Here is a 72089-nt window from a genome sequence, read left to right on the forward strand (position 1 = left end):
GAGAAGGCCGCAAAAAATCTCCTTTTATAAGTAAATGACACATCATTAATGCTAAGCCAAGATGTCAATACATCTATTTTGACTAGCCACCTTGTAAATTGGTTCGATCACTCACATCCTTTCGCAGGGCCTCGAGGGAGGATTACTAGGGATTGAGTCTAAGTGTGCAACCAACCACTTAGTCCAAAAGGTCAACTTTGAAAAACAATCCCCAAGGGGAGGCCTTGTCATCATCGTCTCGCTCTCGGACGTAGCTCATTGAGCAATGATCAGAGCAAATCGCACTTGAGTACTCTCATTTAAGAGAGGGCCACGAGGGTGACTCTTAGTCCGGCGACACTTGCACTTTTCATTAGTGTTGGGGATCGTGGGTTACAAACAACAAGTATAACCCTCCCACTTAGTTTTTGGAGTTGGTTCATCGACTCTTATAAGTTCGGAAACAGATTTCCTAGTTAGAGAGCGACAGAACGGACAACTAGAAGAGAATCCTAGATCGACATGTTCAGAGTAGTATTAGTGCATAAAGGCACAAGGTACATACTCGATCTTTTCGTATTTTCTATTTCGGGAAAGTGCATGAGGGAAGTGTGAACTTCAACTCACTCGAACACTTGAAAGTTTGAGATTACACATCTTTTTATTTTTCGGCTTGTCTACAAAGAGACCTCCCACTCAAATTTTCAAGAGCATATAGATTTTGAACATATGTGATATAGATATAGTTTTGAAAACATTTTGAAAACTTATTTGATTTGGATGACAAAATATTTTCAAGTTTGAAAGTGAAAACGGTTTTTCAAAATTCAAACTAGTTTTGTAAAAATTCAATTTCAATTAAACTTTCAAAAATCAAAACATTTTAATCTTACACATCATGTTTATAATCATATGAAAAACATTTTTTCTCAAGAAAAGTTTCTCATTAGAGTTCTATAACTCATGGTAGTGGGGTTTGAAAATCAGGATTTCTAAACAACTGGACTTTCGGAACAGCCGCGCACCTCGGAGTAAAATCGCCATATCTGGTGGCTCCAATGTCCTTTTGAGCCGAAACCGGTGGCATTGGAAAGAGGACAAACAGAGCTTTAATTTGATTCAAGAATCACTAAATGTGGATTTCTGAGCAGAGAGTTATGCCACTTTTAATGCGGGTTTACTCCAGCTCGAAGAAAAAGAAATAATTAAAGCTTGGTCCTTTTTAGGTGCGAAAAAGAATCGAGTGTAACGGAACGTTTTATGAAGGTTGTTAAAGCTTTTATTTGTGTTTTATTAGCAAGGTAATAACATGGTATAAAAGAAATAACAAAAAGCATAAAACGATTCAAGTAAAAATAAGAAACTAGTAAGACAAGAAAACTAGTCACAAAATTTTACTCGAAATTTCTCAAACCTTTAAAACACGTTTTTCAATATAAAAAATTAAAAACTTTTAGAACTGATTCTAATGTGTTTTAAAAACATCCCAAACTCATAGAAAATCAACATGATTTTTAATTTAAAGGCATGAGCAATAAATTAAAAAAAAAATCTAAGATAACAATTCTAACTTGTCACAAAATTAGTAAACTTTCGAAAACGATTTTCAAGTTCATATTTTTAAATACATGTACATGGATATCTTTGACCATAGCTCTGATACCATTTGTTGGAATCGATCTAGGGTTTAAGAAAATAATTAACGCTTCGGTAAGCGGCGGAATTTTAAAAAATTTCTTTTACAAGTAAAAACGGTTTTTACTAACCTAGACAAAAGAGCAAGTACACGTAATTAAAAACTAATATGAGCTAAGGAGTTTACTAACCTTTCTTGAAGCTTGATCTTTGAGAAGCTCTTAGAAAGTTGCAACGCTCGTCTCCCCTCGCAGCACGTCTCTCTTCCTTTCCTCAGCACCTCGAGCAACCACGAAAGTTTCTATCACTAAATCACTCGAAATAAAGGAATTAGTGAGTGGGCACTTTTAAACACTACGACTTAAGAACGAGTCTTGAAGTCGCAGAGCTAAATTCTAGGTCAAATGAGGAACTAGGTGCCAAAACAAAAAATCGAAATTGAATAGAGAGAGAGAGGAGAGGGGCGGCCAAGCTAGAGAGAGAAGCTCTCAATCTCTAAAACTTGGAATGAATGAAAAGTGTGGAATGAGGCTCCTATTTATAGGAGAGCTCTCACCTTCAATAAGGTAGTTTCCTCTTCTATAGAATATCACATATTCATGAGCCAATTTCCCTTTTCCTTCATAGAGGTGCACGTCCAAGACAAAACAAGTAAGTCCTTGGATTTGTTTCCTCTTTTGTTTGCTTCTCTCTTGACCATATTTGGGCGCCCACATGCTTCCTCTTAGGGGAAATTTGTTTCATCTTTTTCTTTTGGCAAGTATCATGATACATTTATGCACAAAATATTCTCTCTTCCTATGGGTATAATGGGCGCCTACTTTTCATCTAGACGGAGCTTCTAGAAGCTTCTTCATTTGTTCATGACAACATGAGAAAGGCCCATTAAGAATTTTCAATAAAATTCTTATGAAATGAAATTAATCCACAAGGCCCAATGATCAAGTCATGGCCGAGTGATGCATGTCATCAAATGACCTTGTCAAAAAATTTATTGACATTCATTTCATCATATGTCTCAAAAGACAAAAATACCCTTTTGACAATTTTCGTTCTTGTTTTGACTTAGCTTCCAGTTTAACTATTCCTATCGATGTGATTCGTGACAGTGACCTCATGGACCCAAATGAACAAAGCTTGAGCTAAACACTTGGACTCAAAAGTTCACAAACCTTTTCCAAGTTTAGCTTAATGCCAACTGACTCCACTAAAGAGCTGACACTGAAAATCTCTCGGTTCAAATGAATTTATCTTCTACTCAAGAATTCACCTAATTATAATGAGCGGATCCACTGAATATTATCTATGCTACCCTTCATGAATGTCATCAGCTAGTCGGGATTTACTAAATTACCATTTTACCCTTCTAGCTGTTATTTCCTCAACTCATTTGTCGTTTGTGAATAAGTTAGAAACAATGTATTGACGAGGAGCTAACAAGTCACATTGTTTCATCCAAAAGAGTCAGGACTCAATTTGGACACTGGCCATATCATTTATTCACACTCCAAGGAGCAAAGCATGAGGTGACATACATTGCATTTCAACAATCTTGTACATGAATTCCATATCTATGAGAACTTCACAAAGTTACTCATGACATTCTCACAACTTAGTACTTCACCAATAGGCCCTGTTCGGAATAACATAGTGAGTCCGAACTCTGACTTTCTCAAATGAGAATACTAAGGTGTGAAATGACATGTCTCATTTCAGGATTAAGGTAAGCATGATGCAATTCATACGTAGTGACTTCGAGACATAAGAGGTTAAATGGTTTGTTCTTATCTTGTCTCTAGAACTGCACTGGTGAATTCAGTACCTTCGGAAGATACCTAGAAGAACTATAGAGTCTCCAACTCTCAATGCCTCATAACCAGACATCATAGATTCTTCTAACAATCGTACTGAGGTCAATAGTCCTTTGACCCTAAGATTGCGAATATATTGTTTTAAGCAAACTACGAAGAGTTTGTTCATGCAAATCTACCTTTGTCTCTTCGTAAGTTGTTTAGTTTGTTTATGGACTAAAAGACTAAGGTTTTATCATAAAGCTTCAAACAACGAAAGAATGAATGAACGTTTCAACTTTATTAATGAATGAATAGGCAATTACAAGCAAGAGTCTTCATGAGACTATATTACATCAAATGTACATAAATAGACACTACTACTCTTCTTGTGGGCACCATTGACAACATGTACTTCACCAACGAGGAGGCCAAGCGAGTTGTGCATCCGCACAAGGATGCGATAGTTCTCAAAGCCCAGGTGGTAAACAACCTGGTGAAGACGGTTCTCATCGACAACGGTAGTGCTGCCGACATAATCTTTAAGATCACCCTAGAGCGCATGAAGCTCGTGGGGCTACGCCCGACTCCGACCCAAACGCCGTTATTTGGATTCACTGGGGAGAGGGTCATGACCGAAAGCATCATTGATCTGTCGGTCACCTTCGAAATTCCCAGTGGCATCGAAGTCGTTCAAATGGTCCCCTTCCTAGTGGTTGACCAGGAGTCGCCCTACAATGACATAATTGGGCGACTCACGCTGAATAGACTAAGGGTTATTACTTCTACATACCACCTACTGGTGAAGTTCCCAATTGAAGAGGGAATAGGCATCATGGCTGGTGATCAATCCCAAGCCAGAATATGCTACGTTCAAGGAGTCGATGACAAACCTGTCGAAAAAATGGTTAATACAATCTTCCAACTAGAAGATGATTATCCATGCGACTTGAAGGACACAAGGAAGTTCGGAGAACTCGACCCTCGAGAAGAAATTGAGAGACTCAAAGTTGAAACCATCGACGATCTCGTGTCAATCACACTAGACGAATCCAAACCTGACCAGGTTGTGAAGATTAGCACCCAACTTCCACTCACTGTCAAGACTCAACTTGCAGCCTTCCTCCGGGAATTTAAGGATATCTTCGCATAGACTCATGCAGACATGCCTGGAATTGACCCCGATGTCATAGTGAACTGGCTGAATGACGACCAAAGTATCGCTGAAAAAGTGCAGGCCAGAAGCACGTTCAACCCAAATTGATACCTAGCCATAAATGAAGAGGTCGAGAAACTTCTCACTGCAAACTTCATCCGAGAAGCTAAGTAACCCCAGAGGGTCGCCAACGTGGTAATGGTGAAAAAAACCCTAATGGGAAGTGGCGCATTTGCTTAGATTACAAAGATCTTAACATAGCCAGTCCTAAAGACTGCTTCTCACTCCCACGCATCAAACAATTTGTCGACGCCACTACTGGACATGAACTCCTTAGCTTCATGGACGCCTATTCAGGCTACAACCAGATTTGAATGCATGAGCCCGATAAGATTAACATAAATTTTGTCACTGATCGATGCCTTTATTGTTACGAGGTCATGCCTTTCGGTCTTAAGAATGCGGGAGCTACTTACCAATGATTCGTCAATCGGATCTTCGCCAATTAAATCAGAAAGACTATGGAAGTGTACATGGACGATATACTTGTTAAAAGCCTACATGACACTAATCATGTACATGACCTCATGGAGATGTTCACAATCCTCCGCCGCTACATAATGAAACTCAACCCCAAGATTTGCGTGTTCGGGGTCGAATCCGTGAAATTCCTGGGTTACATTGTCAGCCGACGAGGGATGGAAGCAAATCCCGAAAAGATCAGGCACTCCTTGAAATAAAGGCTCCAAGACGAGCCAAAGAGGTGCAGAGCTTGACTGGTCAGATTGCTGCTCTGACGTGCTTTGTGTCAAAAGCAACCGACAAGTACCAATCGTTCTTCAAAGCTCTAAAGAAGACAGATGGCTTTGAGTGGACAGTCGAATGTGAGAAAGCCTTCCAAGAGATGAAGTCCTACTTTGGGTCCCCACCATTCCTTCCCGAACTGAAAGGAGGCGAGATGCTCTACATCTACCTCGCCGTATCCGAAAGCGCAGTAAGCGCCGTTCTAATCCGCGAGGAAGATAAGGCCCAATGGCCGATCTACTACGTGAGCAAGGCCTTACTTGATGCCGAAACGCGCTACACCGAGATAGAGAAACTTTTTCTAGCCCTCGTGACGGCATTTAAAAAGGTGCGCCCATATTTCCAGGCTCACCCTATCGTGGTCCGAACTGAGCACCTGATCGGTAAAGCTCTTCAAAAGGGAATATCGACTCGCATGGCGATTTGGTCCCAATAATTGAGCGAGTACGGGATCGAGTTCCACCCTAGAACGGCTATAAAGGGTCTGGACTTAGCCGACTTTATGGTAGAATTCTCCTACACTCCCGACATGGGAAGAGTGGAAACTAACTCGACCAATGACTTGTTGGTACGAAAGAGAAAGGTTGACCCAACGAGTCCCATCTAAGAATTGCACAAAGATGGAGCATCGAATGTCCGAGGGGCTGGCGCCGACATTATACTACCTAACCCTGACGGGGAAAAGTTACAATACACCCTCCACTACGGTTTCTAGGCCTCCAACAACAAGGCCGAGTATGAAGCCCTTATAAAGGGATAGAGCTAGCACAAAACCTCGGCGCCAAAAACCTGCGAATACACTGCGACTCGCAGTTGATCGTAAACCAGGTTAAAGACGATTATACCGCAAAAAAGCCAAGCGTGGTCGCCTACCTAGAAAAGACAAACTCGAAGCTCGATGCATTCTCTTGGTTCAAGATCCTCCAGATCCCGAGAGTTCAAAATTCTGAGGCTGATGCTCTTACTCGCCTCAGATCTAGCATCGACGAAGATGAATTGGGGACTGTCCCAATCGAATCTCTTCCATGACCATCTTTCTCCCGAGACGAAGTCGAGACCATTGAGGATACGCCTCAGCCAACTTGAATGAGCCCGATTATTGAATTCATGCGAAGATGGGAACTCCCCGAAGATCGCAAGGAAGCCGACAAATTGAGAGTCCTAGCATCCAAGTACACACTTCGAGATGACGTACTCTACAAGTAAGGTTACTCAACGCCACTGCTCGGATGCCTCAATAGCATCGAGTCGACCAAGGTCCTCTACGAAACACACGAAGGCATCTGCATAAACCACTTTGTTGGGATCTCGTCGCGCTCAAGGCGCTCAAGAAAGCCTATTTCTGGCCTGCCAAGACGCTGTGATAAGTGTCAGCGTGATAAGTGTCAGCGCTTCTCCGACATCCCAAGACAGTCACTGAATTCCTTGACCAGCATCTCGTCCTATGACCCGTTGCCAAATAGGGAGTGGACATCATTAGCAAGCTCCCGAGAGCACCAATACAATACGAATACGTCATCATCGCCATCGACTACTTCACCAAATGGGTGGAAACTGAGCCACTTGCCAAAATAACCGAGGAAAATACGACGAACTTCATCTGGAAGAACATCATCTGCCGGCATGGCCCGCCTCGATTGTGACCGACAATGACACACAATTCGACAACGCGCGAGTAAGAGATATCTGCGATCAACTAAAGATCAGCAAGACGTTCTCCTCGCGGCGTCATCCACAGGCCAACGGCCAAGTCGAAGCACTCAACAAGACTATAAAGAGCTATCTCAAAAAGAAGCTCGAAGACAAGAAAGGCGCCTGGGCTGAAGAGCTACCATTCGTCATATTGGCTTACCAAACGACCGCCCGGAATGCCACCTGGGAAACTCCTTTCTCCCTCGCATACGGGATCAAAGCGGTGGTGCCGGTCAAAACCGAGAGCCCCATATTTCGAGTTGAGACTTTCAATGAGGAAAACAACAACGAGTCCATGCGCCTACAGTTGGACTTAATCGATTAAAAGAGGTAAGAGGCACTTACTCACCTCGCTGCGCAAAAGCGCGACGTAAAAAAATACTACAACTCCGACATCAAGAGGCGAATCTTCACCGTTGGAAGCCTTGTACTCAGGCGAGTGTTTCAAAATACCCAATTACAAGGCGACAGCGTCCTCAGCCCAAACTGGAAAGGACCCTACAGGGACCGACAAGTCATCCATGATGGGACCTACTACATTGAGTACACACACGGGACCCTGATCCCTCACCATGGAATGCGGAGCACTTGAGGCAGTACTACCAAAAGGCAGCACTTTCCCCCATTTTATTGCTTTGTTTTCCCAAATTCAATAAGGTCTACAAGCCAATGTTTTAGGATTTCAAATTTTTCGCACTATTAATAAAACTCGAGGTTTTTCTTCAAAAATCCAGTTTATCAAAGTTTTTCGGCCATCAAGACCCTAAAACTTAGGGGGCTAGTGAGAATTAGGCAACATGTAAGGAGATCCTCAAGAAAGTACGCCCCACCAAAATAACTTAAGTCTCAACCCGAACACAAACGGAAACAAAGGCCTGAGTCGCCGTACACGGCGCATCCTAAGACGCCTCCATGGCACGCTGTAAGACATCCAAGAGATGTAAGCTGAAGTCTCCTAAGATGCCTCTGTGGCGCGCCATAAGACATCCAAGAGATGCAGGCTGAAGTCTCCTAAGACAGCTCTGCGGAGCGCCATAAGACATCCAAGAGATGCAGGCTTAAAGTCACCATACACGGTGCACCCTAAGATGCCTCCGCGGTGCGCCATAAGACATCCAAGAGATGCAGGCTTAAAGTCACCGTACACGGTGCACCCTAAGACGCCTCTGCGGTGCGTAGTAAGACATCCCAAAGATGCAGGCTTAAAGTCACCATACACGGTGCACCCAAATACGCCTCGGCGGCGCGCTGTAAAACATACAAGAGATGTAGGCTAAAGTCGTCTAACCACGATGCACCCTAAGCTGCCATAAGGCGCACCAAATCCGTCTAACCATGGCGCACCCTAAGCCGCCATAAGACACACCAAAGCTGTCTAACCACGATGCACCCTAAGCCGCCATAAGGTGCACCAAAGCCGTTTAGCCACGACGCACTCAAAGCCGCCATAAGGCGCATCAAAGCCGTCTAACCACGACGCACCTAAGCCGCCATAAGGGGCACTAAACCGTTTAACCATGACGCACTCAAAGCCGCCATAAGGCGCACCTAAGTCGCCATACTAGGTGAAACTTAAGCCATCTCACACGACGCACCAAGTCCCCGAGCGTGACGCATTCAAAGACGCCAAACACGGTGCGCTCATGTCATCGCGACATTGCGACATACTCATCCTAACCCAAAAAGGTGACACGTCCGCTCGGGAACAAGGACGCGAATCATACAGTGGTTCGCACGTCTCAAGCCAAACTCCCGCAAAGGCAAATATGCCAACAAAATTGCTAAGGGAATGAGAGCTAAATCATGTAAAGGCAGAAGACTTGTCAAAACATTCGACATAGATGCGTACCTACTAAAATACGCCATGGCTAATCGGAATGGGAGTGCACGCCGATGAGCAAAATGATCAGACTTGTTCAAAAGATCAGAAAAGAAAGAATTCGAACTCGAAAGAAAAAATATATTTCATTTAAAGGAGCAACTGCTCCGAAATTCCTACAAAAGTAGGCGCTAATGCAAGTGCGCCGAAAAGGGGAAAATCCTAATAAGCAAACGCTAAGACAAGTGCGCTGAAAAATGAAACTCCTAAGGAAAGCAATGCGATAAACTCTTGCGTGGAAAATAAATAACTACTCGAAATTGACATGGTCGTCTCCGCCACTAGGACGCTCAACCCCATCAAGCGACAGGAATAGAGATTTGAAGAAGGCAAAAGTGAGTCGAGAGACAATCTCAGCCGCAGTAGCTTCCCGACACTCCACTGATGTGGCACGCCTTGCCTCCTCAACCCTGACATCGAAGTCGTCTTGCAATTCAGACGCAAGTTGCTCCGCTGCGGTCTTTTCCGCAGTTAGTCGAGCAACCTCCTAAGCCAAAGAGTCGCGCTCGCGCTCCGCCCGGACACAGGCAGCCTCGCTTGACGAAAGCTGGCCATGTATGATATTCGCCTTATCCGCCCGAGTGTCCAATTGGCGTCGAAGTGTTGGAATTGATCTAGGTTACGAAAAGATTTAATGCTTTGAGCAAGCGGCGGAAAATAAAATTTTTCTTTTAAACAAGTAAAACGTTTTTACTAACCTAGACAAAGAGCAAGCACATGTTATTATTAAAACTATCTAAAAGCGATTACACGTTTACTATCCTTTGTGAAGCTTGATCGTTGAGAAGCTTGTGGAGGTTGAAACGCTCGTCTCCCCACGCAGCTCGTCTTTCTTCGTTCTTCGGGAACTCGAGTAACCACGAAATTTTCTATCACATAAATTACTCGAGGTAAGAAGGAATTAGTGTGTGGGCACTTTTAAACATGACGACTCAAGAACAAGTCTTAGAGTCGAAGAGCTAAAACAAACGCTAGGTCAAATATGGACCTAGGTTCCAAAACAAAAACGAAAGGAGCTAGAGAGAGAGAGGGAGAGGGGCGGCCAAAGGGTTCTAGAGAGAGAAGCTCTCAATCTCTAAAACTTTGGGATGAAAAACAATGAGAATGAAGGCTCTATCTATAGGATAATGATTACCTTCAAAATGTAGTTTCCTTTTCTCTATAGAATATCACATATTCATGAGCAAATATTATTTCCTCTTTTCTCATCTATATGGACGTCCAACATGAGCCAATTAAGGCTTTGGATTTGTTTCCTCATTTTTGCTGCTCTCTCTTGGCCGAAAATACACTTGCTTCTAGAAGCAAATTTGTTTCCTCTTTTTCTTTTGGCAAGTATCTTCATACATTAATGAACAAAATAAACTATATTTCTCTCTATACTATGGACGAAATTAAGGCTCTAGAACATGCTTCTAGATGTTTCTTCATTTGTTCATGATAACATAAGAAAAGCCCATTAAGATTTTCAAGTAAAATTCCATGAAATGAAATTAATCCTCAAGGCCCAAGTAACTTATTATGGCCGAATGACTTGATTCATTTGTCATCATATGACAATGTCAAAAAAACTTATTTATTGACATTCATTCCATCCTATGTCCAAAACGACAAAATTACCCTTTAGACAATTTTCGTAAAAGTTGTCTAGTTCTTGTTTGGACTTAGCTTCTAGTTTAACTAATCCTACTCGATATGACTTCTGATAGTGACCTCATGGATCCAAATAAACAAAGCTTGAGCTAACATACTTGGACTCAAAAGTTCACAACCTTTTCCAAGTTTAGCTTAATGTCAACTGACTCCACTAAAGAGTTGACACTGAGAATCTCTCGGTTCAAATGAATTTATTTTCCACTCAAGAATTCAACTTAGTTGTGATGAGTGGATCCACTGAATATTATCTATGTTTACCCTTCATGAATATCATCAGCTAGTCGGGATTTACAAAATTACCATTTTACTTTTCTAGCTGTTATTTCCTCAACTCATTTGTCACTTGTGAATAAGTTAGAAACAATGTATTGACGAGGAGCTAACAAGTCGCATTGATTCATCCAAAAGAGTTAAGACTCAATTTGGACACTGGCCAGTTCATTTATTCACATTCCAAGGAATAAAGCATGAAGTGATATACATTGCATTTCAGCAATCTTGTACACGAATTCCATATCTATGAGAGATCTTCACAAAGTTACTCATGACATCTTCATAACTTAGTACTTCACCAATAGGTCTTGTTCATAATCACATAGTGAATCAAAACTCTAACTTTCTCAAATGAGAATACGTAAGCCATGAAACGACATGTCTCATTTCAGGATTGAGGTAAGTATGATGCAATTCATACGTAGTGACTTCGAAACATAAGAGGTTAAATGGTTTGTTCTTATTCTATCTCTAGAAGTGCACTGGTCAATTTGGTACCTTCAGAAGATACCTAGAAGAACTATAGAGTCTCCAACTCTCAATGTCCCATAACCAAACATCATAGATTCTTCTAACAATCATATGGGATCAATAGTCCTTTGATCCTTAGATTGCGAATATGTTGTTTTAAGCAAACCATGAAGAGTTTGTTCATGCAAATCTACATTTGTCTCTTGATATGTAGTTAGGTTTGTTTAAGGACTAGAGACTATAGATTATCATAAAGCTTCAAACAGACAAGGAAGAATGAATGAACGTTTCAAATTTTATTAATAATACAGCATTTACAAGCAAGAGTCTTCGTGAGACTTTATTACATCAAATGTACATAAGTAAAGACTACTACTCTTCTTGTGGGCACTATTGACAATAAACTCACACTTGACTCAAAGAAGATGTGAGTAGCCCTTCATGCCTAATCCCTCCCGATGCTGGTCGAAGACCTTGTTCGCAAGGGCCTTTGTGAATGGATCTGCCAGGTTGTCCACCGTTGAGATCTTCTTCTCCTCCACGTCTCCGAGCTGCACGATCTCTCGAATCAAATGGTATTTCGTCGCAATATGTTTAGAGCGCTTATGGATTTGAGGTTCCTTTGAGTTAGCAACAGCTCCACTATTATCACAATAAAGAGTCATGGGCTCGTCGACGTTTGGAACGACTTCTAAATACTTAAGGAATTTTCTAAGCCATACAACCTCCTTGGATGTTTCACAAGAAGCCACATATTCTGCTTCCATTGTGGAGTTAGCAAGGAAAGATGTCTTAATACTCCTCCACACAACAGCTCCGCTATTAAGGATGAACACAGATCCCGAAGTGGATTTCCTGGAATCCTTATCCGCTTGAAAATCGAAGTCGGTATATCCCGTCATAGTCAGGTCAGTACCTGAATATGTAAGCATCAAGTTCCTAGGTCTCCGAAGATACTTAAGAACATGCTTAACAGCAATCCATTGCTCGGGTCCAGGGTTGGATTGAAAACGGCTAACTACGCCAACTGCAAAGCAGATATCTGGCCTAGTGCAAAGCATAGCATACATGAGACTTCCTACGGCTAAGGCGTAAGGAATTTTTCTCATGTCCTCAATCTCTTGTGCAGTCTTGGGAGACTAGTCCTTAGAGAGTGAGACTCCATGCCTAAAGGGTGTTTGGCCCTTCTTAGAGTCTTGCATCGAGATGCGATCCATCACCTTATCAATATAAGATGCTTGAGAGAACGACAAAGTCTGGTTCTTCCTATCTCGAAAGATTTGGATCCCCAGAATGTATGCGGTTTCTCCTAGATCCTTCATATCGAATTGCTTTGCTAGCCAAATCTTAACCTCAGATAACATACCCACATCATTACCTATGAGTAATATACCATCGACATACAGTTCCAAAAACTCAACTTTGCCTTCGTGTATTAACTTGTAAACACATGGCTCATCTATTGACTGTTCAAAGCCGAAGCTTTTCACAGTTTCATCGAATCTAATATTCCATGACCTAGATGCTTGCTTTAGTCCATAAATGGACTTAAGTAACTCACATACCTTGGTCTCTTGACTTTTATCCACGAAACCGTCTGGTTGAGCCATATAAATGCGCTCGTCAAGATTGCCATTCAGGAATGTAGTCTTGACATCCATTTGCCAAATCTCATAATTGAGAGCTGCAGCTATGGATAGAAGTATGCAGATGGATTTAAGCATCGCGACCGGAGAGAAGGTTTCTTCATAGTCAATCCCTTCTTTTTTGGTATAACCCTTAGCCGCTAGTCGTGCTTTGAACGTCTCGACGTTCCCATCCGGACCCCTTTTCTTCTTGTATATCCACTTACACCCTACGGGTTTAATCCCTTCCGGGAAGGTCTACAAGTTTTAAGACTTTGTTAACATACATCAATTGCATTTCAACTTTCATGGCGTCAAGCCAAAGGTTTGATTCAGAACAAGCCATCGCTTGGCTATAGGAAATAGGATCATCCATGTCAGAGACGGCTACGAGAGTGTCTCCATTAGACATGTACCTATCAGGCTTTTGAGAAGCCCTCCCACTGCATCGAAGTACTACTTGACGAGGTTCTGATGAGTTAGGTTATGTTTTAGTTGGGGTAAGAACAGCTCTTACAGATGTGGTAGAAGCATTCTCACCCAACTTTTCTTCGAGCACAATTTTGCTTCTAGGTTTTACATCTTTCATAAAGTCCTCCTCAAGGAAAAGAGCGTTCGTGCTAACAAAAGTCTTGTCGTCCTCGGGACTATAGAATGTGAAACCTTTAGTTTCCTTTGGATATTCAACGAATAGACACAATTCTAACCTACTAGCCAACTTGCTAGTCTTTTACCTTAGCACATGTGCAGGGCAACCCCAAATTCGGATGTGGCCTAGATTTACTTTACGGCCAGTAGATCGTTCATAAGGAGTATCGGCAACCGTTTTAGACGGAACTTGGTTTAGAATGTAGGTTGCTGTTTCGAGGGCATATCCCCAAAAGGAAAGAGGGAGTAATGAGTAACTCATCATTGATCTAACCATCTCCATCAGAGTTCGGTTTCTTCTCTCTGACACTCCGTTTTGTTGAGGTGTGCCAGGTGCTGTAAGCTGAGAAGTGATACCTTCTTCTTTAAGAAAGTCATCGAACTCTCCAGACATATAGTCACCACCTCGATCGGATCGAAGGGTTTTGATCTGTTTGCCAGTTTGCTTTTCCACTAAAGCCCTAAAGACCTTAAATACGTTAAAGGTCTCAGATTTTTGTTTGAGCAAATAGACAAAACCGTATCTTGAGTAATCATCGGTGAAGGTAACGAAGTATTCGTATCCTCCCCGTGCATGTGTACTGAGCGGACCATGTACATCAGAATGTACAAGTTCCAGCAACTCGGTGGCTCTTCGACCCTTAGCAGTGAAAGGTCGCTTAGTCATTTTTCCTTCTATACAAGATTCACAAGTAGGTAGTGAACCTATTGCATAGGCTTGGAGTGGACCGTCCCTCACAAGTCTCTTAATCATGTCTAGACTGATATGACCAAGTCTTAAGTGCCAGAGATATGTTGATTTTATTAGATTAGAGGAATCAGAAAGTTTGATCCTCTTTGGCTCCCTAACTAGATCGTTATCTGTTTCAGTGTCTAAACGAGAAGGTTCCGTGGGATAAATGTAAAAGAGAGCATTCTTCACACATGCATCAGTGACAAAAGAATTTGAAAAAAAAATACGAAATCCATTCTTTATAGCAGCAATATCATTGGAAGATTTATATTTGGATTTGGGTGACTGTAAATATTGTTGTCAATATTTTGATTTTTTTGTTTGTTGAATGAAAGTTTAAACGGTAGTGATCCACTAAAATATAATTTATGTTGTCAACAAGGTAAAGTTAAATTACCTTTACTGTAAGATAGTTATCCTATACTAAATCGTTTGTTAGAGTACTACGACGGACCAGTGTATACTACAAAAGCGAATCGCACATTGAACTCAATGTTAGCTTTTACATTTTTTTGTAGCAAATATAGATTTATACATAAATAGGTCCCATGGTCCATATATATTTAAAATTTGTGGTCAATTGCATCATTTATTGGGATCTTTTATTACCTACTAATGACAAGCCTCCAAAATTTGCACAGCTATATATGCATGACACATAGAATGAAATCTAAAACAGAATGTCAACACTTTCATTTGATGACTCTTCAAGATTAACTATGGAATCGATTATTCAAAAATTACTTCATATGTTAGATGAAACAAATATAATAGTTAGAATTTCCAGAACTATAAGAAATACATATAAAGAAAAAAAAATATTCCATGTATAAGACTTCGACTTTTTGGTTGTAGAAATTTTGATTCTAATCAATATGACTTACCAACATCAAATGACATTGGTGGGTTGATAGTTGGTGACATTGGAGATTATGAAAAGGGTAAAGTTATCAAGTAGAAACAAAATCAAATAATTTCCAACGAATGTTGGAATTGGAGTTCATCATGAAGATGAGCAAACAAGACGTGCTTCATGGATGGTCGGTCGGCACCATTGTTGAGCATGCAGCTGATGGTAATCTCACCGTACTTGCTCAGGCACTCCGGCGTGATCTCACCTTCCAAATTGGGGTCCACGATCTTGTCCAGCTTTCCGTTCTGGTTGCATATCTTGAACCAGTTTGCCGGGCTCACATCTGGCTGCACTCCGTCATATTGAGGATCGGCGGCCTCCCACAAAGAACCTCACACAACACCACCCTGAAAGAGTATAAGTCGGACTTCTCTGACAACTGTTGATAATGGTAGTACTCGGGGTCTACATACACGAAGCTTCCCTTCACTTGGGTGGTGACATGGTTCTTGGACATTGTGGTGGGTCCGACCCTGGAGAGCCCGAAGTCCGAGACCTTTGCGACCTACTTGTCATCTAGCAGGATATTGGTGCTCTTGAGATCGCGGTGGATGATGTCGTGCTTGGCGGTGCCGATGCAAATCGCAAGGCGCCGCCGCCATGTCATCCATGGTTTGTCGGATTTGTAAAGGTGGTCCTGAAGCGTTCCTCAGGACATGTACTCGTAGATGAGGATCATCTCGCCGTGGTCATCGCAGTAGCCGATGAGGGAGACGAGGTGGCGGTGGCAGAGGTGGGACATCATCTCGATCTCTGTCTTGAACTCACGGGCGCCCTGAGAGGATTCAGATTTCAGGCGCTTGATGGCTACAGGGATCGTGCCCTCGTCGATGTGGCCTTTGTAGGCGTTTCTGAAGCCGCCGACGCCGATGATGAAGGCATCCTCGAAGTTTTTGGTTGCGGATTTAATCTCGGATAGAGAGAAGCATCGGCAGAGGTCAGACGGGAGATTCAATGAGCCGCGGGTTTTGGAGGACTTGACGGTTGTTCCGAATGAGATCGGGCCCCACCATACGGTCCCCTCGCTCCCACCTTTCGCTGAGGTCTTGGAATTCTGCCTGCCTCGGCGGAGGAAGAACGCTCCGATTAAAGCGAGTAGAATCACGGCGGAAGCTATTCCAGCAACGATGCCTGTCGTTGCTGCTTTTCTATAGCTTTTCTAGTTCGGGCTGATATCGGGAGTTAGCACCACGGGATCTGGATTGATGCCTGCGAGGTTGTGGTTGTTGTCGCTCAGCTTGAAGATCTCGAGGCTGTTGAGAATGGCATCATTGTAAGTGGAGAAGTAGGATGGTTTGCTGGCGTGAAGAGCGAGGGTGAGGTTCTGCTTTCCGACCCCGGCTATGGCTACCATGTAGTCCTTGAAATATGGAAGGTACTTCCCGCCTGTCCACAAGATGACGTCGGCTCTCTCCTCGGCAGTCTGGTTGGCTATAAAGATCTGAAATACCCTGTCCTCGGTGGCTTTCATCTCCATTACAATCTCGCAAAAGTGAAGCCTAAGCATGTAGCGGAAGCTAGGGTCCACCGGGAACTCCCATGTCAGGTTGTAGCTCTTCATCAACGACATATCGTCCTCCCTCCCCAGCGACCTGGCATTCCTGTAGACGTCTTTTGGAGCTGTGTAGTCGTGGATCAAAGAGAAGTTAAGCCGGATGTTGTCGAGTGTAGTGGGTTTGACGTTCGTTGTATCCTGGGATTGTCAAGTACAGCCAGTCCAGTCCCCATGACCTGAACATTCCGGTGTCACGATTTGGTGGAGTCTCTCTGTCACTCCCGATGTCAAGCATGTACATCATCTCCAGAGCGGTGGCGGCGCTTCCCAGAAAGTATGTAGCGGAAGTGAAGCCTAAGCATGTAGCAGAAGCTAGGGTCCACCGGGAACTCCCATGTCAGGTTGTAGCTCTTCATCAACGACATATCGTCCTCCCTCCCCAGCGACCTGGCATTCCTGTAGACGTCTTTTGGAGCTGTGTAGTCGTGGATCAAAGAGAAGTTAAGCCGGATGTTGTCGAGTGTAGTGGGTTTGACGTTCGTTGTATCCTGGGATTGTCAAGTACAGCCAGTCCAGTCCCCATGACCTGAACATTCCGGTGTCACGATTTGGTGGAGTCTCTCTGTCACTCCCGATGTCAAGCATGTACATCATCTCCAGAGCGGTGGCGGCGCTTCCCAGAAAGTAGCGGTTTGACACCCCAATCCAGGTGAGTCCCTGGCTAGCAGTGTCGGGGGGGTGTAGTAGAGGTCGGAAGGCATGGACCCGACTTCGATCCCATTTACAAATGCCATCTTTTTCGGGACCGGAGTGAAAGTGATCTTCATTGAAGAGCCATTCACCACCACGATGTACTCCTTCACCACCGTCTCCACCGTTGCCGGAGAGCCGCTAAAGTTGGCGAGTAGGGCGTACCCACCGGCTGTCACCGAGAACGCCATTGACTCATTCAGCCTGGTCGCATAGAAGTGGAGGCGGATGAATTTTGGGCCAGGAGTGACGACCGGGACAGTGTAGCTGAACTCTGCAGTAGACACCCGAGCGGTCCGGTAAGGCATGTCATCGATGCCTCTGTCAGTATCGTCAACGGCAGAGGCAGGCGATGAGGCTGCGTTCTGGTCGTCACGCGGGGAGAACAGCCTGGAGTTGACATCGCCTTCCCATATCTGTTGGCTCCGAGAAAGCCTCGATCCTTCCGGCGAGCCACAGTCCAGGGCTATGTTGTCGGGAGGGTTATACGGCGGTGTCGTCTGTCCAAAGGCGGTGACAAGGAATAACCTGCGATGATGCGAGTAATCATTATTTCCGTGAGATAAGAGATTGACGAAGATGATGAATCATTACTATCATACCCAGGAATGGTATTTAGGAGAGAGCGTTAGCTCAAGTCACGTCAATCAAGTAATTATTACTTACTACTATGTTATATACTTGATTGACTTTACTCTATGTATACACGGATTTTGCTACTCTCTTTGTTCATATATCATTTTCTCGCGCATCAATATTCCAATAAAACAATACACGCATCGGATCGGTATTCAATAGTTTTGTTTGAGAAATTTCATTTCGTAGATTTTTAAAATGGAAAAATATCAAGATTAAATTGCCTCAAAAATTGATGTTTGAGATATCTTGAAACTTCTTCTTGTTCAATGTATGGAATACTTAATAGCATCTAGGTATATGTATCTTCTATCAGGTGCAGATTATTCAACATGGAAGAACATTTACGCTCAAATTCTCTAATTGGCCAAAAATGTATAAAACAAACCTGTCTAATTTCTGGAGGTACTGGAAGTTCTGGTGCTAATAAATCTGCCGTTTGAAGGGGCCATAACCAACCACCTGTGAAAATCGTTTCACGTTCCCAACAGATTGAAACCTTTGGACAAGCAATAGTATATAATTAAGAATATAAATAAGAAATGATCGTTCACCATCATGTCAAACACTTTACGTGCAATGACTAAATGGAGTCGATGCTACAATTATTACTCAAGTCACACATTCAGGCATTATGTCAAACATTTGATGTGCAATGACTAAATGGACAACGAAAAGCAAGGATTAGAACATGATAGGATTCCAAATAAAAATTACAATACAGCTGTAGTGCGTAAGTTATTCAAAACCCAATTGAACATATTTGCATAACAAACTATGTTAGTCGTAGAGAATATTAGCTGCGCCTATTTTAGGAATTAGCTTTAATTGTATTATTTGTTTTTATTCTGATTTTATTCTGCTGTAACTATAACAGATTTTTATTGCTTTATTTTAGGAAGTAGTTAACCTAATTGTACTCTATAAATATTTCCGATTAATGAGAATAGAATCATTCCGCTCAATACTTTTCTCTTAAACTATTCTATTAATCAGCGACTAAATAAAACGTTGACTGCCTACAGCAAAGCCAGCAAGAGTGAGAACATGAGGCAGGGGTCTGAGAGGGAGTAGTCGAACTCTAAAGAATGTGTGTGTGTGTGTGTGTGTGTTTTTTTTTTTGGAATTTCCAAGTACATCTTCATTTACTGAGTCTCTCAAAATTTAAGTATTTTAAAAAAAAAATCATTTCTAAATTTTCAGATAATTTTTACAGTTTCATTTAATTAAACAATATTAACTAAAAAAAGTTAAATCAAACTGTAAACAGTAATCACAATAATAAAAAGAATTAGTCGAATAAACGGTAAATAACAAGTAAAAACCACAAAATAAGTTATTCTCCACATAAAAATGACATATTCTTTTAATAAGAGTAAGAAGTGGGTAATTATCAGCGCATCATGTGATTCCAACTGAAAATCGTAATATAGTTTTAACCTGTAACCAAAGTGGATATTTTTGCATAACGATTTAGTTTATTACATTAAGATCTTGAAATTTCAATGAGAAACTTTAGTCTTATTAAGTTGGTATTTTCTAAAATATATATTATTAATTAGCATTTGATAATGCATTTATAAATGAATGTATGTAAATAGAACAAAGTCAAGATTCTAGATTAGGGGAGATAATATACAGGAAAAAAAAAAAGGAAGAAGAAGTTAAGGAGGGTTAATTTATAAATATTTAAGGTAAAAATAAAAAATAAAAATTGAGCAAAAAGTGCAAAAAAAAAAAATGAAGGGGGTTATAGCACTCTTTGACCAATGGCTGCTTTCGTGGTTGTATGTAAAGATTACTTTTTGAAGAAATGAATAAAAAAAAATAGTTCTATTTACTGATCATCTTACAATCTATATAGACAATTTTTATTTTTCTCTTTTTTCTATATGAGAATCATTTGATAATTGTACTTGTATAGACTATTTATAATGATTCATAAGACATGAAAAATAGGTGGGTGTTATAAAATACAACCTATAGATTATTAAACAAACTATTATAAGTAATATGTAATGGAGACAAAGGTGGATGTGATAGCTTGAATGTATAAATAGCTAAAGAAAGATGAGAGGAAACAAGAGTGAATTTCTTCTATCGGGGATCGATTTTACAAAGTGAGAAGTATGCCTTTTATAGGCAATGTTACATATGATGAAGATAACAAGTGGTAAAAGTTATTTACAAGTGTAGAGCGTAACTTGTAGGAGCATGATAACTTGAATGAGTATTCCATATCATTCATAACACTCCCCCTTGGGATACTCATCATGCTGACGTGTTTATATGTTGCCTCGTAAAAAAAAGCCTTACTAGGAAAAACTCAGTGGGATAAAAACCTTAGTAAGGGAAAAAGAGTACAGCCACGTAAAACTCCCTCTCATGCTGACATGTATGACATCTTCATAAGTTTTGTAGTTTACGCATCCCAATGTCATGGACATGTTTTTTGAACAGTGAAGTGGGGAGAGCCTTTGTAAGGAGATCTGATGAGTTATCGCATGAATGAACATACTGGATATTGAGAACATTTTTCTTTTCTAACTCCTGAGTAAAAGAAAAGAACTTTGGAGGGATATGCTTTGTTCTGTCACTTTTGAAAAATCCTTCTTTCATTTGAGCGACACAAGCGTCATTGTCTTCATAAAGCGTGATTGGATCATCGATTGATGGAAGACCACTTGTGGCTCTGATGTGTTGCTTCATGGATCTCAGCCACACACACTCGCGACTTGCTTCATGCAATGCAATGATCTCAGCGTGATTTGATGATGTCGCAACAAGTGTTTGTTTCTGGGAACACCAAGAAATTGTAGTCCCTTCACACGTGAACACATATCCAGTTTGAGATCTCCCTTTATGTGGATCTGATAAATAACCTACATCTGCATAGCCAATCAAAACTGGTTTCGTATTGTTAGGGAAAAACAATCCTAAATCAATTGTTCCTTGGAGGTAACGAAACACATGCTTGATACTGTTCCAGTGTCTTTTTGTAGGAGCTGAGCTAAATCTTGCTAATAAATTAACAGAAAATGCTATGTCAGGTCGAGTACAATTAGCAAGGTACATTAGAGCTCCAAAAGCACTGAAATATGGTACTTCTGGACCGGGAATCTGTTCAGATTCTTCACATGGACGAAATGGGTATTTTTCCACATCAAGGGATCTAACGACCATTGAGGTACTTGATGGATTTGATTCATCCATATTGAATCGCTTTATTACTTTTTTGTATAATTTGATTGATGCACAAATATGCCACTTTGTATGTGCTCAATTAGCAAACCAAGACAATACTTTGTTTTCCCAAGGTCTTTCATTTCAAACTCTTTCTTTAAGTCTGAGATTATTTCAAGAATCTCTTCATTTGTCTCAATAATGTTCAAATCGTCAACGTAGACATCAATAATTACACATCCGGATGTTATTTTCTTGATGAAGACGCAAGGACAAAGAGGGTTATTGAAATATCCCTTTTGTAGTAGATATTCACTTAAGCGATTGTACCACATACGTCCGGATTGCTTCAATCCATATAATGATCTTTTTAATCTGATTGAATATCTCTCTCTTGGTTTTAAACTTGATGCTTCAGGCATTTTGAATCCTTCGGGGATTCTCATGTAAATTTTAGTATCAAGCGATCCATATAAATAGGCTGTAACAACATCCATGAGGTGCATATTTAGTTTCTCATGAACCGCTAGACTGATCAAGTATCTGAACGTAATTCCATCCATAATGGGAAAATAAGTTTCCTCAAAATCAATCCAGGCCTCTGAGGAAAACCTTGTGCAATAAGGCGAGCCTTGTATCTGACAATCTCATTTTTCTCGTTTCTCTTTCGTACAAATACCCATTTGTATCCAACATGCCTTACATCTTCAGGTGTAAGTACAATAGGTCCAAAAACCTCACGCTTGTTAAGTGGGTCTAATTCAGCCTGAATTGCATTTTTCCATTCAGCCCAGTCGTGTCTATTTTTACATTCAGTAATAGAGCGTGGTTCAGGATCCTCATTTTCGTCCATAACATCACATGCTAGATTATAAAAAAATGCATCATTCATTTCTTCATTTCGATTCCAACTTATACCGGTATTGGCATAGTTAATCGAGATTTCTAGATTTCCCTCGTTGTGTATTTCTTCAGGAATACATTCCTCCATTTTGGGATCATCCTTTTTCTCTGGTCCTTTTTTTCCGGGGATTTTTATCCTTGGAACCGAATGGTCTTCCACGCTTCAGGCGTGTTGTAACTTCATGAGTGACTTTACTTTCGAATTTCCCTTTTGGGATTTCAATTTGCGCATGAGTATTTTCAGCTGGAATGTGTGATTTAGTCACTCTTTTTGTGTCTACAAATGCATCAGGAAGTTGATTTGCCATACCTTGTAAATGTACAATTCTTTGAACTTCTCCTTCACAGTCTTTTGTGTAAGGATCAAGATGCAATAATGTTGGTACAGACCAAGTAATTTCCTTTTCTAGTTGTTTTCGTTCTCCCCCTAATGCTGGAAAGTTTTCCTCATCAAAGTGACAACCAGCAAAACGTGCTGTGAAAACATTACAGTTTGATGTTCAAGATATCTCACAATATAGGAACTTTCAAAACCTAAACAAATTCCAAGTCTCCTCTGTGGCCCCATCTTTGTTCTTTGGGGTGGTGCAATGGGCACATAGATAGCGCAACCAAAAATTCTTAGGTGAGATATATTAGGTTCTTGACCAAATGTAATTTCTAGCGGGGAGAACTTATGATATGCACTTGGTCTTATGCGAATTAATGCCGCAACATGTAATATTGCATGACCCCATATTGAAGTAGGGAGATTTGTTCTCATTATTAATGGTCTAGCAATAAGCTAGAGACGCTTGGTCAATGATTCAGCTAGACCATTTTGTGTATGTACATGGGCAACGGGATGTTCAACAACAATCCCAACTGACATACAATAATCATCAAAAGTCTGAGACGTGAATTCACCAGCGTTGTCAAGTCTGATTTTCTTGATTGTATGATCAGGAAATTGAGCTCGCAATTTTATTATTTGAGAAAGTAATCTAGAAAAAAACCATATTACGAGTGGATAACAGACATACGTGTGACCATTTGCTCGAGGCATCTATCAATACCATGAAGTATCGAAATGGTCCACATGGCGGGTGAATAGGCCCACATATATCACCTTGAATACGCTCAAGGAACATAGGGGATTCATCTTTAACTTTAACCGGTGAGGGTCTTATGATTAGCTTTTCAAGAGAACAAGCTTTGCATGGGAAAATACCTCATTGAGGGATCTTTTGGTCCTTCAATGGATGCCCATGTATATTTTCGATAATTCTTCGTATCATTATTGAACCAGGGTGGCCCAGCCGATCATGCAACGTAGTTAGTATTGAAGGATTGGCAACTACCAGATTCGATTCGATTGTATTTATATGAGTGTAATGCAATCCAGTTGGAAGCCTTGACAGTTTTTCCAATATATATTTCTTTCCAGCTTTAACTGCTGTAATATATAAATATTTCATGGTAACTTCAGTGAAAGACTGAGTGTCGAATCCATGAGAATATATGTCTTTTGAACTCAAAAGATTCCATTTGGATCTTGGTGAAAATAAAAGCGTTGTTTATTGTAATCTTTGTGCCATTTGGAAGAGTGAAGTGTGCCATGCCAATTCCCTCGATTAGGTCTACGAAACCTGATATTGTATTCACAACGGTTCTTGTTTGTTTTATTTTTGAGAAAAACTTTTTATCCTTCAAGATAGTATGCATTGTTCCATTATCAAATATGCAAATTTCTTCGATACTATCTTCGTGGTTGGTTTCACAATTAGCTTTATCCGTGTCAAAAACTTCAAAATAAAAACAAACCAAAGGTCGATAAGAAAATATCATTAATTAGGAAAAAAAACATAGTTAGGCTATTACACATGGAAGCATTCATATTACAAATTATAAGAAAACATTCGTACGTAAGATATTACACATTGCATAGGAAAATACAACACAACACCGGACCGTCAAGCTTCATTCCCAACTGGGGTTTACATAACCTCTTTCATTCTCCACCATCTGCTAGTTCAGCAGTGTCAATGATTACGTCAATGAAATCATCATTGAAGTCAGATGCGTCGAGGTGAGTGGAGTCATCATGGTCAATATAATTGACCTCTTTCCCTTTCTCCTTTTCATATGCTTGATAAAGTTTGCATAAGTGCTCCGGGACTCGGAAAATCTGTGACCAGTGCCCTTTGGTGATAAGAGTTTTCATGATTCTTTGAAGAATCGGCGTCTTTCCCCTTTTTGTGGGGATTTTCGGGATTCTTTTCCTCTCGATGTTTCTTGTGGTTATTGGTGGTCTTATTTGGAGGTCATTGAAATAACCACCTCGACCACGACCTCTTCCACGACCTTGGCCTTGCTCACGATCCTGAAAATAGTTCTCATATTCGGGTTCATCGGAGTTGACAACATTTGCTTCAGGAAACGCTTTTGAGCCAGTTGGACGGGACTGATGATTTTTAATCAACAACTCATTATTCTTTTCTGCAATAAGTAGGCAAGCAATTAATTCAAAATACTTAGTATACCCCCGCACTCGATATTGTTGTTGCAGGGTCATATTAGATGCATGGAAAGTGGTGTATGTCTTCTCCAGCATATCAGTATCTGTAATTTGAATCCCACGATATCTTAAGTGGGTTACTATTCTGAACATTGCAGAATTATATTCGCTGACTTTTTTGTAATCTTGGAACCATAAAGCGGTCCATTCATCATGAAATATGGGAAGCATTACATATTTCTGGTGATCATATCTTTCTTTGAGATTCCTCCATAGTTCACCTGGATCTCTTATAGTGAGATATTCGTTTTTCAGGCTTTCATCGAGATGTCAACGAAGAAAGATCAATGATCTTGCCTTATCCATTCTCGAGGAGTTGTTCTCCTCTTTAAGTGTCTCGAGAAGACCCATGGATTCCAAATACATCTCAATGTCTACCATCCAAGGCAGAAAGCTATTTTCCGTGATATCAAGGGGACTGAAATCAAGCTTCACAAGGTTCGACATGTTGGAACTATATATAGATTAGTGAAACATATAAAAGTCTACCAATATTGTAAAGATTAAAGATAGATACATTATTCCAATCCGTACTAAAGCAAAGTAAAAATCATTAGTTGGAACATCTTCAACGAAAATTAAAATGTTAAATGCAATAATAAAAAAGGCAACAAACACTAATATGAGGTGAGACATTTCGTGTATTAGATTAAAGATAAAATTTAGAGTAAGAAATATATGAGGTAGTTAGGATAACGAATTTTTTAGATGGTAGAAATATGATGGTGAAGTTTGTATATATAGGGTAAAAAATAGACGTTTATAACCGTTGGTTATTTTTATTTTTTTGTAAAAGATTAATATTAATGTAGCCGTTTATAACCGTTATTGCTATAAATATTTTAATAAATTAAAAAGATGTAGTTGAATGCATGATCAAGATATAAATAAGTAATTAGAATATAGTTATTGTCTTTCACATCGTTTTACTATAAGGTGACAGAGTCTTCCTGTATATAGTAATCCGAAGTTATACACTAATGATGTTAGTATAAATATTGTAGATCACATCACATTGGCATAAGGTGGCAGAGCCTCCTGTATATGCAAATATGATGATATACAAAAATAACACTCATAATAATTTAGTGTTGTAGAATTATACCTACGCTCTGAACTGCTGGGGAATAGAGTGATCGTGCTGATAACGTGTTATAAAATACAACTTATAGATTATTAAACAAACTATTATAAGTAATATATAATGGAGACAAAGGTGGATGTGATAACTTGAGTGTATAAATAGCTAAAGAAAGATGAGAGGAAACAAGAGTGAATTTCTTCTATCGGGGATAGATTTTACAAAGTGAGAAGTACGCTTTTTATAGGCAATGTAACATATGGTGAAGATGACAAGTGGTAAAAATTATTTACAAGTGTAGAGGGTAACTTGTAGGAGTATGATAACTTGTACGAGTATCCCATATCATTCATAACGGTGGAATAAAATCAAAACAAATAGTAAACACAAAAATATGTCGTTGATGATTTCCTTTGACTAGCTCTGTGTACAGTGTTGTTAGACTATAAATATGTTTTGGTTAGAAATTTATAAAATTAACTATTTTACTTTCACTTAAAATTATTTATCCAATCAAACTAGTTTAGTTTAAAATGAGTAGCGTGTGAAGTTGTGATTTTATAGTAAAAAATTAAAGAAACGAAAATTCAAGCCATGAAAAGCCATACCAAGAAGTTATTATAATTCACGTGTGTAATCTATATATCATTTAAAAGTATACGAGTTTATCTATCATTAGTGGCTTCTCCTTTATAGAAGGGTGCTTAAGCACAAGCGACTACATCAAGCTTCTCGCCTTGTTATAGAGCAAGTATTTGTCCATGGCGTATAAAAAGTACACATTAACAGCGTGGAGGGGTTTGCCATTAACGAGCCGATGGCTGCAGACGGACGACACCTAAATGTCTTCCCGTACGATGGAGTTCAGCCGTACATCGGGCCATCTCGACGAATTCTGACTTGTGATAAAAGTTTCAATCTGGATATGTACCAGAGTAAAAAAAAAAAATAAGAAGAACATAATCATTGTTAAGGCTGTTAGAGTATTGGTAAATATTAAATACAACAAATAACTATTAAGGCGTCAAAATTTAATTTGTGGGACAGCCATGGAATCAGCTGTTTGCTTGACTTGACTTAATCTCGTGTATAGTATACCATTCCTCTCTTCGTCTTCGACAGTAACAATTCATCATCTTCACCGATCTCATCCCCCATGGAAACAATGATTATTCTCATCTCTTCAAGTATTGATCCTCGCTGTCGCCTTTGGACAGACGACACCGCCGTACAACCCTCCGGACAATATAGCCCTCGACTGCGGTTCACCGAAAGGCTCAAGGCTTTCTCGGAGCCATCGGGAATGGGAGAGCGACTTCAACTCCAAGCTCTTCTCCCTACAAGATGGCTCGTCGCCGGAGGCCTCTTCCGGACCGCTCAGGTGCCCGTCCACGAGTTCAGCTACACCGTCCCTGTCACGCTTGGCCCAAAGTTCATCCGCCTGCACTTTTATGCTGCTAAGTTGAACACGCCAATGGCATTCTCGGTGAGAGCCGGCGGGTACGTCCTCCTATCCAACTTCACCGGCACTGCGGCAGCGACGGAGAGGATGGTGAAGGAGTACATCGTGGTGGTGAATGGCTCTTCCGTGACCATCAGTTTCACTCCGGTCCCTGGAAAGACGGCCTTTGTCAATGTGATTGAAGTCGTGTCTATGCCCTTCAATCTCTACTACACTTACGCCCCGGGGCTCAAGTGGGTCGGGCATCGGAGAATGTTCCGGTCGTGGGAAACGGAGAGGTTGTACTTTATGATCCCGATGAAGCCCAACGATATCATATCAGACATGCCGATTGAAATTCCTGTTAACTTCTCTTTGATCCCCAAATACGCGGCACCGGAAACTATTTACAGGACAGCTCGGGCGCTGCAGCTCTGGACACTGCAGTACTGGACCTACAACCTCACGTGGGAGTTCTCGCTGGACCCTGGCTTCACCTACATGCTCAGGCTTCACTTTTGCGAGACCTTCAACAGCAGCGGTAGTTTTCAGATCATCAAAACCGCTGAGGATCAAGCTGACATCATCTACTGGACTGGCGGGAAGTACGCTGCATTTTTCAAGGACTACGTTGCCACCGTCCTCGGCAAAGGAAAGAAGAATCTCACCCTCACTCTACATACTAGCAATCACACCATCGACCCCACTTACTACAACGCCATTCTGAACGGCCTTGAAATCTTCAAGTTGAGCGACCGCAGGGGAAACCTTCTGGCATCAATCTTAAAGATCGACCTAACCTTGTTGGCATCAATTACCGAAAAAAAACAACGAACGGTATCAGTTTTGGCATCGCATCCGGCGCTATTCTGCTTGTATTGGTCGTGGCATTCTTTCTCTGATGAAGCAGGATGGTCAGCAAGGAGACCAGATCCTAAGCGCAATCTTGTTCGATCAAGCTATCCACGCTCCTGTCCGAAATCTCCCAGTGCTTCTCGCTCAGAGAGATAAAAGCCGCGACAAACAACTTCGACGAATTCATCATCGGAGTGGGCGGGTTTGGGAACGTGTACAAAGGTTACATCGACGAGCGGACGACGCAGGTGGCAATCAAGAGGCTGAAGCCGGAGTCATCTCAGGGCACCCATGAGTTCAAGACACAGATCGAGATGTTGTCGCACCCCGAGCACTGCAACCTGCCTCATTGGATACTGCAACGGCCACGGCGAGATGATCCTCGTCTTCGAGTACATGTCCCGGGGCACACTCCGAGATCATCTCTACAATTCCGACCAACCCCCATTGATGTGGCAGAGGCGCGTCGAGTCTTGCCTCAGTGCTGCCCGCGGGCTCCACGACCTCCATGCCTGGACACTGGACCAGATCGTGGACTCCAACCTGGCCGGTAAGGTCACGCCAGAGTGCCTGTGTGAGTTTGGCGAGATCGCAATCAGTTGCATCCACGAAAACCATGCCGATCGGCCTTTGATGAACGACATTGTCTCGGCATTGGAGCTCATTGTGAAGATGGGAGAGGACGACGACGAGATTGCACTGGCCAACGACACGTCAAAGATTAGGAGCAGTTGCGTGAGTGAGAACAGCAACATCAAACATAAATCAGTAACAATGGAGTCCGTGAAATTCTTCTCTCAGATCAACGACAACGAGGAGATCGCTTTGCGCCTGGGTGAGGGGAATCCGAATCCTCTGTCTCTTTTTGGTGGCACCTTTTAAACTGTGATATAAAATTGGTTGCGAATGCGAATAACTCCAAAAAAAAAAAAAAAAAAAAAAGATCAATATTCTAGATAAATATGTTGTTTTAGCTGCGGACACCATGTGCAAGTCTCCTAAGAGATCTACAATGAACAATGTAACCCTTCAGAAGAGCATGTGGAACATAAGGTGTGTCAAAGAGTACTACTCTCTTCTCTCTCTATTCACCATCATTCTCAAGTATTTTTCATAATGACAACACTTTCCTAATTTCAGAATCTCAGGACATAGAAACAAACCTTTTTTTTTTTTTTTTTCTTTTCGCATAACCCCACTTCCAAAGATAATAAAATAAAAATCTAAGCAAGTTTTTTTGGGTTTCTCTTCATTTTCATTTTCTGTCTATTTGAGCAGTGTTTTGGTGGTATTTTCGTTCTGTGCTTGACTCCACTCTATACAAAGCTGTCTCGTGTATACCATTCCTCTCTTCGTCTTCGACGCAACAAATTGTTAGAACCAAGTTTTGTTTTGTTACATCGTTTGCTTTTGTTTTAGTTAGTTTCCTTTTTTAATTGGTTTCCTTTTTCTTGTATTCACTTGGCTATTCTCTTGGCTATATAAGCCCAATTTACCTGCATAATTCTTTCAAGTCGAATAAATCAATTGACCTATGATTCTTTGAAGAACAGAGTTCCGTTTTTCCCAAATTCGATTTCACCTCTCAAACCCTAGAAATGTAATATGGTATCAGAGCAAATCTTCCGCGGTCTCTGAGTTTTTCGATTTCCGATCTCATCTCCTTCTCGATTTCAAGCTTCCTTCTTGTTGCTATGACGCCGGAATATGAAGCTTCATCGAACGGAGACGAGTCGTCCGGTTCAGAGTGATTTTCAGCAAGGTTTCTGAGATTAGGTCATCGATTCCGCCCCCAAATCCGAGATTTATTTCGTTTTCGTCGTCTCTTCAATGACGATTAAAGAAACCTCGACGGGATCAGCGACGCCTATCCTCAATCCAATTCTGGGTTTGTATTTCTCTCGTTTCTCGATTGCAATTTCTGATTCCTTTCCCATGCGTCCATGGCGGAATTCGGAGATTCATCGATGGGAAGTTCTTTATTTCGATCCGATGAAGATTCTAGACGACGTTCCTTTCTCTCGATCTAGTGAAAGAACGAGACGGTGTCCATTCTTGAAGTTCAGACGAATTCTCATTAATTCGGAGACAATTCCGTCTCTGAGTTGCGATCAAGACGACGTTGCATCAAGTATCAATCGATCGAGATCATTTTCCGGCGATTCCAGCCGTGTCAAACCTTCAAGATCATTCTTTGGCGAGTCCCGCCATTTCAAGACATTCAAGATTCAACTCCAGCGAATCCCAGCCATGTTAAAGCCCTCCAGATTCATTCGTCTACCTCGCCTGAAAAGCCACAACAACCCCTCGTCGAAGTCAGTCCGAGATTCTCTCTATCAGACCCCGATGTCCAGACTTTTTCGATGGTTCAATCGCTGTTCGGAGTCGTGGGACTGGGAGAGGATCAGCGCTGCTGAGGTGAAGAGAGCTTGGTCATCGCGGAGGAAGGCTATTCGTGGAGGTGTACTACGAGTTTTGGGGCGTTCAAGTAGAGTTACATCTTTGTCAGAGTTTTGTCTTCATCTTTGTCGAGCTCTTGTCTTCTCCAACTCTACGAAGAGTGAAATTTTTTTTTAACCGGAGTTGTATGTTTTCTCCGGAGTCCACGTTCAGTCCAAGATGAACTTTCATCCCAAGTTCATCTTGAGGGGGTGTGTTAGAATCCAAGCTTTGTTATGTCGTTTGCTTTTGTTTTAGTTAGTTTTCTTTTTTAATTGGTTTTCTTTTTCTTGTATTCACTTGGCTATTCTCTTGGCTATATAAAGTCAATTTACCTGTATAATTCTTTCAAGTCGAATAAATCAATTGATCTTTGATTCTTTGAAGAACAGAGTTCTGTTTTCCCCAAATTCGATTTCAGTTCTCAAACCCTATAAATGTAATACAAATCATCATCTTCCACAATCTCTTTTCCCATGGACATAATAATGATAATCGTTCCCGCAATGTTAATCCTCGCTGCAGCCTTCGGACGGACCACACCGCCGTACAAACCTCCCAACAACATAGCCCTAAATTGCAGCTCGCCACAAGGATCACGACTTTCTTGGGACCGTTAGGAATGGAAGACTGTCAACAATTTGTTGTTCTCCACACCCAATGGCTGGAACGTTGCGCGTCTTCCGCCAACGGCACCGAGATTAGCGTCGACGTGCCTTACCCTTACCGGACTGCTCGAGTGTCCGGCTTCGGGTTACAAACACAAGCAAATTGTAACCTTGGTAGAAAATTGAATGTTTATTGAATATTAGTTATGTTATGCGAACACATAGAAAATTGAAAAAAGCATACAATTGTGATTGTAAATAATTTTTTTTGCTTTACATTATGAAAATTGATTTTAGATGTGATTAATGACCTTTTAGAAATGAAAGGGCAAATTGACAGTAAAAATAGAGGCGAGAAATAAATAAATAAAATGTGAAGTATTCAAGATCCATTATTTTTTTTTTGTTTTGTCTATAATGGAAAGCAAAAAGTCGTCTTAGATATTATGATATTATGGAGTCTATTTTTTCATTTTTTATACATTATTTTGTCTAGCTAATATATTTTCTCTTATTATATTGTTAAGATTTAGCTAAAACTATTTAACCGAAACTTAATAAAATTTGAAACACCACGTGTAAACTTAAATACAATGTACGTTTTAGCACCGGGTAAATATAGTATTTAAAAACATATGGAAAAATGGAATACAGGAAAACACAGAGAACATTAAACAATTCCAAATAAGATAGAAAACGAAAGAACGTATTCACATAACATAAAACAATTCCAAATAAGATAGAAAACGAAAGAACGTATTCACATATAATTTTTTTTCTTAAAAAACAATAAAAATTCACATAATTAAAAAAAAAAAAAAAACCCATATAAAATGAAAAGGGAAATGTGGCAAACTTGAAATTTATTACATTGTATATATTTTACTAGCTATGTCAATATTTTATGTACAGTGCTAAACTACAATTTGCTATGCTTAAAAAATTAAAAAAAATGAAATTCTAGTTAAAAACTAAACAAAACTTTTAATTATTTTTCTAATCAAACTAGTTTAGTTTAGAGTAAATGGCGGCAAAAGTCCCTGAAGTTTCCAGAAACAGTTAAGTTAGTCTGTATTCTTTTTTTTTAACGGCGAAAGTCCTTGATGTTTAGTTTTCCTAATTCCGTAGGTCCTTAACCCCATTTTGACGTTAATAAGTAACGATTTTAGGTAAAAAAGACGTTAGTTTTGACTGAAAACATATTGTAAGTTAGAAATTAAACAAATAAAGGAAATAACTTCCCTGACGCAGACTGAAGCAGTGGACCCTCCACGAGCCCGAAACCCTAACCACCGCCGTGTCGGCGAAGCATTCAGTGGCGAGCTCGGCAGGGACGGGGGCGCTAGCTTCCTTCGCGCTGGGCTCGGCCGGGACGGGAGCGCCAGCAGGGACGGGGGCGCGAGCTTCCTTCGCGTTGGGCTCGGCCGAGATAGGAGCGCCAGCGGGGACAAGCTCGTAGATCCCGACCGCTCGGAGGTCGCGCCCGGCTTGGTGGAAAGCGCCATCCCGGGTCCACCGGGTTCTTCGTGGCCGCGCGCTGGAGGTCGCCCCCGCTTGGGTTCGACATCTTCTCGCCTGATCTCCCCGTGGTTGTCTGGTGAAGATCAGCCCTGCCCGGACCTGCGACGAAGGTCGTCGTCAACCTCGAGCGAGGACCTTGCGGACGCCATCGGCACTGTCGGAAGGAGCATGTGGAAAGTCTCCTTCTCTCCGGCGGCTGAGGAGTGGTCCATCGCCGCCGGCTGCTTCGGCGGAGCCATCGTCGGATCTTTGCCTGCTGTTTTATTTATTTTTATTTCCTTTATTTGTTTAATTTCTAACTTAAAATATGTTTTCAGTCAAAACTAACGTTTTTGACCTAACATCGTTGCTTATTAACGTCAAAATGGGGTTAAGGACCTACGGAATTAGGAAAACTAAACATCAAGGACTTTCGCCGTTAAAAAAAAAAAGAATAGGGACTAACTTAATTGTTTCTGGAAACTTCAGGGACTTTTGCTGCCATTTACTCTTTAGTTTAAATGAGAAGTTAGTCCATTTTTGGTAAGAAAATCTAGAGAAATTTCATTAAGTGGGCTTAATAAGCTATTATATATCAAGATTAGACCCTAATATTTAAAAATATCTAAATATGGACTTTTGACCCAAAATCGGACAAAAATACCCCTCTGAACCCTATACATCTCTCACACTTCATTTTTATCATTTCAATCACACTCAAATCCACTCAAATCCTCTCTACTTAAGCGGGTTTCAAAAGAATCATGGGTAAGATTACTAACTTAATCATTTTTACAAAGTTTATGATTGTATATGATAGAATGTAGCAAAAAAAAATCGATCAGATCTGAAAACAAAGTCCAAAATCTGGGTTTAACTTGTTTGTACGATGGTATACGATGATGTACGATGAAATTTAAATTTTTGTACGATGAAATTTAGAATAAAAATTGTGTTATGTACGATGCTGTACGATTTTGTACGATGTTGTACGATGCCGTACGATGCCTTTTTGTAAGATGATGTACGATTCTGTACGATGGTGTACGATGGTATACGATGTTGTACGATGATGTACGATATAGAAGCTTATTTTGCATAGTTTGACTGTTTTTTGCAGTTTTTGTCATGATTAACGGCACTTGGGAGAAGGAAGGACACCAATGGGTTTTCACCAATACAGAATTTCGTGCATTCGTAATTCCGAAAGAGGTAACGTACACGGAGTTAGTAGATTTCTTATACGAGAAGTTCCAGTTAGACAGATTCGCGTTCGACTTAAAACTCGAAGTCCCATACGCAGTCGGTACAATTCCAGTAGGTCCTGCCGTATTGAAGGACAATGGTGATGTTTCGCATTTTATGAAGCACAAATATCGTAATAGATTTCCACTCTGTGTAAGTTTGGTACCGAAACAGATCGAGGTCATTGCACCTATTGCGTATCGAGGAGTATGTAAAGGGAAAGATGTGGAAGTTGGAATGGTGTCTCGCAATGAACCGAAGAAGAGACGGAATACTCTTGTTATCGAGGATCGACAAAATGATCCTATAATTGAAAACAAAGACGGTGGCTGTGACGATGACTTGTTTAACGAGTACAAGGGTGCCGGAAACGGTGATGAAGTATACAGGCGTGATAGAGATTGTAATCACAACAGTGACGAATATGATGGACACAATGGTGATGAATACGAAGATGGCGAAGGTGATGAAAACGAAGGTGGTGAAGGTGATGAAAACGAAGGTAGCGATGGTGATGAAGAGAATAGTGATGGATATGACGGAGATAACAATGGTAGAGTTGAAGAATTTGAAGAATTCGCCAATCCCGAAGAATATGAAGAATTTGTGGAAACGTTTACGGTACCAACGGGTCATTGTGAACCATCGAGTCAATGTCAGCGTGAGCCTCCGATGATCGGATCACCTATCGTTCCTTATTCATGGAAAGCACCCGAGTTCAGCGCCGATGATGTTGTGAAGGAAAACCCGAGTCATTATCCAAGTCATTCTTCTACAGGTAATTTAAGTGGATTCAAATGAGATTCAAGTATAATATGAAACCACATATTGTTTAACTAACCTTTGAAAGTAACAGGTAGCTCAGAAGAAATATATATTGGGCAGCAATTTGAAAACAAGCATGAACTGAAGAAACATATCCACTTGTACGCGTTGAAACATAATTTCGAATTTAGAGTGAAATCTTCTTCGAAAAAGAGATGGTATGTTCTATGCAAAAACGAGAGATGCACATGGAGGTTGAGGGGTGTCGTGCAGTGGTCTGAGATGTGGGAGATTACGTCGTACGAGGGTAAACACTCATGTGGGCGTGTTGTTCGAACAGAGGGCCATCGAGGAGCGGCACCATGGGTCATCGGTCACGTATTTAAAGACAAGTACTCAATTAACTCTATGGCGGAGTATTCGGCGCATAACGTCAGGGAAGAAGTGAAGACAAGATGGGGTGTGAACATATCGTATTTGAAAGCTTGGAGATCCAGGGAGAAAGCTATTGGGTACGTGCGGGGTACGCCGGAACAATCGTACCAGAAGTTACCGTCTTGGCTGTACATGTTGAAGCAAAAGAATCCTGGGACGATAACAGACTTTGTGCAAGATGGTGACAAATTCAAGTATGCTTTCTTTTCCATTGGGGCGTGTCGTAGAGGCTTCAAAGCATGTCGGCCGGTCATAGCATTGGACGGTGCATTTCTGAAGACAAAATACGGGGGACAGTTGCTTTGCGCAATTGCAATGGATGCGAATTCACAATTATATCCACTTGCATTCGGAGTTGTAGATAGCGAGTGTCATGCTTCTTGGATTTGGTTTTTGAGAAGATTGCGAGAAGCTATCGGTGAAGATGTACCTAATTTGGCGTTCATATCTGATCGCCACGTTAGCATCATACATGGTGTCGAGGTTGTGTTTCCTGGTATCCCTCACGGAGCATGTTACCATCATTTACAACTGAATGTCCAACACAAGTTCAAGACAGACCATTGTCGCTTTGAACTTTACGATGCGGCTTACGCCTTCAGTAAAACAGCATTCGAAGCTAATTTTAGACAGTTGAGACGTAAGGATGTCGAGATGGCAAAGTATCTCGAAGAAGTTGGTGTCGATCGGTGGGCCAGAGCTTTCTTTCCCGGAAAACGGTAAGAGTCTAAAACTTCTTTTGTACTGAATTTTTTATGTCGTTGATTATATAAATCAAGTATGTTTTATATAGGTACGACCTAATGACGAGCAACAACGCAGAAAGCTTCAACAACAAAACAAGGAATGCGAGGACGTTTCCCATTACGACGTTGCTCGAGTTTATTCGATTCACACTCCAAACTTGGTTTTTTGAACGAGAAGAGATAGCGAACCAGTTGAACACAAAATTGACACCAACGTGGCAAAATGATCTCGCACAGCTAAATAATAAGGCACAGTTCGTCAATGTTTACGGACTTGGTCTATATGAATGTCATGTCAAAGACGTAAGAGGTGATTTCGATGTAGACCTTATGGCGAAGACATGCACTTGCGGACTACCACAACAATTGAATATCTCGTGCGAGCATTCTATCGCAGCAGCCCAACATCGAAGCGTGGACGTGTACTCGTTATGCAGTGACTTTTATTTGAAGGAGACGTGGATTGAGATGTACAAGGAAGCCATATATCCGGTTGGCAATGAAGATCAATGGGATGTCCCGGATGAGATAAAAAACATGAAAGTTTCGGAACCCGTTGAAAAGAAGCAAGCCGGTCGACCGAAGAAAAGTAAACAAGGAAGAAGAAGAATTAATCGATACCCACCTCAAGGCGAAAAGATTGTCGTCCAGCGAAAATGCGGGAAATGTGGTGGTAGGGGACATAACAGAAAAACATGCACTTGGAGGGATTAAAACTTTAGACTTTGTGTTATTTTTATTTTTAAGTTTAAAACTTTAACGTTTATTTGAGTGACCTTTTTATCTTGTTTAATGGAGTGTCATCCGTCTCATGGACCTTTTCGCAATTCAACTCTGTGAGAACGACGAAGATCTCATCTCGCTTTTGTCCGAAGACTCGTTTTCGTCCACAAATGTCTCGAGTTCTAAACCCTTTGTGAATGTGTGAATTTTTTATGTTTTTTTTGTGAATCTCTTTCATTGAATTACATGTTGTTTTTAAGGTACAATAAAAAACATATTCAATCAATAGTCAACAAATCATCTCGATAATATGTTTATAAGGTACTATTACATAGAAAACCAAAAACATAAAAAATAAACATCCGAAAATACAAAATCACGGGATAAGGTGGTTGTAGAATAAGTCCACGCACCATTTCTTCCTGAACGTTCTCATATTGACACTTTGAAGAGTGTCAAATGATTCGTTCAGTACTAGGTGCTCGACATACTTCAGTGCGAACATCCCGCAATCACCGCTACAACACAAGAATAAGTAAAAGAAATTGTCAAAAAAAGTTGAAACATAACTTGAAAAAAAAAGTTCAATTAACTAATTGTTTAAAAACATAAATTGTCAATATAAACATAATTGTTTAAAACTTGTCAATAAAAACATAATTGTCAAAAAAAAGTTCAATAAACTTGTCAAAAAACTTGTAAAAAAAAAAACCAAACTTCTAAAATAACTTGTCAATAAAAACATAATTGTTTAAAACTTGTAAAAAAAAGTTCAATTAAGTAGTCAAAAAAACTTTTTTAAAATAACATGTTTACCTGTATGCACATTGTGGGACCTTGTCATCGACGATCCACGTCAGGTTAGTGAACTTAATTTCACCATGCTCAGTCTCCCGGTAAGAGTTGGGATGGTTCTTGAAGAAACCACCTATGGCCACAATCCTAGCAAATGCTCGACTCCAAGTCTGAATAATAAACATTTTAACAATGTTAAGTAACCCTTATAATTTAATTAATTGTTGCTCTAAGGTAATAATTGTGAATAACATAACATTTTACGTACCTCCATCAGCTCAGTGAAGTCCTTTTGATGGTTCGACGACTGCATGAGATCCTTTTGGCAGTCGAGGACGGTAATGGTCCAGGCCTCGATGTCGATCCGAAATGTGAACCAATGAATGTTCTGGAAGTTCACGACGAACAGGATCTCGCGAGCACCATCCCAAGGCAAAATATCGGTGTCCCTATACCCAGTCATCGGGCTAATAGTTGCCCTCATGTCCCAGTCCACGGGTTCGGGCTCTGCTCCCAGCTCGATGGCCTTCTTGATGTTCGCTTCTTCCGTTCTGAATCGGCCGTACACGTGCTGGACCCACCGACAATCCATGATTCGGACGTCTTGCCGATATCCGTCGAGAGCTCGTTGGCGAGCCCGAACCATGTGAATCATAGCATCAATATGCTGAGACATTAGAAACATATAGCGTTATTTTAAATTGATAGGGAAAGTGAAATTATATAATAACGTACCGAATCATGTAGCCATCTGGTTTCTGTCAATATCGTGTCGAAGAAAATCGTGTCTCCGTCGCACGTCTTCAGTCGAACAGACTCCATGAACTTGCCGTCCCACTTTTTTATCCTCACCCACTTAACGAAATTATCAAACTCTTTTTGCTTCGCGTCCTTCAACGGCTTGAACTTGGGGATCGGCTTTTCCAAATACTTGGGCCTCGTCGGATCAGTGAATTCGGCCCAACGCGACGTCTTCTGTCGCACTTGCCGATCTGGACGTGCCGGAGTAAGCTGTGCCTTCTGTCTTTTCCTTAGAGGAGTTGTGAGCGGGCGTAGCTTATCCGAAATGTCTTCTCTACGAGGACTCGACGAAGACGTCGACAACCTGGGAGAAGTCACCGGCCTGATCTCCGATCGCTTCGACGACTCGCGATGCGTTGAAGACGGCTTCTTCGACTTCTTCGATGACTCGCGATGCGTAGAAGACGGCTCTGACTTCTTCGATGACTCGCGATGCGTAGAAGACGGCTCTGCCTCATGCGATGGAGACGCCGGCTTTTGACTAGCCGCCGGAGGAGGAGGAGGAGGAGGGGTCCGGCGTTTATGACCATCAGCTTGGGTCGTGGGAATTTCACCCCCAGGCAAGCCCGTTGCGTCCTCGAACAAAATGTTCAGCCTCTTCCACATAGAAAGCTGAAAGTCAAAGTAATAAAATATGTCACAAAATTTAAACTTGTCACAAAAATTTAAACTTAACTCTAAAACGTTAAAATAAAATTTAAACTCAACTCTAAATTTTAAACTTAACTCTAAAACGTTAAATTATATTTAAACTTAACTCTAAAACGTTAAATTACATTTAAACTTAACTCTAAAACGTTAAATTAAATTTAAACTCAACTTTAAAACGTTAAATTAAATTTAAACTCAACTCTAAAACGTTAAATTGATTTAAACTTGTCACAAAATCTAACTTGTCTAACACTCATGCGCTCAACTCTACGGCCGGTCGTGCAAAGAGAACGTAAGACTATCCCTTGTGACTGAATCATTCGTTTTTGGGATGCTAGCAGTTGTTCTTGGGAAGCTCGCATTTCTTCCCACATTTCCCGTGTTATGACAAAGGCCTCGAGAATGTCGGCGCGAGAGGTCGTTGTGGGCCTCGATCCCATTGCGGGAGTGGTTGGACTAGCAAGACGAACACGTGGAGTGTTTGACACGTGTTCGTCGTCGGAGTCTCCGACGATGGCATCTTCTGCAACAGTCGTGACTCGATCTATTTCTTCTTCGATGTCTCGCGGCTCTGTCGCATCTTCTCCCTCGACGTCTATGGGATACAGACATTTGCTCGTCTGTGTCTCGAGGAGAGTGAACATTTCTTTCTCTGGTGCCCTTGGTCTCAGCATTTGAAGAACACCCACCTACAATAGATTAATAAACGTTACCAATATTCCAATATAATGTAAAATACAGTAATAAACGATAAATAATAAAAAGTTATCGTTTTTTATTCAAGACCGCCTCGATGTCTTTGCCCATTATGAGCACATTACTAGACCACGAGTGCATCCTGGGCACCCGAATCCCCTGGTTCGACCCGAACCTCATCCCGATCTCTGGGATAGCCTCGTACGCCCAGTAATGAAGGGTATGGAGATTACCCGTCAATGTGTACTTGGCCTCTTTCTGTGCCACATCCGGCTTGTCCTTCAACTTCTTTTGCAGCGTCTCGTGATAACGCCGTAGGTTCACCGACAGGCTGGAATACGTCTCTGCCCAGCTCAAATTTCCCCAAGGCATCTTGAAGAAGAAGGGGAGGTCTTGAACGATGTATAGAAATTTCTGCCACCTTTCTTCGATGGCTTTGTTTGCCGGTTGCCCCAGAAGATACCCATAGACGAATACGAGCAGCCCGAGCTTGAACGCAGCGTCAGGGCTTCGACATATGGTGAACGCGTTGATCAACGCGCTCAACTTGCTTCCGGCAACGCCGTTCAAGTGATCCGTGATCAATCCATCGTTGTTTCGCTCGTCTTGTTCGGCTTTGGTCGGACCGTCTTCATAGGTCATCCCCGAGACGAGTGCGTACTCGAGGCGTCCAAATCGTACTCGTTTGCCTCCGATACCAAAATGTATTTCCCCCCGTACCGTCGCCTCGATCTTCTTCTGAAGGAGAGTATGTACGAGCACCGGTGAGAAACCAAGCTCGCTCTCCGTAAAAAATTGCTCGAACGGAGTCCCGAGGATTCGTTCTTTTATCCCAAGCTCATCGAATCTACTCCGTACAAGCTTCAAGATCCCGGTCTCACCGTAGGTGATACGCCCCGGGAATGAGACGTTGTACATGTAGTTCAAATTGTCCTAAAAAAACAACAAAATTAAATCAGAATCACAATTCAAGAAATTAAATTTTTTTAAAACATCATCGTATAGCATCGTACAGCATCGTATATCATCGTAAAACAAGAAATTAAATTTTTTAAAAAACTCATCGTATAGCATCGTATATCATCGTAAAACAAGAAATTAAATTTTTTAAAAAACTCATCGTATAGAATCATACAGCATCGTATATCATCGTAAAACGAGAAATTAAATTTTTTTAAAAAATCATCGTATAGCATCGTACAGAATCGCATATCATCGTAAAACAAGAAATTAAATTTTTTTTAAAAATCATCGTATAGCTTCGTACCGAATCGTACGACATCGTACAGAATCGTACGACAATTTTTTGAGAAAACATAAACCTATCGTACACCATCGTATCGCATCGTAGAGCTCTATGAATTTCATCGTACAACATCGTACAACATCGTACGACATCGTACGATGCATCAATCTCATCGTACACTGGCCCTAATTTCAAACCCTAATATACTAAATCCGACCCAAATCACCTCAAATCAACTCAAATCAGAGAATAACTAAGTCCTAAACCCTATTATAACTATTTTCAATGAAGTTTAACAAGAAATTACATGAAAACTTACCTTTTTACTTGGTTTTGAAGCTCGGGATTTCTGATCTCCACCGCCGCCCGAGATCGAACCTTTTCCATCGTACGCCATCGTATTCACTCGTACCAGATGGTATCACGTCGTACACGGTCGTACAAGGTCGTACTGAATCGTACCGGAATTTTTTTGATTTTTTTTGTTGAGAGAAAGAGAGAGAGAGAGATGTCGAGTGAGACAGGAGGAGGGAAAGCTTATTCAAAATGTTTAAGGGGTATATTTGTCCGTTTTGGGTCCAAAAGTCCATTTCTAGATATTTTAAAAGGTTAGGGTCTAATCTTGATATTTAATCAATTTTTAAGCCCACTTAAAGAAATTTCTCAAAATCTAAGTCAATGAAAACCCATACCAAGAAGTTATTCAAGTCATGATTCGTTTGTCCGTTTTTAGTAAAAAAAAATTCCAAGTCATGAAAACCATTGGGCCATCTCGGCGAATTCTAACGCATGATGGAGGCTGTGCCGGCCAGAGTCAAGAAAAACAAAAAAAATAATGGTTAACGCTGTCATAGCATTGGTAATATTAAATACAACATATATCTATTGAAGTGTATTAAATTTACTCTATTCTTCTTATATTAATTCATCATATGCGTCATTCTTCTTCCTCCCGTGGAAATAATGATTATTCTCATCCCCACAGTATTAATCCTCGCGGCGGCCTTGGGACAGTCGACACAGCCTTACAAACCTCCCGATAACATAACTGCGGCTCACCGGAAGGATCGAGGCTTTCTTAGAGCCGTCGGGAATGGGAGAGCGACGTCAACAATTTGTTGTTCTCCCGGCGCTACGGCTGGAACGCTAAGTCATCGCCGGTATCCGCTGACAACGACACCAACGGCAGCGTTGATGTGCCATACCGGACAGCTCGAGTGTCCGCCTTCGAGTTCCGCTACAGCGTCCCAGTCACGCCCGGCCCGAAGTTCATCTGCCTCCACTTCTACGCGCCCAGAGTGAACGCATCGATGGCGTTCTTGGTGAGAGCCGGCGAGTACGACATCTGCCGGTGCTTCTCGCTGGCGGAGATAAAAGCTGCGACCATAGGCTTCGATGACATGTCAATCATCGGCCACGGCGGGTTCAGAAATGTCTACAAGGGCTTCATCGATGATGGGACGACAGCGGTGGCAATCAAACGGTTGAATCCAGAGTGTCTCAAGGGGGGGCCCACGAGTTCAAGACAGAGATCGAGACGTTGTCGCACCTCTGCCATCGCAACCTCGTGTCCCTCATCGGGTATTGCCACGACCGCAACGAGATGATCCTCATCTACGAGTACATGCCTTGGGGCACGCTCCGGGACCACCTCTACGATTCCGAAAACCCCCCGCTGATGTGGCAGTGCCGTCTCGAGGCATGCGTCAGCGCCGCTCGTGGGCTCCACTACCTCCATGCCGTGGCCAAACATGTCATCATTCACTGCGATGTCAAGACCACCAACATCCTACTCGACGGAAATTGGATGGCAAAGGTCTCGGACCTCGGCCTCTCAAGGGTCGGGCCCACCACGATGTCCAAGTGCCACGTCAGCACCCAAGTGAATGGAAGCTTCGGGTACCAGAGTACTACCAGTATCAGCGTCTGTCGGAGAAGTCCGACGTGTACTCTTTCGGGGTGGTGCTGTGCGAGGTGCTCTGCGGGTGGCCGCCGATACTCCACACTGCGGAGTGGGTGCCAGACGTGAGTTTAGCGAAATTGGGCCAAGAGCTGCCACCGGAACGGAACACTGAACGAGATCATGGACCCCAACCTTGCCGGTGAGATTGTGCCAAAGTGCCTCCATAAATACGGGGAGATCGCCATCAGCTGCATGCTCGACAACGACGCCGGTTGGCCGTCGATGAAAGATATCATTTCGGCGCTGGAGTTCATCATGCAGATGGGCAGGGTCGATGAGGAGATCGCTTTGGTCAACGACAACTTGGAGATTATGAGCAGTGGTAAGAGTGAGAACGAATCCACTACGGAAGAGTCCCATGGAAGTATTCTCTGAGATTGACAACCCCAAAACTATTTAAAACATGCATTATTATAAGATTGTCCGTTTCTATGTTCATGGTTTTTTATCTATTCCATATATTTACAGGTGCTATGATGTGTCTTATTAAATTGACATAAAAAGAAATATAGAAAAATTGACGAGGATATGGATTCCAACTTGAGCTCTGCAAGAGGGTTAGTCTACGGTCATAAATCTTGTAGATAGAGATGTTGTAGTTTCAGAATAGTCATCAGCAGTGTGTATTGTGCTCTCGGTGGTTACCTGGCAACGTGCTTGGTAGGAATATACATTACAGAGTTCTTCTCTAAATCATTCTAAGCAAGTACACTGATTTCATTAGCCTCCCAGGAAGCTGATCAAAAACCTGAAATAGTACACCTTAGGAACCCTGAGAATTTAAATTGCCTGCAATTGATGAGCCTATGGTTGAGATATCTTGGAACTTCTTGTTCAATGTATAGAATTGTAAATGGCCAGCTTCAAATGTATATACAGGTATTTGTGTATGTATCTTACATCATGTGCAGTTTATTAAAAGTGGAAGAAAATTCACCTTGAAAATCTGTAAACTTTGCCAAAAAACAATAATCTAAATTCAACAAACCTGTCGAATTTCAGGAGGTACTGGAAGTTATTGTGCTAATAAATCTTCCCTTTCGCGGCGACACTATCAACTGCCTGCGAAAATCTTTTCACGCTCCCAACAGATTGAATCATTTGAGCAAGCAAATAGTATACACTTATATAAATACGCAGCGATTGGGTCCTCGGTGCCAACAGACAATACTCACTCACACGAACAGTGAGTAGTATTTCAAGGCATAGTTTATTAAAGACTAAGGCTCCTTTTGGAACCCGGAAAATAGAAGGGAAATGAAAATGAAAATCACTCCTATTTTAATTAGGTTGTTTGGATTGAGAAAAGTAAGGTGGGAAAAAAATATGATAGAAAATGCGAGGAAAAGTGTATAACTAAAATCAAGATTTCATTTTCCTTCGAAAATCAAATGCAAAATGAGAATCTCTCCAAATTTGTCTATGAGAAAATCTCATTTGTATATCTCGTCCAGAGACCGAGCCAGAAAAGCTCAGTAGGGGGGTTTATTTGAAGAAAAAAAATATTTAGAGAGGCTAATTAAAAAAAATTCATGGTAAAAATGAATTTTTTTAAAAAAAAATGAGTCAAAAGTGTAAATTTTTAGGGTAAAAAATGTAAAATTTTTTAAAGATTGACAAAAAAATGTAAATAAAAAATATTTGAGGGGGGCTAATTAAAAAAATTCATGGTTAAAATGAATTTTTTAAAAAAAAAACGGGTCAAAAGTGTAATTTTTTATGGTAACACATGTAAAACTTTTTAAAAATGGACAATAAATATAACTAAAAAAAATTTGAGGAGAGGCTGGAGCTCACCAAAAAAATTTACACTTTTGACCCATTTTAAAAAAAAAAAATTATTTTTACTATTTATTTTTATTCTAATTGTGTTTGGAAGTCATGGAAAATATGAGAGAAAATGACGGGAAAGTAATGATGAGATCAGGGACGGAGCTAACCAAGGTCCAGGGTGGGCTCCAACCCCCCTTCAAATTTTTTTATTTACATTTTTTCCCTTTTTTAAAAAGTTTACATTTTTTAACCTAAAAAATTTACACTCTTGACCCATTTTAAAAAAACAATTCATTTTTACCATGAATGTTTTTTAATTAACCCCCCCTAAATTTTTTATTTATATTTTTTGCCCATTTATAAAAAGTTTTACATTTTTTACTATAAAAAATTTACATTTTTGACCCATTTTTTTTTTAAAAAAATTCATTTTTACCATGAATTTTTTTTAATTAGCCCCCCCTCAAATATTTTTTATTTACATTTTTCGTCCATTTTTAAAAAGTTTTACCTTTTTTACCCAAATTTACACTTTTGACTCATTTTTTTTAAAACAAATCATTTTTATCATGAATTTTTTTAATTAGCCCCTCTAAATATTTTTTTTCAAATAAACCCCTCTATTGAACTTTTCTGGCTCGGTCCCTGGACGAGATACACAAATGTGATCCCCTAATAGACAAATTTGGAGAGATTCTCATTTTCCATTTGATTTTCGAAGGAAAATGAAATCTTCATTTTAGTTATACACTTTCCCTCGCATTTTCCATCATATTTTTTTCTACCATATTTTCCTCAATCCAAACAACCTAAGTAAAATAGGAGGGATTTCCATTTTCCTTTCCCTCCTATTTTCCGGGTTCCAAACGGAGCTTAATTGATGACAAAATAAAAGCTGAGAGACAGCAACAAAACCAGCGAGAGCGAGAACGGCTGAGTCAAGGGCTTGAAAGGTAGTAGTCGAGCTGTCTAGAGAATATGTTTGCATATGTTTCCGTGTTACCCAATCGCAAGTGATTTGCCCGCCCGTTACCGTGGATTCTAAGAACGTCGAATTTTGTTGTGTTGGATTTAGAATTTTGTGTTTATTTACATTATTACATGTATGTTTAGATATGTGTTGGTCCCTTATATTTTTATAAGAACAATGTGGTATTCACACTTTATACATTTAGTATGCACCTCTCTATATACGGGGAGATATAAATTATTCTATTTTAGCAGTGAAGATATTCATAAGAACTTAACATATACCATAGAAATATGTGATCGTCATACGATCATATTAGTTTAGATGCTTTGATCATCTTATGACAAGTTGTCTTGATATAAACACTGGAATGCCGATTTTTTATAATCGAAATCTTGTGGCAATGTCCTTATTATTATCATTTTAAACTTATTATGAATAAAAAAAGGATAAAATTTAATTAAAATAAAAAATAAAAAATTTGCATGCATATAATAAGTAATTCTAACTGGGTTTGAAAAAAAAAAAAAAAAAAAAAAAAAAAAAATAAAAATAAAAATAAAAATAATAATAATAATAATAATAATAATAATAATAATAATAATAATAATAATAATAATAATAATAATAATAATAATAATAATAATAATAATAATAATAATAATAATAATAATAATAATAATAATAATAATAATAATAATAATAATAATAATAATAATAATAATAATAATAATAATAATAATAATAATAATAATAATAATAATAATAATAATAATAATAATAATAATAATAATAATAATAATAATAATAATAATAATAATAATAATAATAATAATAATAATAATAATAATAATAATAATAATAATAATAATAATAATAATAATAATAATAATAATAATAATAATATGTTAAAGAAATATTAAATACTTCCGGCTACCTACATAAAGAAATATTTGGAAATAAAATAATACTAAATAACAACTAACATACGCATAAAGATGATGATACGATATAAAAGTACTACCTGAAAATATGTTGTTTGTCGAGTATTCTTGAAAGATTGTGGTATTCATGCAACAACTGCGACGACTAATATTTTTGTTATCGTTACGCTGGAGGGTGGCTTTGCTTCTGGCCCTATAGTAATCAAAAAATCGCTTTTTTATTTTGTACAATTTTGTTTTAAAAAAAAATTATTGTGAGTAGCATAAAGGGGTTTCATATTGTTACGACTTGAGAAATAAAATAAAGAAAAAATGTACAATATTGACGATGATTATCGTTATAATATAACTTTGACATTTTAAAAAAATGTAATGTATTTACCTCTTTGTTGAGTAGGACAAAGTCTCGCTTATGCTCCAATCAGTAATAAAGTCGTCATGAATCCTCTCACGAATCTTCTGTCACGAATCTTGTGTTGATTATATTGTGCTGTTTATTTGATATTATCAATTTGATTAATATTGACAATATTTGTATAATCAAAATTATAGTATATACATGTATGAATATCCAATTTTATAGGAAGTATAGTGTAGTTTTTCCTATTTTGTACTATAGAGGATTTCTTTATAAACGATACTTTTTACATGATTTGGATATTTTTTCATGAATTCATGCTTTTTGGTGATTTTATTCTTGACAAAACTACGTATAATTGACCATGAGTAAATATTTCGATTTCTATGTACAAATCAATTTATCAAGAGATTGCCCATGGCTTTTGTTTATCGTCATGGCATACGCAATTTTTACAGGTAATTGTCTTATTTTTAAAACGAAATGCCATTTTAATTCATGTACAGTCATCTTTATTCTAGGAATATAAACTTTTTCATTTGTACTATCAGAATTAATGATTTTCCCTTCAATTATTCTATTTGTTAATTGTGTGATTAGTAGTTTGGTTCCATTATATAGTCCTAAAGATTGATTTAGATTTCTTAACAGAATATTAGAAAAATAGCCAACTTAAACGTTTGACATTGCTAAATAGCCAACGTTTGGTAAATCTTATGTAAATAGTCATTTTCAGACATAAATTTTAGATAAATAGCCAACGTTTGGTATATGCAAGTGACTATTTACCTCATATATACGTCTGAAAGTGGCTATTTACCTAAGATTTACCAAACGTTAGATATTTAGCAATGTCAAACATTTAAGTTGGCTATTTTCCTAATGGACCCATTTCTTAATAACATGATGGGTGTTCCTATTTTTAGAGTTAATTCATGTGGAGGTAGTCTATTAAGATTAAGTGTATTTAATTCGTCGCGATATAACATATTTAGTTCGTCCATGTTTCCATGTGATGCTGAAATAGTATCACAATTATAATAAGTTTTGGATTCAGTGACATATAATGTGTTGATTTATTTGGTCAACAATTTTATTTTTTTGGGCTACAATTGTTCATTGTTTTAAATATTCAATATTATTAAAGGTAGATGAAAAATCGGTATATATTGAATTCTAAATTGTTTGAATGGGTCTAAATCATAGTGTAGTATAAAATTTTCATGTATTTTTATCCATGTAGCATCTTCAATTTCCAAATCTTTGATTCCTTCTACAGTACCATCACCAATGCTTAAAATTCATGAAAACAATTCTTTTATTTTATTTTTCTCTTCTAATGATATATAATGTCGGGTAAGTTGCATATTTTTTGTTAGGGTTAAAATATAAAAATGTTGCCATAGATAAGAATTAGTTAAAATTGCATCAATTATATGTTCTTTAGATCCTGATGCTATAGTTGGTGAAATTTGACGAAAATCATGTTGGAATTGATCTAGGGTTTAAGAAAAAGTTTAACGCTTCGTTAAGCGGCAGAATTTTAAAAATTTTATTTTCAAGTAAAAACAGTTTTTACTAACCTAGACAAAGTGCAAACACATGTAAATAAAACTAATATGAGCATAATAAATTTACTATCCTCTTTAGAAGCTTGAACGTTGATGAGCCTTCGGAAGGTTGAAAACGTTCGTCTCCCTCGTAGCACGTCTCTCTTTCTTTCTCGGTAACTCGAGCAACCACGAAAGTTTCTATCACTAAATCACTCGAAATAAAAGGAATTAGTGTGTGGGCACTTTTAAACTCTACGACTTAAGAACGAGTCTTGAAGTCGCAGGGCTAAACTCTAGGTCAAATGAGGACCTAGGTGCCAAAACAATAAAACGAAATTGACTAGAGAGAGAGAGGAGAGGGGCGGCCACAATGTCTAGAGAGAGAGTCTCTTAATCTCTAACTTATGTGGAATGAATGAAATTTGTGGAATGAGGCTCCTATTTATAGGAGAGGTCTCACCTTCAATAAGGTAGTTTCCTCTTCTATAGAATATCACATATTCATGAGCCAATTTCCCTTTTCCTTCATAGAGGTGCACGGCCAAGACAAAACTAGTAAGTCCTTGGATTTGTTTCCTCTTTTGTTTGCTTCTCCCTTGACTCATTTGGGCGCCCACATTGTTTCCTCTTAGGGGAAATTTGTTTCCTCTTTTTCTTTTGGCAAGTATCTTGATACATTTATGCACAAAATATTCTCTCTTCCTATGGGTATGTTGGGCGCCTATTTCTCATCTAGAAGGAGCTTCTAGAAGCTTATTCATTTGTTCATGACAACATGAGAAAGGCCCATTAAGAATTTTCAATAAAATTCTTATGAAATGAAATTAATCCACAAGGCCCAATGATCAAGTCATGGCCGAGTATTATTAAGTCATCAAATGACCTTGTCAAAAAATTTATTGACATTCATTTCATGCTATGTCTCAAAACACAAAAGTACCATTTTGACAATTTTCGTTCTTGTTTTGACTTAGCTTCCAGTTTAACTATTCCTACTCAATGTGATTCGTGACAGTGACCTCATGGATCCAAATGAACAAAGCTTGAGCTAAAATACTTGGACTCAAAAGTTCACAAACCTTTTCCAAGTTTAGCTTAATGTCAACTGACTCCACTAAAGAGTTGACACTGAAAATCTCTCGGTTCAAATGAATTTATTTTCTACTCAAGAATTCAACCTAATTGTAATGAGTGGATCCACAGAATATTTTCAGTGTTTACCCTTCATGAATATCATCAGCTAGTCGGGATTTACAAAACTACCATTTTACCCTTCTAGCTGTTATTTCCTCAACTCCTTTGTCGCTTGTGAATAAGTTAAAAACAATGTATTGACGATGAGCTAACAAGTCACATTGTTTCATCCAAAAGAGTCAAGACTCAATTTGGACACTGGCCAGTTCATTTATTCACACTCCAAGGAACAAAGCATGAGGTGATATACATTGCATTTCAGCAATCTTGTACATGAATTCCATATCTATGAGAACTTCACAAAGTTACTCATGACATTCTCACAACTTAGTACTTCACCAATAGGCCCTGCTCGGAATCACATAGTGAGTCCGAACTCTGACTTTCTCAAATGAGAATACGTAAGGTGTGAAATGGCATGTCTCATTTCAGGATTAAGGTAAGCACGATGCAATTCATACGTAGTGACTTCGAGACATAAGAGGTTAAATGGTTTGTTCTTATCTTGTCTCTAGAAGTGCACTGGTCAATTCAGTACCTTCGGAAGATACCTAGAAGAACTATAGAGTCTCTAACTCTCAATGCCTCATAACCAGACATCATAGATTCTTCTAACAATCATACTGGGGTCAATAGTCCTTTGACCCTTAGATTGCGAATATATCGTTTTAAGCAAACTACAAAGAGTTTGTTCATGCAAATCTACATTTGTCTCTTCGTAAGTTGTTTAGTTTGTTTATGGACTAAAGACTAATGTTTTATCATAAAGCTTCAAACAGACACGGAAGAATGAATGAACGTTTCAACTTTTTATAAATAAGCAGTTACAAGCAAGAGTCTTCGTAAGACTATATGACATCAAATGAACATAAATACACACTACAACTCTTCTTGTGGGCACCATTGACAACAAACTCCCACTTGACTCAAAGAAGATGTGTGTAGTCGTTCATGCCTAATCCCTCTCGATGTTGGTCGAGGACCTTGTTCGCCAGGACCTTGGTGAATGGATCTACCAGAGATCTACTTCACCTCAACGTCTTCGCGTTGCGCGATCTCTCGAATCAAATGGTATTTCCTCTCAATATGCTTAGAGCGCTTATGGCTTTGAGGTTCCTTTGAGTTAGCGACAACCCCACTATTATCACAATAAAGGGTCATGGGCTCGTCGACGTTTGGAACAACTTCCAAATACTTAAGGAATATTCTAAGCCATACAGCCTCTTTGGATGCTTCACAAGCAGCCACATATTCTGCTTCCTTTGTTGAGTCAGCAATGCAAGATTGCTTAATACTCCTCCACACAACAGCTCCACCATTAAGGATGAACACAGATCCCGAAGTAGATTTCCTGGAATCCTTATCCGCTTGAAAATCGGAGTCGGTATATCCCGTCATAGTCAGGTCAGTACCTGAGTATGTAAGCATCAAGTTCCTAGTTCTTCGAAGATACATAAGAACATGCTTAACAGCAATCCAGTGCTCGGGTCCAAGGTTGGATTGGAAACGGTTAACTACGCCAACGGCGAAACAGATGTCAGGTCTAGTGCAAAGCATAGCATACATGAGGCTTCTTACGGCAGAGGCGTGAGAAATTTTCCTCATGTCTTCAATCTCTTGTGCAGTCTTGGGAAACTGGTCCTTAGAGAGTGAGACTCCATGCCTAAAGGGTGTTTGGCCCTTCTTTGAGTCTTGCATCGAGAAGCGATCCATCATCTTATCAATATAAGATGCTTGAGAGAGCGACAGGGTCCGATTTTTCCTATCTCGAAAGATTTGGATCCCCAGAATGTACGCGGCTTCTCCTAGATCCTTCATGTCGAATTACTTTGCTAGCCAGACCTTAACCTCAGATAATTTACCCACGTCATTGCCTATGAGTAATATATCATCGACATATAGTACCAGAAACACAACTTTGCCTTCGTCTATTAGCTTGTAAACACAAGGCTCATCTATTGACTGTTCAAAGCCGAAGCTTTTCACAATTTCATCGAATATGATATTCCATGACCTGGATGCTTACTTTAGTCCATAAATGGATTTAAGCAACTCACAAACTTTGGTCTCTTGACCTTCTTCCACGAAACCGTCTGGTTGAGCCATGTAAATGCCCTCGTCAAGTTTGCCATTCAGGAATGCTGTCTTGACATCCATTTGCCAGATCTCATTGTCGAGAGCTGCAGCTATGGATAGGAGTATGCGGATGGATTTAAGCATCGCGACTGGCGAGAAGGTTTCTTCATAGTCAATCCCTTCTTGTTGGGTATAACCCTTCGCCACAAGTCATACTTTGAACGTCTCGACGTTCCCATCAGGGCCCTTTTTCTTCTTGTATATCCACTAACACCCTACGGGTTTAATCCCTCCAGGAAGGTCTACAAGTTTCCAGACTTTGTTGACATACATCGAGTGCATTTCAACTTTCATGGCATCAAGCCAGAGGTTCGATTCAGAACAAACCATTGCTTGGCTATAGGAAACAGGATCATCCATGTCAGAGACGGATACGAGAGAGTCTCCATAAGACATGTACCTGTCAGGCTTTTGAGTAGCCCTCCCACTATGTCGAAGTACTACTTGACGAGATTCTGATGAGTTAGGTTGTGTTTCAGTTGGGGTAAGAACAGTTCTTACAGATGAGGTAGAAGCTTCCTCACCCAACTTTTCTTCAAGCACAATTTTGCTTCTAGGTTTTGCATCGTTCATAAAGTCCTCCTCAAGGAAACGAGCATTCGTGCTAATGAAAGTCTTATCGTCCTCGGGACTATAGAAAGTAAAACCTTTGGTTTCCTTTAGATATCCAAAGAACAGACACAATTCTGACCTACTAGCCAACTTGCTAGTCTTTTGCCTTAGCACGTGTGCAGGGCAACCCCAAATTTTGATGCGGCCAAGATTCACTTTACGGCCAGTCCATCGTTCATAGGGAGTACCAGGAACCGTCTTGGACCGAACTTGGTTCAGAATATAAGCGGCTGTATCGAGGGCATATCCCCAAAAGGAAAGAAGGAGTGATGAGTAACTCATCATTGATCTAACCATCTCCATAAGAGTTCGGTTTCTTCTCTCTGACACTCCGTTTTGTTGAGGTGTGCCATGTGCGGTAAGCTGAGAAGCGATACCTTCTTCTTTAAGAAAGTCATTGAACTCTCCAGACATATACTCACCACCTCGATCAGATCGAAGGGTTTTGATCACTTTGCCAATTTGCTTTTCCACTAAAGCCCTAAAGACCTTAAATACGTTAAAGGTCTCGGATTTGTGTTTGAGAAAATAGACAAAACCATATCGTGAGTAATCATCGGTGAAGGTAACGAAGTATTCGTATCCTCCACGTGCCTGTTGGCTGAGCGGACCACATACATCAGAATGTACTAGTTCCAGCAACACATTGGCTCTTCGACCCTTATAGGTCGCTTAGTCATTTTTCCTTTTATGCAGGATTCACAAGTAGGTAGTGAACCTATTGTAGAGGCTTGGAGTGGACCGTCCCTCACAAGTCTCTTAATCCTATCTAGACTGATATGACCAAGTCTTAAGTGCCATAGGTATGTTGATTTTGTTAGATCGGGGGATTCAGAAAGTTTGATCCTCTTTGGCTCCCTAATTAGATCATTATCTATTTCGGTGTCTAAAAGAGAAGGTTGAGTGGGATAGATGTAGAAAAGAGCATTCTTCATACATGCATCAGTGACAAAAGAATTATCAGGAAACGAAATACGAATTCCATTCTTAATGAACTTTAAACAATAATCTTGCTCACGAAGACGAGCAACGGATATTAAGTTCTTCCCAAAGGTAGGAACAAAATAAACATTATTCAAGTTTAAAGTGCGGTCTTCAAAAGACAGCATCACGGATCCCACAGCCTTTGCAGACACCAGGCTCCCATCACTTCATTTGAAACAGAACTCGTCGTCCTCTAAGCTTTTGGTTTTCTTGAAACCATTCAAGGAACAACAAATATGGTTAGTAGCAGCAGAGTCAAGAATCCACGTTGATACATTATCAGCTACTAAGCATGCTTCGGTAACTAGTACAATACTATGTTCCTTTGCTTTAAGATAAGCAGGACAGTTCTTTTTACCGGCCTTGTGAAGTCTCTTTTCAGTTCCAGAGGCGGAGGCCTTTTGCTCATTAGCATGTGTCTCTCCTTGATTCCTCTTAGTGAGACTTACAGCAGTGTGAAGTTCCATCATAAGCTTGGTAACAGTGTACTCTAGCTTGTTTATGGAGTAGTTCATTATTGTCAATGGTGCCCACAAGAAGAGTTGTAGTCTTTATTTTGTACATTTGATGTAATAAAGTCTCATGAAGACTCTTGCTTGTAATTGCCTATCTATTCATTAATAGAGTTGAAACGTTCATTCATTCTTTCTTTGTTTGAAGCTTTAAGATAAAACCTTAGTCTTTTAGTCCATAAACAAACTTAACAACTTACGAAGAGACAAATGTAGATTTGCATGAACAAACTCTTCGTAGTTTGCTTAAAACGATATATTCGCAATCTTAGGGTCAAAGGACTATTGACCTCAGTATGATTGTTAGAAGAATCTATGATGTCTGGTTATGAGGCATTGAGAGTTGGGGACTCTATAGTTCTTCTAGGTATCTTCCGAAGATACTGAATTGACCAGTGCACTTCTAGAGACAATATAAGAACAAACCATTTAACCTCTTATGTCTCGAAGTCACTATGTATGAATTGCATCATGCTTACCTTAATCCTGAAATGAGACATGCCATTTCACACCTTAGTATTCTCATTTGAGAAAGTCAAAGTTCGGACTCACTATGTGATTCCGAACAAGGCCTATTGGTGAAGTACTAAGTTGTGAGTCTGTCATGAGTAACTTTGTGAAGTTCTCATAGATATGGAATTCATGTACAAGATTGCTGAAATGCAATGTATGTCACCTCATGCTTTGTTCCTTGGAGTGTGAATAAATGAACTGGCCAGTGTCCAAATTGAGTCCTGACTCTTTTGGATGAAACAATGTGACTTGTTAGCTCCTCGTCAATACATTGTTTCTAACTTATTCACAAGCGACAAAGGAGTTGAGGAAATAACAGCTAGAAGGGTAAAATGGTAATTTAGTAAATCCCGACTAGCTGATGACATTCATGAAGGGTAAACATAGATAATATTCAGTGGATCCGCACATCATAATTAGGTCGAATTCTTGAGTAGAAAACAAATTCATTTGAACCGAGAGATTTTCAGTGTCAGCTCTTTAGTGGAGCCAGTTGGCATTAAGCTAAACTTGGAAAAGGTTTGTGAACTTTTGAGTCCAAGTGTTTAGCTCAAGCTTTGTTCATTTGGGTCCATGAGGTCACTGTCACGAATCACATCGATAGGAATTGTTAAACTGGAAGCTAAGTCAAAACAAGAACGAAAATTGTCGAAAGGGTATTTTTGTCTTTTGAGACATAAGGATGAAATGGATGTCAATAAATTTTGACAAGTTCATTTGATGACTTAATGTCACTCGGCCATAATATGATTAATTGGGCCTTGTGAATTAATTTCATTTCATAAGAATTTTATTGAAAATTCTTAATGGGCCTTTCTCATGTTGTCATGAACTAATGAAGACGCTTCTAGAAGCTCCTTCTAGAGAGACTTGGGCGCCTACCCTAATAGAGAAATATGAGGGTTTATTTTGTGCATAAATGTATCAAGATACTTGCCAAAAGAAAAAGAGGAAACAAATCTCCTCTATGAGGAAAGTGGATGTTCGGCCAAACAAGCCAAGAGAAAGTCAAAGGCAAGGCATGGAATAAAAGAGGAAACTAATCCCTTGGGGATGTGTTTGATGTAGGCGCCCATTTAGGGGATTTGGGCAATAAAAGATTGCTCAAAAAGGCTTGGAAAATAAGAGGAAACTACTTCCTTCCAAGGCCAACCCTTCTCCTATAAATAGGACCCTCATTCCTCTCATTCCATTCATTCCACACAAGTTAGAGATTGAGAGACTCTCTCTCTAGACATTGTGGCCGAACTCCTCTCTCTCTCTTTCTAGTTTATTTTCGATTTTTTCTTGTCTTGGCACCTAGGTCCTCACTCGACCTAGTGTTTAGCTCTGCGACTTCGAGACTCGTTCTTAAGTCGTAGTGTTTAAAAGTGACCACTCACTGATTCCTTCTTTTCGAGTGATTTAGTGATAGAAACTTTCGTGGTTGCTCGAGGTGTCGAGGAAAGAAAGAGAGACGTGCTGCGAGGGGAGACGAGCGTTGCAAACTTTCCACAAGCTTCTTCAAAGTTCAAGCTTCAAGAAAGGTTAGTAAACTTCTAGCTCATATTGGTTTTTAATTACATGTAGTTGCACTTGTCTAGGTTAGTAAAAACTGTTTTACTTGTAAAAGAAAATTTTTAAAATTCCGCCGCTTACCGAAGCGTTAATTATTTTCTCAAACCCTAGATCGATTCCAACAAATGGTATCAGAGCTATGGTCAAAGATATGCATGTACATGTTTTTAAAATTATGAGCTTGAAAATCGTTTTCGAAAGTTTACTAATTTTGTGACAAGTTAGAATTGTTATCTTAGATTTTTTTTTTAATTTATTGCTCTTGTCTTTAAATTAAAAAGCATGTTGATTTTCTATGAGTTTGGGATGTTTTTAAAACACATTAGAATCAGTTCTAAAAGTTTTTAATTTTTTATATTGAAAAACGTGTTTTAAAGGTTTGAGAAATTTCGGTAAATTTTGTGACTAGTTACTTTGTCTTTCTAGTTTCTTTTATTTACCGTATTCGTTTTATGCTTGTTGTTATCTCTTTTATTCTATGTTATTACCCTGCTAATAAAAAACAAATAAAAGCTTTAAACAACATCTTAAAACGTTCCGTTACACTTGATTCTTTTTCGCACCTAAAAAGGACCAAAGTTTTAATTTATTTCTTTTTATTCGAGCTGAAGTAAACCCGTATTAAAAGTGGCATAACTCTCTGCTCAGAAATCGAAATTTAATTATTCTTAAATCAAATTAAAGCTCTGTCTGTCCTCTGTCCAATGCCACCGGTTTCGGCTGAAAAGGACATCGGAGCCGCCAGATATGGCGATTTTACTCCGAGCTGCGCGGCTGTCTGAAACTCCAGTTTTTTAGAAATCCGGATTTTCAAACCCCACTACCATGAGTTATAGAACTCTAATGAGAAAATTTTCTTGAGAAAAAATGTTTTTCATATGATTATAAACATGATGTGTAAGATTAAAATGTTTTGATTTTTGAAAGTTTAATTGAAATTGAATTTTTACAAAACTAGTTTGAATTTTGAAAAACCGTTTTCACTTTCAAACTTGAAAATATTTTGTCATCCAAATCAAATAAATTTTCAAAATGTTTTCAAAACTATATCTATATCACATATGTTCAAAATCTATATGCTCTTGAAAATTTGAGTGGGAGGTCTCCTTGTAGACAAGCCGAAAAATAAAAAGATGTGTAATCTCAAACTTTCAAGTGTTCGAGTGAGTTGAAGTTCACACTTCCCTCACGCACTTTCCCGAAATAGAAAATAGGAAAAGATCGAGTATGTACCTTGTGCCTTTATGCACTAATACTGCTCTGAACATGTCGAACTAGGATTCTCTTCTAGTTGTTCGCTCTGTCGCTCTCTAACTAGGAAATTTGTTTCCGAACTTATAAGAGTCGATGAACCATCTCCAAAAACTAAGTGGGAGGGTTATATTCGTTGTTTGTAACCCACGATCCCCAACACTAATGAAAGATGCAATAACGTGGGACTAAGAGCCGCTCTTGCGACCCTCACTTAAATGTGAGTACTCCAAGGCGTTATTGCTTCGATCATTGCTCAATGAGCTACGTCCGAGAGTGATGCAATGATGGCAAGGCCTCCCCTTGGGGGATTGTTTTTCAAAGCTGATCTTTTGGACTAAGTGGTTGGTTGCACACTTAGGCTCAATCCCTAGTATCCTCCCTTGAGGCTCTGCGAAAGGATGTGAGTGATCAAACCAATTTAAAAGGTGGCTAGTCTAAATAGATGTATTGACATCTTGGCTTAGCATTAATGATGTGTCATTTACTTATAAATGGAGATTTTTTGCGGCCTTCTCTTGAGGGAGTAAATTATCGTTTGGTTTATAACACCTTTGGATTTTACAAAAGTCTTAATAAAACTTAAATCCTAAACCAAAGACTAATCATAAACTTGTTTCAACTTATATAGGCAATATGTCTCTCAACCATCTCTCAATCTTTCTTTCCTCGATCAAACTCGAAAACGAAAACTACGTAGATTCGAAACGTAACCTCGACATAATACCTACCGTTACCAAGCACAAATGGGTACTCACCACCCCGTGTCCTTCTCTGACGAATGATGATTCGACTCAAGAGGACAATGACGCCTTAGCGGCCTGGCTTCGATCCGATGAGATTGTGAGGTGCTATATCTTGGCATCTATGAACAATATGCTGAAAGAGCAACATCGTGACATCGAGACTGCCGCCAAAATGCTCTACAATCTCCTTGAGATGTTTGGAGGGCAAGAACGTCAAACAAGGCTACAAGCAGTCCGACAGTTTATGAACTGTCGCATGAAGGCTAGGACTCCTGTTAGGGACCATATGATGCTGATCATTAGTTACCTAAATGAAATGGAAATCCTAGGATCTGAGATTTATGGGAAGAATATCATAGATATGATCTTAGAAACTCTCCCCGCATCTCTTGATACCTCCAAGCTGAACTACTCCATTACAAAGCTAAAGTAAACTGTTACCGAGCTTATGAAGGAGCTTCACACTGCTGTAGGTCTCAATAAGAGAAAGAGGAATCAAGGAGAGGCACATGCTAAAAGCCTCCGCCTCTGGAACTAAGAAGAGACCTCACAAGGCCGATAAAACGAACTGTCCTGCCTATCTCAAAGCAAAGGAACATAGTATTGTACTAGTTACCGAAGCATGCTTAGTAGCTGATAATGTATCAACGTGGATTCTTGACTCCGCTGCTACTAACCATATTTGTTGTACCTTAAATGGTTTCAAGAAAACCAAAAGCTTAGAGGAAGGCGAGTTCTGTTTCAAATGGGGTGATGGGAGCCTGGTGTCTGCAAAGGCTGTGGGATCCGTGACGCTGTCTTTTGAAGACCGTACTTTAAACTTGAATAATGTTTATTTTGTTCCTACCTTTGGGAAGAACTTAATATCCGTTGCTCGTCTTCGTGAGCAAGATTATTGTTTAAAGTTCATTAAGAATGGAATTCGTATTTCGTTTCCTGATAATTCTTTTGTCACTGATGCATGTATGAAGAATGCTCTTTTCTACATCTATCCCACTAAACCTTCTCTTTTAGACACCGAAATAGATAACGATCTAATTAGGGAGCCAAAGAGGATCAAACTTTCTGAATCCTCCGATCTAACAAAATCAACATACCTCTGGCACTTGAGACTTGGTCATATCAGTCTAGATAGGATTAAGAGACTTGTGAGGGATGGTCCACTCCAAGCCTCTGCAATAGGTTCACTACCTACTTGTGAATCCTGTATAGAAGGAAAAATGACTAAGCGACCTTTCTCCGATAAGGGTCGAAGAGCCACTGAGTTGCTGGAACTAATACATTCTGATGTATGTGGTCCGCTCAACCAACAGGCACGTGGAGGATACGAATACTTCGTTACCTTCACTGATGATTACTCAAGATATGGGTTTGTCTATTTGCTCAAACACAAATCCGAGACCTTTAACGTATTTAAGGTCTTTAGGGCTTTAGTGGAAAAGCAAACTGGCAAAGTGATCAAAACCCTTCGATCTGATCGAGGTGGTGAGTATATATCTGGAGAGTTCGATGACTTTCTTAAAGAAGAAGGTATCGCTTCTCAGCTTACCGCACCTGGCACACCTCAACAAAACGGAGTGTCAGAGAGAAGAAACCGAACTCTTATGGAGATGGTTAGATCGATGATGAGTTACTCATCACTCCCGCTTTCCTTTTGGGGATATGCCCTCGAAACAGCCGCCTACATTCTGAACCAAGTTCCGTCTAAAACGGTTCCTGGTACTCCTTATGAGAGATGGACTGGCCGTAAAGTGAATCTTGGCCGCATCCGAATTTGGGGTTGCCCTGCACACGTGCTGAGGCAAAAGACTAGCAAGTTGGCTAGTAGGTCAGAATTGTGCCTGTTTGTAAGATATCCGAAGGAAACCAAAGGTTTTACTTTCTATAGTCCCGAGGACGATAAGACTTTCGTTAGCACGAATGCTCGTTTCGTCGAAGAGGACTTTATGAAAGATGCAAAACCTAGAAGCAAAATTGTGCTTGAAGAAAAGTTGGGTGAGGAAGCTTCTACCTCATCTGTAAGAACTGTTCTTACCCCAACTGAAACACAACCTAACTCATCAGAATCTCGTCAAGTAGTACTTCGACGTAGTGGGAGGGCTACTCAAAAGCCTGACAGGTACATGTCTTATGGAGACTCTCTTGTAGCCGTCTCCGACATGGATGACCCTGTTTCCTATAGCCAAGCGATGGCTTGTTCTGAATCAAACCTTTGGCTTGACGCCATGAAAGTTGAAATGCACTCGATGTATGTCAACAAAGTCTGGAAACTTGTAGACCTTCCTGAAGGGATTAAACCCGTAGGGTGTAAGTGGATATACAAGAAGAAAATGGGTCCTGATGGGAACGTCGAGACGTTCAAAGCACGACTTGTGGCGAAGGGTTATACCCAACAAGAAGGGATTGACTATGAAGAAACCTTCTCGCCAGTCGCGATGCTTAAATCCATCCGCATACTCCTATCCATAGCTGCAGCTCTCGACTATGAGATCTGGCAAATGGATGTCAAGACAGCCTTTCTGAATGGCAATCTTGACGAGCGCATTTACATGGCTCAACCAGACGGTTTCGTGGATAAAGGTCAAGAGACCAAGGTTTGTGAGTTGCTTAAATCCATTTATGGACTAAAGCAAGCATCTAGGTCATGGAATATTAGATTCGATGAAACTGTAAAGAGCTTCGGCTTTGAACAGTCAATAGATGAGCCTTGTGTTTACAAGTTAATAAACGAAGGCAAAGTTGTGTTTCTGGTACTATATGTCGATGATATACTACTCATTGGTAATGACATGGGTAAGTTATCTGAGGTTAAGGTCTGGCTGGCAAAGCAATTCGATATGAAGGATCTAGGAGAAGCCGCATACATTCTGGGAATCCAAATCTTTCAAGATAGGAAAAACCGGACCCTGTCGCTCTCTCAAGCATCTTATATTGATAAGGTGATGGATCGCTTCTCGATGCAAGACTGCAAGAGGGGTCAAACACCCTTTAGGTATGGAGTTTCACTCTCTAAGGACCAGTCTCCCAAGACTGCACAAGAGATTGAAGACATGAGGAAGATTCCTTACGCCTCTGCCGTAGGAAGCCTCATGTATGCTATGCTTTGCACTAGACCTGATATATGTTTCGCCGTTGGCGTAGTTAACCGTTTCCAATCCAACCCTGGACCTGAGCACTGGATTGCTGTTAAGCATGTTCTTAAGTATCTTCGAAGAACTAGGAACTTGATGCTTACATACTCAGGTACTGACCTGACTATGACGAGATATACCGACTCCGATTTTCAAGCGGATAAGGATTCCAGGAAATCCACTTCGGGATCTGTGTTCATCCTTAATGGTGGAGCTGTTGTGTGGAGAAGTATTAAGCAATCTTGCATTGCTTACTCCACAATGGAAGCAGAATATGTGGCTGCTTGTGAAGCATCCAAAGAGGCTGTATGGCTTAGAAAGTTCCTTAAGTATTTGGAAGTTGTTCCAAACGTCGACGAGCCCATGACCCTTTATTGTGATAATAGTGGGGCTGTCGCTAACTCAAAGGAACCTAGAAGCCATAAGCGCTCTAAGCATATTGAGAGGAAATACCATTTGATTCGAGAGATCGTGCAGCGCGGAGACGTGGAAGTGAAGAAGATCTCAACGGTGGACAACCTCGCAGATCCATTCACCAAGGCCCTAGCGAACAAGGTCTTCGACCAACATCGTGAGGGATTAGGCATGAAGGACTACACACACCTTCTTTGAGTCAAGTGGGAGTTTGTTGTCAATGGTGCCCACAAGAAGAGTTGTAGTCTTTATTTTGTACATTTGATGTAATAAAGTCTCATGAAGACTCTTGCTTGTAATTGCCTATCTATTCATTAATAGAGTTGAAACGTTCATTCATTCTTTCTTTGTTTGAAGCTTTATGATAAAACCTTAGTCTTTTAGTCCATAAACAAACTTAACAACTTACGAAGAGACAAATGTAGATTTGCATGAACAAACTCTTCGTAGTTTGCTTAAAACGATATATTCGCAATCTTAGGGTCAAAGGACTATTGACCTCAGTATGATTGTTAGAAGAATCTATGATGTCTGGTTATGAGGCATTGAGAGTTGGGGACTCTATAGTTCTTCTAGGTATCTTCCGAAGATATTGAATTGACCAGTGCACTTCTAGAGACAATATAAGAACAAACCATTTAACCTCTTATGTCTCGAAGTCACTATGTATGAATTGCATCATGCTTACCTTAATCCTGAAATGAGACATACCATTTCACACCTTAGTATTCTCATTTGAGAAAGTCAAAGTTCGGACTCACTATGTGATTCCGAACAAGGCCTATTGGTGAAGTACTAAGTTGTGAGTCTGTCATGAGTAACTTTGTGAAGTTCTCATAGATATGGAATTCATGTACAAGATTGCTGAAATGCAATGTATGTCACCTCATGCTTTGTTCCTTGGAGTGTGAATAAATGAACTGGCCAGTGTCCAAATTGAGTCCTGACTCTTTTGGATGAAACAATGTGACTTGTTAGCTCCTCGTCAATACATTGTTTCTAACTTATTCACAAGCGACAAAGGAGTTGAGGAAATAACAGCTAGAAGGGTAAAATGGTAATTTAGTAAATCCCGACTAGCTGATGACATTCATGAAGGGTAAACATAGATAATATTCAGTGGATCCGCACATCATAATTAGGTCGAATTCTTGAGTAGAAAACAAATTCATTTGAACCGAGAGATTTTCAGTGTCAGCTCTTTAGTGGAGTCAGTTGGCATTAAGCTAAACTTGGAAAAGGTTTGTGAACTTTTGAGTCCAAGTGTTTAGCTCAAGCTTTGTTCATTTGGGTCCATGAGGTCACTGTCACGAATCACATCGATAGGAATTGTTAAACTGGAAGCTAAGTCAAAACAAGAACGAAAATTGTCGAAAGGGTATTTTTGTCTTTTGAGACATAAGGATGAAATGGATGTCAATAAATTTTGACAAGTTCATTTGATGACTTAATGTCACTCGGCCATAATATGATTAATTGGGCCTTGTGAATTAATTTCATTTCATAAGAATTTTATTGAAAATTCTTAATGGGCCTTTCTCATGTTGTCATGAACTAATGAAGACGCTTCTAGAAGCTCCTTCTAGAGAGACTTGGGCGCCTACCCTAATAGAGAAATAGGAGAGTTTATTTTGTGCATAAATGTATCAAGATACTTGCCAAAAGAAAAAGAGGAAACAAATCTCCTCTATGAGGAAAGTGGATGTTCGGCCAAACAAGCCAAGAGAAAGTCAAAGGCAAGGCATGGAATAAAAGAGGAAACTAATCCCTTGGGGATGTGTTTGATGTAGGCGCCCATTTAGGGGATTTGGGCAATAAAAGATTGCTCAAAAAGGCTTGGAAAATAAGAGGAAACTACTTCCTTCCAAGGCCAACCCATCTCCTATAAATAGGACCCTCATTCCTCTCATTCCATTCATTCCACACAAGTTAGAGATTGAGAGACTCTCTCTCTAGACATTGTGGCCGAACTCCTCTCTCTCTCTTTCTAGTTTATTTTCGATTTTTTCTTGTCTTGGCACCTAGGTCCTCACTCGACCTAGTGTTTAGCTCTGCGACTTCGAGACTCGTTCTTAAGTCGTAGTGTTTAAAAGTGACCACTCACTGATTCCTTCTTTTCGAGTGATTTAGTGATAGAAACTTTCGTGGTTGCTCGAGGTGCCGAGGAAAGAAAGAGAGACGTGCTCCGAGGGGAGACGAGCATTGCAAACTTTCCACAAGCTTCTTCAAAGTTCAAGCTTCAAGAAAGGTTAGTAAACTTCTAGCTCATATTGGTTTTTAATTACATGTAGTTGCACTTGTCTAGGTTAGTAAAAACTGTTTTACTTGTAAAAGAAAATTTTTAAAATTCCGCCGCTTACCGAAGCGTTAATTATTTTCTCAAACCCTAGATCGATTCCAACAAATGGTATCAGAGCTATGGTCAAAGATATGCATGTACATGTTTTTAAAATTATGAGCTTGAAAATCGTTTTCGAAAGTTTACTAATTTTGTGACAAGTTAGAATTGTTATCTTAGATTTTTTTTTAATTTATTGCTCTTGTCTTTAAATTAAAAAGCATGTTGATTTTCTATGAGTTTGGGATGTTTTTAAAACACATTAGAATCAGTTCTAAAATTTTTTAATTTTTTATATTGAAAAACGTGTTTTAAAGGTTTGAGAAATTTCGGTAAATTTTGTGACTAGTTACTTTGTCTTTCTAGTTTCTTTTATTTACCGTATTCGTTTTATGCTTGTTGTTATCTCTTTTATTCTATGTTATTACCCTGCTAATAAAAAACAAATAAAAGCTTTAAACAACATCTTAAAACGTTCCGTTACACTTGATTCTTTTTCGCACCTAAAAAGGACCAAAGTTTTAATTTATTTCTTTTTCTTCGAGCTGAAGTAAACCCGTATTAAAAGTGGCATAACTCTCTGCTCAGAAATCGAAATTTAATTATTCTTAAATCAAATTAAAGCTCTGTCTGTCCTCTGTCCAATGCCCACCGGTTTCGGCTGAAAAGGACATCGGAGCCGCCAGATATGGCGATTTTACTCCGAGCTGCGCGGCTGTCTGAAACTCCAGTTTTTTAGAAATCCGGATTTTCAAACCCCACTACCATGAGTTATAGAACTCTAATGAGAAAATTTTCTTGAGAAAAAATGTTTTTCATATGATTATAAACATGATGTGTAAGATTAAAATGTTTTGATTTTTGAAAGTTTAATTGAAATTGAATTTTTACAAAACTAGTTTGAATTTTGAAAAACCGTTTTCACTTTCAAACTTGAAAATATTTTGTCATCCAAATCAAATAAATTTTCAAAATGTTTTCAAAACTATATCTATATCACATATGTTCAAAATCTATATGCTCTTGAAAATTTGAGTGGGAGGTCTCCTTGTAGACAAGCCGAAAAATAAAAAGATGTGTAATCTCAAACTTTCAAGTGTTCGAGTGAGTTGAAGTTCACACTTCCCTCACGCACTTTCCCGAAATAGAAAATAGGAAAAGATCGAGTATGTACCTTGTGCCTTTATGCACTAATACTGCTCTGAACATGTCGAACTAGGATTCTCTTCTAGTTGTTCGCTCTGTCGCTCTCTAACTAGGAAATTTGTTTCCGAACTTATAAGAGTCGATGAACCATCTCCAAAAACTAAGTGGGAGGGTTATATTCGTTGTTTGTAACCCACGATCCCCAACACTAATGAAAGATGCAATAACGTGGGACTAAGAGCCGCTCTTGCGACCCTCACTTAAATGTGAGTACTCCAAGGCGTTATTGCTTCGATCATTGCTCAATGAGCTACGTCCGAGAGTGATGCAATGATGGCAAGGCCTCCCCTTGGGGGATTGTTTTTCAAAGCTGATCTTTTGGACTAAGTGGTTGGTTGCACACTTAGGCTCAATCCCTAGTATCCTCCTTTGAGGCTCTGCGAAAGGATGTGAGTGATCAAACCAATTTAAAAGGTGGCTAGTCTAAATAGATGTATTGACATCTTGGCTTAGCATTAATGATGTGTCATTTACTTATAAATGGAGATTTTTTGCGGCCTTCTCTTGAGGGAGTAAATTATCGTTTGGTTTATAACACCTTTGGATTTTACAAAAGTCTTAATAAAACTTAAATCCTAAACCAAAGACTAATCATAAACTTGTTTCAACTTATATAGGCAATATGTCTCTCAACCATCTCTCAATCTTTCTTTCCTCGATCAAACTCGAAAACGAAAACTACGTAGATTCGAAACGTAACCTCGACATAATACCTACCGTTACCAAGCACAAATGGGTACTCACCACCCCGTGTCCTCCTCTGACGAATGATGACTCGACTCAAGAGGACAATGACGCCTTAGCGGCCTGGCTTCGATCCGATGAGATTGTGAGGTGCTATATCTTGGCATCTATGAACAATATGCTGAAAGAGCAACATCGTGACATCGAGACTGCCGCCAAAATGCTCTACAATCTCCTTGAGATGTTTGGAGGGCAAGAACGTCAAACAAGGCTACAAGCAGTCCGACAGTTTATGAACTGTCGCATGAAGGCTAGGACTCCTGTTAGGGACCATATGATGCTGATCATTAGTTACCTAAATGAAATGGAAATCCTAGGATCTGAGATTGATGGGAAGAATATCATAGATATGATCTTAGAAACTCTCCCCGCATCTCTTGATACCTCCAAGCTGAACTACTCCATTACAAAGCTAAAGTAAACTGTTACCGAGCTTATGAAGGAGCTTCACACTGCTGTAGGTCTCAATAAGAGAAAGAGGAATCAAGGAGAGGCACATGCTAAAAGCCTCCGCCTCTGGAACTAAGAAGAGACCTCACAAGGCCGATAAAACGAACTGTCCTGCCTATCTCAAAGCAAAGGAACATAGTATTGTACTAGTTACCGAAGCATGCTTAGTAGCTGATAATGTATCAACGTGGATTCTTGACTCCGCTGCTACTAACCATATTTGTTGTACCTTAAATGGTTTCAAGAAAACCAAAAGCTTAGAGGAAGGCGAGTTCTGTTTCAAATGGGGTGATGGGAGCCTGGTGTCTGCAAAGGCTGTGGGATCCGTGACGCTGTCTTTTGAAGACCGTACTTTAAACTTGAATAATGTTTATTTTGTTCCTACCTTTGGGAAGAACTTAATATCCGTTGCTCGTCTTCGTGAGCAAGATTATTGTTTAAAGTTCATTAAGAATGGAATTCGTATTTCGTTTCCTGATAATTCTTTTGTCACTGATGCATGTATGAAGAATGCTCTTTTCTACATCTATCCCACTAAACCTTCTCTTTTAGACACCGAAATAGATAACGATCTAATTAGGGAGCCAAAGAGGATCAAACTTTCTGAATCCTCCGATCTAACAAAATCAACATACCTCTGGCACTTGAGACTTGGTCATATCAGTCTAGATAGGATTAAGAGACTTGTGAGGGATGGTCCACTCCAAGCCTCTGCAATAGGTTCACTACCTACTTGTGAATCCTGTATAGAAGGAAAAATGACTAAGCGACCTTTCTCCGATAAGGGTCGAAGAGCCACTGAGTTGCTGGAACTAATACATTCTGATGTATGTGGTCCGCTCAACCAACAGGCACGTGGAGGATACGAATACTTCGTTACCTTCACTGATGATTACTCAAGATATGGGTTTGTCTATTTGCTCAAACACAAATCCGAGACCTTTAACGTATTTAAGGTCTTTAGGGCTTTAGTGGAAAAGCAAACTGGCAAAGTGATCAAAACCCTTCGATCTGATCGAGGTGGTGAGTATATGTCTGGAGAGTTCGATGACTTTCTTAAAGAAGAAGGTATCGCTTCTCAGCTTACCGCACCTGGCACACCTCAACAAAACGGAGTGTCAGAGAGAAGAAACCGAACTCTTATGGAGATGGTTAGATCGATGATGAGTTACTCATCACTCCCGCTTTCCTTTTGGGGATATGCCCTCGAAACAGCCGCCTACATTCTGAACCAAGTTCCGTCTAAAACGGTTCCTGGTACTCCTTATGAGAGATGGACTGGCCGTAAAGTGAATCTTGGCCGCATCCGAATTTGGGGTTGCCCTGCACACGTGCTGAGGCAAAAGACTAGCAAGTTGGCTAGTAGGTCAGAATTGTGCCTGTTTGTAAGATATCCGAAGGAAACCAAAGGTTTTACTTTCTATAGTCCCGAGGACGATAAGACTTTCGTTAGCACGAATGCTCGTTTCGTCGAAGAGGACTTTATGAAAGATGCAAAACCTAGAAGCAAAATTGTGCTTGAAGAAAAGTTGGGTGAGGAAGCTTCTACCTCATCTGTAAGAACTGTTCTTACCCCAACTGAAACACAACCTAACTCATCAGAATCTCGTCAAGTAGTACTTCGACGTAGTGGGAGGGCTACTCAAAAGCCTGACAGGTACATGTCTTATGGAGACTCTCTTGTAGCCGTCTCCGACATGGATGACCCTGTTTCCTATAGCCAAGCGATGGCTTGTTCTGAATCAAACCTTTGGCTTGACGCCATGAAAGTTGAAATGCACTCGATGTATGTCAACAAAGTCTGGAAACTTGTAGACCTTCCTGAAGGGATTAAACCCGTAGGGTGTAAGTGGATATACAAGAAGAAAATGGGTCCTGATGGGAACGTCGAGACGTTCAAAGCACGACTTGTGGCGAAGGGTTATACCCAACAAGAAGGGATTGACTATGAAGAAACCTTCTCGCCAGTCGCGATGCTTAAATCCATCCGCATACTCCTATCCATAGCTGCAGCTCTCGACTATGAGATCTGGCAAATGGATGTCAAGACAGCCTTTCTGAATGGCAATCTTGACGAGCGCATTTACATGGCTCAACCAGACGGTTTCGTGGATAAAGGTCAAGAGACCAAGGTTTGTGAGTTGCTTAAATCCATTTATGGACTAAAGCAAGCATCTAGGTCATGGAATATTAGATTCGATGAAACTGTAAAGAGCTTCGGCTTTGAACAGTCAATAGATGAGCCTTGTGTTTACAAGTTAATAAACGAAGGCAAAGTTGTGTTTCTGGTACTATATGTCGATGATATACTACTCATTGGTAATGACATGGGTAAGTTATCTGAGGTTAAGGTCTGGCTGGCAAAGCAATTCGATATGAAGGATCTAGGAGAAGCCGCATACATTCTGGGAATCCAAATCTTTCAAGATAGGAAAAACCGGACCCTGTCGCTCTCTCAAGCATCTTATATTGATAAGGTGATGGATCGCTTCTCGATGCAAGACTGCAAGAGGGGTCAAACACCCTTTAGGTATGGAGTTTCACTCTCTAAGGACCAGTCTCCCAAGACTGCACAAGAGATTGAAGACATGAGGAAGATTCCTTACGCCTCTGCCGTAGGAAGCCTCATGTATGCTATGCTTTGCACTAGACCTGATATATGTTTCGCCGTTGGCGTAGTTAACCGTTTCCAATCCAACCCTGGACCCGAGCACTGGATTGCTGTTAAGCATGTTCTTAAGTATCTTCGAAGAACTAGGAACTTGATGCTTACATACTCAGGTACTGACCTGACTATGACGAGATATACCGACTCCGATTTTCAAGCGGATAAGGATTCCAGGAAATCCACTTCGGGATCTGTGTTCATCCTTAATGGTGGAGCTGTTGTGTGTAGAAGTATTAAGCAATCTTGCATTGCTTACTCCACAATGGAAGCAGAATATGTGGCTGCTTGTGAAGCATCCAAAGAGGCTGTATGGCTTAGAAAGTTCCTTAAGTATTTGGAAGTTGTTCCAAACGTCGACGAGCCCATGACCCTTTATTGTGATAATAGTGGGGCTGTCGCTAACTCAAAGGAACCTAGAAGCCATAAGCGCTCTAAGCATATTGAGAGGAAATACCATTTGATTCGAGAGATCGTGCAGCGCGGAGACGTGGAAGTGAAGAAGATCTCAACGGTGGACAACCTCGCAGATCCATTCACCAAGGCCCTAGCGAACAAGGTCTTCGACCAACATCGTGAGGGATTAGGCATGAAGGACTACACACACCTTCTTTGAGTCAAGTGGGAGTTTGTTGTCAATGGTGCCCACAAGAAGAGTTGTAGTCTTTATTTTGTACATTTGATGTAATAAAGTCTCATGAAGACTCTTGCTTGTAATTGCCTATCTATTCATTAATAGAGTTGAAACGTTCATTCATTCTTTCTTTGTTTGAAGCTTTATGATAAAACCTTAGTCTTTTAGTCCATAAACAAACTTAACAACTTACGAAGAGACAAATGTAGATTTGCATGAACAAACTCTTCGTAGTTTGCTTAAAACGATATATTCGCAATCTTAGGGTCAAAGGACTATTGACCTCAGTATGATTGTTAGAAGAATCTATGATGTCTGGTTATGAGGCATTGAGAGTTGGGGACTCTATAGTTCTTCTAGGTATCTTCCGAAGATACTGAATTGACCAGTGCACTTCTAGAGACAATATAAGAACAAACCATTTAACCTCTTATGTCTCGAAGTCACTATGTATGAATTGCATCATGCTTACCTTAATCCTGAAATGAGACATGCCATTTCACACCTTAGTATTCTCATTTGAGAAAGTCAAAGTTCGGACTCACTATGTGATTCCGAACAAGGCCTATTGGTGAAGTACTAAGTTGTGAGTCTGTCATGAGTAACTTTGTGAAGTTCTCATAGATATGGAATTCATGTACAAGATTGCTGAAATGCAATGTATGTCACCTCATGCTTTGTTCCTTGGAGTGTGAATAAATGAACTGGCCAGTGTCCAAATTGAGTCCTGACTCTTTTGGATGAAACAATGTGACTTGTTAGCTCCTCGTCAATACATTGTTTCTAACTTATTCACAAGCGACAAAGGAGTTGAGGAAATAACAGCTAGAAGGGTAAAATGGTAATTTAGTAAATCCCGACTAGCTGATGACATTCATGAAGGGTAAACATAGATAATATTCAGTGGATCCGCACATCATAATTAGGTCGAATTCTTGAGTAGAAAACAAATTCATTTGAACCGAGAGATTTTCAGTGTCAGCTCTTTAGTGGAGTCAGTTGGCATTAAGCTAAACTTGGAAAAGGTTTGTGAACTTTTGAGTCCAAGTGTTTAGCTCAAGCTTTGTTCATTTGGGTCCATGAGGTCACTGTCACGAATCACATCGATAGGAATTGTTAAACTGGAAGCTAAGTCAAAACAAGAACGAAAATTGTCGAAAGGGTATTTTTGTCTTTTGAGACATAAGGATGAAATGGATGTCAATAAATTTTGACAAGTTCATTTGATGACTTAATGTCACTCGGCCATAATATGATTAATTGGGCCTTGTGAATTAATTTCATTTCATAAGAATTTTATTGAAAATTCTTAATGGGCCTTTCTCATGTTGTCATGAACTAATGAAGACGCTTCTAGAAGCTCCTTCTAGAGAGACTTGGGCGCCTACCCTAATAGAGAAATATGAGGGTTTATTTTGTGCATAAATGTATCAAGATACTTGCCAAAAGAAAAAGAGGAAACAAATCTCCTCTATGAGGAAAGTGGATGTTCGGCCAAACAAGCCAAGAGAAAGTCAAAGGCAAGGCATGGAATAAAAGAGGAAACTAATCCCTTGGGGATGTGTTTGATGTAGGCGCCCATTTAGGGGATTTGGGCAATAAAAGATTGCTCAAAAAGGCTTGGAAAATAAGAGGAAACTACTTCCTTCCAAGGCCAACCCTTCTCCTATAAATAGGACCCTCATTCCTCTCATTCCATTCATTCCACACAAGTTAGAGATTGAGAGACTCTCTCTCTAGACATTGTGGCCGAACTCCTCTCTCTCTCTTTCTAGTTTATTTTCGATTTTTTCTTGTCTTGGCACCTAGGTCCTCACTCGACCTAGTGTTTAGCTCTGCGACTTCGAGACTCGTTCTTAAGTCGTAGTGTTTAAAAGTGACCACTCACTGATTCCTTCTTTTCGAGTGATTTAGTGATAGAAACTTTCGTGGTTGCTCGAGGTGTCGAGGAAAGAAAGAGAGACGTGCTGCGAGGGGAGACGAGCGTTGCAAACTTTCCACAAGCTTCTTCAAAGTTCAAGCTTCAAGAAAGGTTAGTAAACTTCTAGCTCATATTGGTTTTTAATTACATGTAGTTGCACTTGTCTAGGTTAGTAAAAACTGTTTTACTTGTAAAAGAAAATTTTTAAAATTCCGCCGCTTACCGAAGCGTTAATTATTTTCTCAAACCCTAGATCGATTCCAACAAATGGTATCAGAGCTATGGTCAAAGATATGCATGTACATGTTTTTAAAATTATGAGCTTGAAAATCGTTTTCGAAAGTTTACTAATTTTGTGACAAGTTAGAATTGTTATCTTAGATTTTTTTTTAATTTATTGCTCTTGTCTTTAAATTAAAAAGCATGTTGATTTTCTATGAGTTTGGGATGTTTTTAAAACACATTAGAATCAGTTCTAAAAGTTTTTAATTTTTTATATTGAAAAACGTGTTTTAAAGGTTTGAGAAATTTCGGTAAATTTTGTGACTAGTTACTTTGTCTTTCTAGTTTCTTTTATTTACCGTATTCGTTTTATGCTTGTTGTTATCTCTTTTATTCTATGTTATTACCCTGCTAATAAAAAACAAATAAAAGCTTTAAACAACATCTTAAAACGTTCCGTTACACTTGATTCTTTTTCGCACCTAAAAAGGAC

The 72089-nt window shown here is 39.8% G+C and overlaps 2 protein-coding genes, 1 long non-coding RNA gene and 2 pseudogenes across 3 annotated transcripts; 3 read left to right on the forward strand and 2 right to left on the reverse strand.

Moving 5' to 3' along the window:
- Positions 1 to 15307: 15307 nt before the first annotated feature.
- On the reverse strand, positions 15308 to 17403 carry LOC149407990 (receptor-like protein kinase FERONIA pseudogene; annotated as a pseudogene).
- A 9621-nt stretch (positions 17404 to 27024) lies between these two features.
- LOC149407991 (receptor-like protein kinase FERONIA) lies at positions 27025 to 28212 on the forward strand (the record flags this gene model as incomplete). Its single annotated transcript, XM_089623019.1, has 1 exon — positions 27025 to 28212. A coding segment is annotated over exon 1 (1188 nt), but the record flags the coding sequence as incomplete, so codon positions are not given.
- A 7-nt stretch (positions 28213 to 28219) lies between these two features.
- On the forward strand, positions 28220 to 31500 carry LOC149407992 (uncharacterized). The gene is made up of 2 exons (XR_016297805.1): positions 28220 to 29208; positions 31120 to 31500. It is a non-coding gene; the product is annotated as an uncharacterized LOC149407992 (long non-coding RNA).
- A 1306-nt stretch (positions 31501 to 32806) lies between these two features.
- On the reverse strand, positions 32807 to 41202 carry LOC149407993 (uncharacterized). The gene is made up of 4 exons (XM_089623031.1): positions 41125 to 41202; positions 38147 to 38248; positions 37680 to 38078; positions 32807 to 33001 (listed from the first exon to the last, which is right to left on the reverse strand). The coding sequence occupies exons 1-4, from the start codon at positions 41200 to 41202 to the stop codon at positions 32807 to 32809; spliced, it is 774 nt and encodes a 257-aa protein (XP_089479157.1).
- A 766-nt stretch (positions 41203 to 41968) lies between these two features.
- Positions 41969 to 43143, forward strand: LOC149407994 (receptor-like protein kinase FERONIA pseudogene; annotated as a pseudogene).
- Positions 43144 to 72089: the final 28946 nt, after the last annotated feature.

The sequence above is a fragment of the Urtica dioica genome, chromosome 1 (assembly GCF_054948205.1).
Source record: "Urtica dioica subsp. dioica isolate 48M chromosome 1, U.dioica_male_clone48M_v1_H2, whole genome shotgun sequence".
In the NCBI taxonomy this organism is placed as follows: Eukaryota; Viridiplantae; Streptophyta; class Magnoliopsida; order Rosales; family Urticaceae; genus Urtica; species Urtica dioica.

Bases quoted from the DNA above. Each gene is read 5' to 3' on its own strand.
- LOC149407993 (XM_089623031.1), bottom strand. From the start codon at position 41,202: ATGGCGTACGATGGAAAAGGTTCGATCTCGGGCGGCGGTGGAGATCAG. The intron at 38,079-38,146 runs GTACGTTATTAT...CTAATGTCTCAG, and splicing joins CCAGATGGCTACATGATTCG to CATATTGATGCTATGATTCA. The intron at 33,002-37,679 runs GTACGTAAAATG...AAACAAATAAAG, and splicing joins ACTTCACTGAGCTGATGGAG to GAAATAAAAATAAATAAAAC.